This window comes from Chiloscyllium punctatum, chromosome 33 (assembly GCF_047496795.1).
Source record: "Chiloscyllium punctatum isolate Juve2018m chromosome 33, sChiPun1.3, whole genome shotgun sequence".
Classification (NCBI taxonomy): Eukaryota; Metazoa; Chordata; class Chondrichthyes; order Orectolobiformes; family Hemiscylliidae; genus Chiloscyllium; species Chiloscyllium punctatum.
In genome coordinates this window covers 25,598,780-25,670,868 of record NC_092771.1, presented here as the reverse complement: position 1 = coordinate 25,670,868, position 72,089 = coordinate 25,598,780, and the positions used below count along the sequence as shown (strand labels likewise).

At 44.9% G+C, this 72,089-nt stretch overlaps 1 protein-coding gene across 1 annotated transcript; it reads right to left on the bottom strand.

Moving 5' to 3' along the window:
* Positions 1-28,616: 28,616 nt before the first annotated feature.
* Positions 28,617-70,491, bottom strand: kti12 (KTI12 chromatin associated homolog). The gene is made up of 9 exons (XM_072553173.1): positions 70,271-70,491; positions 53,237-53,288; positions 47,752-47,804; positions 40,396-40,451; positions 37,373-37,452; positions 34,501-34,660; positions 31,486-31,548; positions 29,795-29,863; positions 28,617-28,822 (listed from the first exon to the last, which is right to left on the bottom strand). The coding sequence occupies exons 1-9, from the start codon at positions 70,413-70,415 to the stop codon at positions 28,679-28,681; spliced, it is 822 nt and encodes a 273-aa protein (XP_072409274.1). The 5' UTR covers positions 70,416-70,491; the 3' UTR covers positions 28,617-28,678.
* Positions 70,492-72,089: the final 1,598 nt, after the last annotated feature.

Here is a 72,089-nt window from a genome sequence, read left to right as displayed (position 1 = left end):
AGTTCTGAAGAAGTCATACCGAGTTCAAAAACATTAACTCATTTCGGATATATAACTTTTGTGAATTAAATCTATTTCATTTTAAAGCAACGGCATATCAGAATCCAGAGTGAAACTGAACTGTTTGGGACTGTCAACATTACTTGGTGTTTTTTTTAAATCATCAGCAGAAAATTAAAAGTTTGTTTGATACATTTCGTGTTAAAAAGCAATGATGCTGAGCTGGCCTTTAGGGAGCCTTGCTGTGATTATGTTAGATCAGTAATAATAAATACAACTGAAAACATCAGATAGTATCCACTGCTTCTTGGCCAAAGTCCAGAAGCTGGAGTGGCTCAGATAAAGTAATTAACTGGTGAATCCATGAAACAACATTTTCACAAAGTGCTTTAAAATAGATGTCCATACTTTTACGGGCGGCATGGTGGCATAGTGGTCAGCACTACTGCCTCACAGCGCCAGAGACCTGAGTTCAAATGCTGCCTCGGGCAACTGTCTGTGTGGAGTTTGCACGTTCTCCCTGTGTCTGCGTGGGTTTCCTCCCACAGTCTAAAGATGTGCAGGTCAGGTGAATTGGCCACGCTAAATTGCCTGTAGTGTTAGGTGTAGGGGAATGGGTCTGGGTGGGTTGCTCTTCAGAGGGTCGGTGTGTGGACTTGTTGGGCCGAAGGGCCTGTTTTCACACTGTAAGTAAGTAATCTAATATTGCATATCGATGTGTGTTAACTTAAATCGTAATACACTGAATGTTACTATCCTGCTTTATTGCAATTTTGGTTTTGTTGATGTTTGGAACCACATTAATTTTCAATAACAAAGTGGAGACACATTGAATAATAGTATAGCTAGCACCGGCTTAAAGGATACAAGATGGATTGGAGAAGAGAAACATATTTCTCTGACTGGAGGGTATGATAAAGGAGTTAGTACCTGGACTATTGCCTTTCTTTAACATTGAAATGATGTGGAACACAGGGAATGCAGTTCTGAAGTTTGTAGATGATGTTTTTATAAAAACACTTGGCAAAGTAGCAAATAGTGAAGAACACAGTAAGAGGTTTCAGGATGATACAAACAGACAGAGAGGTGGCAGGTGCAGTTTAATGCGGGTAAGCATGAACATAGAACATTCCAGCACAGTACAGAGCCCTTGGCCCTCAATGTTGTGCCAACCCGTGGAACCAATCTGAAATCCATCTAACCAAACTGTTCCATTATCATCCATATGTTTATCCAATGACCATTTAAATGCCCTTAAAGTTGGTGAGTCCACCACTGTTCCAGGCAGCGCGTTCCATGCCCCTACTATTCTCTGAGTAAAGAAACTACCTCAGACATCTGTCCTATATCTATCACCCCTCAATTTAAAGCTATGCCCCCTCATGCTGGCCATCACAATCAGAGGAAAAAGGTTCTCAACTGTCCACCCTATCTAACCCTCTGATTATATGAAGTGACAAATCAGAACTAACAACATGAAGAAACTAACTTTTTTGTTGGTTCATGGGATGTGAACATTTTCTGTCCATTCATAGTTACCCTGGAAAAGATGCTGGAGGGGCAGCCTTTTTGAATCACGTTAAAAATCACACACCAGCTTATAGCCCAACAGGTTTATTTGGAAGCATTAGCTTTCAGAGTGCTGCTCCTTCATCGGGTAACTAGTGGGGCAGAAGCATAGGACAGAATTTATAGCAAAAGATCACAATGTCATGCAATTAAATTGATATATCGAACAAATCTAAATTGCTGTTAAGTCTTTCATCTTTTAGGATGGGTTATAGGTTTAGGTTCATTAATATGTAAATCTCAGAACTTCTTTGAAGTCACATTCTCAGGTAACATCAGGTTTTATAAAAGGAAGGTGACAGCTCAGACAACGTATTAAAGGTGTGAGGTTAGAGTCTGTCTGTATCCCAGTTTTGAGTCAGACTGATTCTATTTCCAAAGTAGGAATTTATAACATGTTATATGGATTGACTGTCTGCATTCCAAAGATGTGTAGGTTAGGGGGATTGGCCATGCTGAATTACTCATAGTGTCCAGGGATGTGCAGACTAAATAGATAAGCCATGATAAATGCAGGGTTACTGGGATAGGGTAGGGAGTAGTTCTGGTGAAGATCTAGATCGCAGGACGGACCTCTTGGTTTCATGATCGGTCAAAAGAATTACTAGGAATATAGTCTGTATAAAGCAAGGTGAGCAGTTTTGTCCAGCAACACAGAGGTTAAAGCTTCTGTGTTCCGTGGTGAAACTGCACAATTGCATTCAAAAATTAAACATTATATATAGGGGTTTTTAAGAAACAGCACAGCCTTAATTACACGAAAAGACCAATCAAATGTAATAAGGTGACATGATCGACAGCAGGTTAATCCAATGGTATATCCTGGGAAATGGTTCTTGTCTTACGTAGATCATCATCTCATGCTGGCAATTCAAGGTTAGCTCGAGTGGTCAGTTAATGTCTTATGATTCATTTTATGAAAACTCCATTGTCTGCTTTATCTTCTAATTCAGCTAATTCAGCACAGCAATAATGTTGGTTCACAGTGTCAAATCATAACTTGAAGCCATTTTGTTGTGTTATTTTAAATTGAAAAGCCATCTTGTGGTTAATAAAAACCTATATATATATATATTTGTTGCTTCTGACAGCAGCCTCACTGGGTGGAATGCTTTCAAACTGTAGTCATGACTTGGAGATGCCGGTGTTGGACTGGGGTGTACAAAGTTAAAAATCATGCAATCCACCTGAAGGGGCAGCACTTCCGAAAGCTAGTGCTTCCAATTAAACCTGTTGGACTATAACCTAGTGTTGTGCAATTTTTAACTTCAAACTGTAGGGATTCTACAAACAAGTTGAGACCCAAAAAAGGTGTTCAAAATGATGAGCGGTTTTGATAAAGGTAGCAGGGAGAAATTAGTTTCCTCTGGTGAATGGGTCAGATAGTAGGAGTCTTGGATTTAACTGATTAGTGAAAGAGGTGGTCTTTTCACGCAAAAGGTTATTAAGATCTGTAACTGAGTATCTGAATAAGAATTCATAATAAATTTTATTCACATCAAGAACAATTATCCACACTATTTAGTAATGACTTGGATAATGGCATAGAAAATCAAATTTGCTGATGACACAAAAGTAGGTGACATTCTAGACAGTGTAGCTAGAACATAGAACGTAGAAAAGCACAGCACAGAACAGGCCCTTCACCCACAACGTTGTACCGAGGATTATTCCTAATCTAATATAAAATAACTTAACCTACGCACCCCTCAACTCACTGCTATCCATGTGCATGTCACTTAAATGTCCTTGATATGTATGTACCTGTCAGGCAGGAAAGAGATGGTCGTGTGAGGGAACCTTGGTTGACGAGGGAGGTTGAATGTCTTGTAAAGAGGAAGAAGGAGGCTTACATAAGGTTGAGGAAACAAGGTTCAGACAGAGTGTTGGAGGGATACAGGATAGCCAGAAGGAAGCTGGAGAAAGGGATTAGGAGAGCTAAGAGAGGGCATGAAAAATCTTTGGCGGGTAGGATCAAGGATAACCCCAAGGCCTTTTATGCATATGTGAGAAACATGAGAATGACGAGAATGCGGGTAGGTCCAATCAAGGACAGTAGTGGGAGACTGTGATTTGAGTCGGAAGAGATAGGAGAGGTCTTGAATGAGTACTTTTCTTCAGTATTTACAAATGAGAGGGACCGTATTGTTAAAGAGGAGAATGTGAAATGGACTGGTAAGCTAGAAGAGATACTTGTTAGGAAGGAAGATGTGTTGGGCATTTTGAAAAACTTGAGGATAGACATGTCCCCCGGGCCTGACAGGATATATCCTAGGATTATGTGGGAAGCAAGAGAGGAAATTGCAGAGCCGTTGGCAATGATCTTTTCGTCTTCACTGTCAATGGGGGTGGTACCAGGGGACTGGAGAGTGACGAATGTTGTGCCCCTGTTCAAGAAAGGGAATAGGGATAACCCCAGGAATTACAGGCCAGTTAGTCTTACTTCGGTGGTAGGCAAAGTAATGGAAAGGGTACTGAGGGATAGGATTTAGGAGTATCTGGAAAGACACTGCTTGATTAGGGACAGCCAGCACGGATTTGTGAGGGGTAGGTCTTGCCTTACAAGTCTTATTGAATTCTTTGAGGAGGTGACCAAGCATGTGGATGAGGGTAGAGCAGTGGATGTAGTGTACATGGATTTTAGTAAGGTATTTGATAAGGTTCCCCATGGAAGGCTTATGTGGAAAGTCAGGAGGCATGGGATAGTGGGAAGTTTGGCCAGTTGGATAGAGAACTGGCTAACCGGTCGAAGCCAGAGAGTGGTGGTAGATGGTAAATATTCAGCCTGGAGCCCAGTTACAAGTGGGGTTCCGCAGGGATCAGTTCTGGGTCCTCTGCTGTTTGCAATTTTTATTAATGACTTGGAAGAGGGAGTCGAAGGGTGGGTCAGTAAATTTGCAGATGATACGTAGATTGGTGGAGTTGTGGATAGTGAGGAGGGCTGTTGTCGGCTGCAAAGAGACTTAGATATGATGCAGAGCTGGGCTGAGGAGTGGCAGATGGAGTTCAACCCTGTCAAGTGTGAGGTTGTACATTTTGGAAGGACAAATAAGAATGCAGAATACAGGGTTAACGGTAGGGTTCTTAGTAAGGTGGAGGAGCAGAGGGATCTTGGGGTCTATGTTCATAGATCTTTGAAAGTTGCCACTCAGGTGGATAGAGCTTGTAAGAAGGCCTATGGTGTATTAGCGTTCATTAGCAGAGGGATTGAATTCAAGAGTCGTGAAGTGATGTTGCAGCTGTACAGGACCATGGTACGGCCACATTTGGAGTACTGTGTGCAGTCTGGTCGCCTCACTTTAGGAAAGATGTGGAAGCTTTGGAGAGGGTGCAGAGAAGATTTACCAGGATGTTGCCTGGAATGGAGAATAGGTCGTACGAGGATAGGTTGAGAGTGCTAGGCCTTTTCTCATTGGAACGGTGAAGGATGAGGGGTGACTTGATAGAGGTTTATAAGATGATCAGAGGAGTAGATAGAGTAGACAGTCAGAGACTTTTTCCCTGGGTACAACAAAGTGTTACAAGGGGACATAATTTTAAGGTGAAGGGTGGAAGGTATAGGGGGGATGTCAGGGGTAGGTTCTTTACCCAGAGAGTGGTGGGGGCATGGAATGCGCTGCCTGTGGGAGGGGCATAGTCAGAATCATTGGCGACCTTTAAGCGGCAATTGGATAGGTACATGGATGGGTGCTTAAGCTAGGATAAATGTTCGGCACAACATTGTGGGCTGAAGGGCCTGTTCTGTGCTGTATTGTTCTATGTTCTATGTTCTATGTTCTATGACTCTGCTTCCACCACTACAGCTAGCAACGCATTGCATGCATTCACAACTCTCTGCGTAAAGAACCTACCTCTGACGTCTCCTCTATACCTTCCTCCTAATGTCTTAAAACTATAACTCTCCGTGCCAATCGATGCTGCCCTGGGGAAAAGTCTCTGGCTATTGACTCTATCCATGCTTCTCATTACCTTGTATACCTCGATCAGGTCACTTCTCTTCCTCCTTCTCTCTGAGAGAAAGGTCCGAGCTTAGTCAACCTCTCTTTGTAAGACAAGCCCTCCAGTCCAGGCAGCATCCTGGTAAACCTTTGCACCCTCTCCAAAGCCTCCGTATCTTTCCTATAATTAGGTGACCAGAACTGGACACAATATTCCAAGTGTGATCTCACCAGGGTCTTGTAGAGCTGCAGCAAAACCTTGTGGCTCTTAAACTCAATCCCCCTGTTAATGAAAGCCAAAACACCATATTCTTTCTTAACAACCCTATCCACTTGGGTGGCAACTTTGAGGGATCGATGCACTTGCACACCCAGATCCTTCTGTTCCTCCACATTGCCAAGAATCCTGTCCTTAATCCCATATTCAGCATACAAGTTCGACCTTCCAAAATGCATCACTTCACGTTTATCCAGGTTGAACTCCATCTGCCATTTCTCAGCCCAGCTCTGCATTCTGTCTATGTCGCGCTGCAGTAGCTCTCTAGACTATCAACGGCACCTCCGATCTTTGTGTCATCGGCAAATTTACTAACCCACCCCTCAACCTCCTCATCCAAGTCATTTATAAAAAACTACAAAGAGCAGAGGCCCAAGAACAGAGCCCTGTGGGACCCCACTCAATGCTGACCTCCAGGCAGAATACTTTCCATCTACAACCACTCTCTGCCTTCTGTCGGCCAACCAATTCTGAACCCAGATAGCCAAATCTCCCTGTATCCCATACTTCCTGACGTTATGAATGAGCCTACCATGGGGAACCTTATCAAATGCCTTGCTGAAGTCCATATACACCAACTTTCTCGACCTGTCTTGTCACCTCCTCAAAGAACTCAGTAAGATTTGTGAGGCATGACCTGCCCCTCACAAGGCCATGCTGACTGCCTTTAATCACGCTATGCTTTGCCAAATAGTCATTGATCCTATCCCTCGGAATTCTTTCCAAAACTTTGCTGACCACAGACGTAAGACTGACTGGTCTGTAATTGCCAGAGATTTCCCTATTACCCCTCTTGAAAAGAGGATCAACATTCGCCTCCTTCCAATCCTCCGGTGCGACTCCCGTGGAGAGTGAGGAGGCAAAGATCTTCGCCAGCGGCTTAGCAACCTCCTTTCTCACTTCCTGGAGCAGCCTAGGATAAATCTGGTCTGGCTCTGGGGACTTATTAATCTTAATGTTTTCCAAAGTTTCCAGCACATCAGCTTCACCAATCTTGATCTGGTCAAGCCTGTTTCCCAGCTCCTTAAAGTTCTCATTCACAACAAGGTCCCTTTCCTTAGTGAAAACTGAAGCAAAATACTCATTTAGGGTTTCCCTATCTGCTCAGACTCCATGCACAAGTTCCCTACGCTATCCTTGATCAGTCCTACCTTCTCCCTGATCATTCTCTTATCCCTCACGTATGAGTAAAATGCCTTTGGGTTCTCCCTAATCCTTCCTACCTAGCCTTTCTTGTGCCCCCACCTGGCTTTCCTCAGTCCATTTCTGAGCTCCTTTCTAGCAAGCCTGTAATCCTCTAAAGCTGTGCTAGATCATTGCTTCTTCCACCTTATGTAAGCTGTCTTCTTCCTTATGAGGAGAAGCTCCTCTGTTCTTGTCATCCAAGGCTCCTTAACCTTACCCCTTCTTGCCTGTCTCAGAGAAACAAATTTGTGCATCACTCGTAACAACTGCTCCTTAAATAGTCTCCACATGTCTGCTGTGGAACAATTGCTCCCAGTCAGTATTTCCCAACTCCTGTCTGATAGCATCATAATTTCCTTTTCCCCAATTAAATATCTTGCCTTGGTAACTGCTCCTTTCTCTCTCCAAGGCGATTGGTTAATGTGAGGCAGTTGTGGTCACTAGCATTCAATTACAAAGGAACATTGATGGACTCAGGTGAATGGGCAAAACTGTGGCAGATGGATTTCAGTGCAAGCAAGTGTGAGATTATCTATTTGGACTGAAAAAGGACAAGTTTCTAGATGGTATGAAGTTAATTCCAGTAAACGTCCAAAGAGTCTTGGAGTTCAGGTGCATAGATCTTTAAAATGCTACAATCAGGCGCACAAAATAATGAAGACAGTTAGTGGAATGCTGGCCTTTATATCTAAAGGACTGAAGTACAAGGATGCAAAGGTTATGCTGCAGTTATACAAACCCTGGTTAGACTCCACTTGGAGCACTGAGAGCAGATCAGGGCACTACATCTTAGAAAGGATGTACTGGCCTCTATGGGAACACAGGAATGATACCTGGACTCAGCAGTCATTAAGAGGAAAGATTATACGAATTAGGCCTGTAGTCTCCAGAATTTAGAAGATTAAGGGGTGATCAGATCGAAGTCTTCAAGATATTAACAGGAAAACGCAAGGTAGATAACTAGTTCCACTAGTAGGAGATTTGAGAACTAGGTGGGGGACAGTCTGAGAACCGGGGGCAAGGCTATTTCAGAAGGGATGTTAGGGAGCACCTCTACAAAGGGTGGTACGTGTTTGGAACTTTGTTCCTCAAATGACAATTGATGCTGGATCAGTTGTTCATTTTAAATCTGAGGTCGATAAACTTATTTGTGAAGCAAAGGTATTCTGAGATACGGGCCAAGGGAAATTAGGTCACAAATCAGCCATGATCTCATTGATCAGGTTTGAGGGGATGAATGACCTATTCCTGTTCCGATGTCACTGTCAATAAGTGTTTAGACATGTACCTGGGGAGGAGTTTGCAAGGAACAGCTGAGCAGTTGGACTGACTGGGTTTTTTTAGATTAGATTAAAATCACTACAGGCCCTTCGGCCCAACAAGTGCATACCAACCCTCCGAAGAGTAACCCACCCAGTTCCATTTCCCTCTGACGAATGCACCTAACAGTATGGGCAATTTAATCAATGGCCAATTCACCTGACCTGTACATCTTTGGACTGTGGGAGGAAACCGGAGCACCCGGAGGAAACCCCCGCAGACACGGGGAGAATGTGCAAACTCCACACAGTCAGTCACCCGAGGCTGGAATTGAACCTGGTACCCTGGTGCTGTGAGGCAGCAGTGCTAACCACTGAGCCGAAGTCAGGGCAGCCACAATGGGAGAACTGACCCTTTCTGAGCTGCGAGGTGTTAAAGGTTTAGTCTGTCAAACTGGCAGCTGTTCAAAAGTATGCTTTGCATCAGAGCATTTTTGAAACTGGGCAATAATCCAAGGGATTGCAACAATTTGCTGTGTTAGGATGTTACGTAAATGCAGGTTGTTGTTAGTTATCAGACATGCCCCGACAAATTCCAGGGTAGAATCTCCTTTTAGATGTCTCCAAAACACTCGAGAGAAACATCTGTCATTTTATTTTTGATGAGCAACTGGTCCTCTGGTCGTCTCTCCCACCCCCTTCCCTTCTCCCCACTCCCCAACCCTGAGTTGTAACATCATACAGAAGTTGAGTATCACTGAAAGAAAGATGCTGTTCAAGCTTTTCAACTTAACTCACCAGGACAGATGCAAGAATGCCAAATTTCAAAGGGAACAACAATTTTTACTGCACAAGAAAAAGGACACTGGTTGTTTGGCAAGTCTTAAAATGCATAAAAATTGAATAAATCCCCAGGACCTGGTCAGGTTTTTAGATTAGATTAGATTCCCTACAGTATGGAAACAGGCCCTTCAGCCCAACAAGTCCACACTGACCCTCCGAAGGATAACCCACCCAGGCCTATTCTGCTACCCTATTTTTACCCCTGACTAATGCACCTAACACTAAAGCCAGTTCACCTGGCTTGCACATCCCCACGCAGACACAGGGAGAATGTGCAAACTCCACACAGACAGTCGCCCGAGGCAGGAATCGACCCTGGGTCCCTGGCACTGTCCCTCAGTGCTAGCCACTGAGCCACCATGCTGCCCGTAGAACTCTGTGGGAAGCTAGGGAAGTGATTGCTGGGCCTCTTGCTCAGATATTTATCCCATCAATAGTCACAGGTGAGGTGCCGGAAGACTGGAAGTTGGCTAATGTGGTGCCACGATTTAAGAAAGGTGGTCAGGAAAAGTGAGGGAACAGTGGGCCTGACATTGATGGTGGGCAAGTTGTTGGAGGGAATGCTGAAGGTCTGGATTTACATACATTTGGAATAGGGATCCTCAGCATGGTTTTGTGCATGGGAAATCATGTCTCATGAACTTGACTGAGTTTTTTGAAGAAGCGCAGGTTAGGTGAATTGGCCATGATAAATTGCCCATAACGCACAGGGAAGTGAAGGTTAGGTGCATTAGTCAGGAGTAAATGTATAGTAATAGGGTAAGGGGATGGGTCTGGCAGGGTTACTCTGTGAAGGGTCAGTGTGAAATTGTTGGGCCAAATGGCCTGTTTCCACACTGTAAGGATTCTATGATTCTATGAAAAACAAAGAGGATTAATGAGGGTAACGTGGTAAATGTAATCTATATGGACTTCAATAAGGTGTCCAACAAGGTTCCTCATGGGAGACTGATTATCAAGGTTAGATCACATGGAATACAGGGAGAACTATCCATTTGGATACAGAACTGGCTCAAAGGTAGAAGACAGAGGGTGGTGGTGGAGGGTTGTTTTTCAGACTGGAGGCCTGTGACCAGTGGAGTGCCACAAGGATCGGTGCTGGGTCCACTACTTTTCGTCATTTATATAAAGGATTTGGATGTGAACATAGGAGGTACAGTTAGTAAGTTTGCAGATGACACCAAAATTGGAGGTGTAGTGGACAGTGAAGAGGGTTACCTCAGAGTACAACAGGATCTTGATCAGATGGGCCAATGGGCTGAGGAGTGGCAGATGGAGTTTAATTTGGATAAATGTGAGGTGCTACATTTTGGGAAAGCAAATCTTAGCAGGACTTATACACTTAATGGTAAGGTCCTAGGGAGTGTTGCTGAACAAAGAGACCTTGAAGTGCAGGTTCATAGCTCCTTGAAAGTGGAGTCACAGGTAGATAGGATAGTGAAGAAGGCATTTGGTATGCTTTCCTTTATTGGTCAGAGTATTGAGTACAGGAGTTGGGAGGTCATGTTGTGGCTGTACAGGGACATTGGAATATTGTGTGCAATTCTGGTCTTCTTCCTATCGGAAGGATGTTGTGGAACTTGAAAGGGTTCAGAAAAGATCTACAAGGATGTTGCCAGGGTTGGAGGATCTGAGCTACAGGGAGAAGCTGAACAGGCTGGGGCTGTTTTCCCTGGAGTGCCAGAGGCTGAGGGATGACTGTATAGAGGTTTACAAAATTATGAGGGGCATGGATAGGGTTAACAGGCAAAGTCTTTTCCCTGGAGTCGGAGCATAGGTTTAGGGTGAGAGGGGAAAGATTTAAAAGGAACTTAAGGGGCAACATTTTCATGCAGTGGGTGGTATGTAATGACCTGCCAGAGGAAGTGGTAGAGGCTGGTGCAGATACAATATTTAAAAGGCATCTGGATGTATATATGAATAGGAAGATTTTAGAGGGAAATGGGCCAAGTGCTGTTAAGTGGGACTAGATTAGGTTAGGATCTGTGGTTGGCACAGACGAGTTGGAGCAAGGGGTCCATTTCCGTGCTGTACATCTCTACGACTCTATAATGGATTTGTTTTAATCCAAATGGCATTTGGATTAAATGCATTTTATCTGTCATAGACTCTCTACAGTGCAGAAGTAGGCCATTCGGCCCATTGGGTCCACACCGACCCTCTGAAAAACTTCCCACCCCAGGCCAATCCACCTAAACTGCACATCTTTAGACTGTGGGAGGAAACCAGAGCACCCAGAGGAAACCCACACAGACACGGGGAGAATGTGCAAACTCCAATGTTCTTCTAACAAAATTAAATAGATGTTTTGAAAGCGGTGGAAAAAAAGGACCTGTCTCCAATTTTGTGCACAGATCTGAAGTGGTTTCTTTAAAAGGAGTCATGCAAGATTCACTGTGGCCATTGGAGGTTTTCAGTAACGACACTTGCTAGAAATCTGCCGAGTAATGATATTTACTGATTGTGCTCTGGCACCTTATGGAGTTGGAGAGGAACTTAGGGGCAACTTTTTCACACAAAGGGTGGTGCATGTATTGGATGAGCTGCCAGAGGAAGTGGTGGAGGCTGGTACAGCATTTAAATGCATATGGATGGGGAAAATGAATAGGAAGGGTTTAGATGGATATGGGCCAAGTGCTGGGAAATGGCACTAGTTTAGGTTAGTATATGTGGTCAGCATGGACGAGTCGGACCAAAGGGTCTGTTTCTGAGCGGTACATCTCTATCACTCTATGACACTATGTGCCTATGAGTAACAAGCTGTGATGGAGGAAAGCTTGCTCTAAACAAGCTGCCCAGCTGATCCCTCTCATTTCAGTTCAAGATGGAACTTATTTGTTCTTTTGAAAGACTGATTTGAAAGAATATCTCAAGATTGTATTTCCTGAACAAGCTAGGTCTTTGAAGGTAAGTCTAGATTAGAGTGGCGCTGGAAAAGCACAGCAGGTCATGTAGCATCTGAGGAGCAGGAAAATCGACGTTTCGGGCAAAAGCCCTTCATCAGGGATGGAGGCAAGGAGCCTCCAGGGTGGAGAGTTAAATGGGAAGGTGGGGGGGGGGGGGGGGGGGGGCTGATGCTGGGGAGAAGGTAGCTAAGAGTACAATAGGTAGATGGAGGTGGGGATGAAGGTGATAGGTCAGAGAGGAGGGTTGAGCAGATAGGTGGGAAGGAGGTTTGGCAGGTTGGACAGGTCATGAGGATGGTGCTGAGCTGGAAGGTTGGAAACTGGGGTAAGGTGGGGAAGGGGAAACGAGAAAACTGGTGAAGTCCACATTGATGCCCTGGGGTTGAAGTGTTCCAAGGTGGAAGATGAGGCGTTCTTCCTCCAAGCGTTGGGTGGTAAGGAACGGCAGTGGAGGAGGCCCAGGACCTGCATGTCCTCGGCAGAGTGGGAGGGGGAGTTGAAATGTTGGGCCACAGGGCAGTGTGGTTGATTGGTGCGGGTGTCCTGGAGATGCTCCCTGCGAGGAGGCGTCCAGTTTCCCCAATGTAGAGGAGACCGCATCGGGAGCAACGGATACAATAAATGATATTGGTGGATGTGCAGGTGAAACTTTGATGGATGTGGGAGGCTCCTTTGGGGCCTTGGATGGAGGTGAGGGAGGAGGTGTGGGCGCAGGTTTGCAATTCCTGCGGTGGCAGGGGAAGGTGCCTGGATGGGAGGGTGGGTTGATGGGGAGCGTGGACCTGACCAGGTAGTCACAGAGGGAATGGTCTTTGTGGAAAGCGGAAAGCAGAAAGGGGTGGGGAGGGAAAAATATCCCTGGTGGTGGGGTCCATTTGGAGGTGGCGGAAATATCGGCGGATGATGCGGTTTATGCGAAGGTTTGGAGGGTGGAAGGTGAGCACCAGGGGCATTCTGTCCTTGTTATGGTTGGAGGGGTGGGGTCTGAGGGCGGAGGTGCAAGATGTGGACGAGGTGCGTTGGAGGGCATCTTTAACCACGTGGGAAGGGAAATTGCGGTCTCTAAAGAAAGAGGCCATCTGGTGTGTTCTGTGGTGGAACTGGTCCTCCTGGGAGCAGATCCGGCAGAGGCGGAGAAATTGGGAATACGGGATGGCATTTTTGCAGGAGGTAGGGAGGGAAGAGCTGTAATCCAGGTAGCTGTGGGAGTCGGTGGGTTTGTAAAAAATGTCAGTGTCAAGTCAGTCGTCATTAATGGAGATGGAGAGGTCCAGGAAGGGAAGGGAGGTGTCAGAGATGGTCCAGCTGAATTTAAGGTCAGGGTGGAATGTGTTGGTGAAGTTGATGAACTGCTCAACCTCCTCGCGGGAGCACGAGGTGGCGCCGATGCAATCATCAATGTAGCGGAGGAAGAGGTAAGTGTAAAGATAAGTGTATATCATCATCAATGTGGTCACATGCTACAACATCATAGTAACAGGCTCCCAACCACCCAACACTTTCGACAAATCAGAAGAACTGTGGATGCTGGAAATCAGAACAAAATCAGAAGTTGCTGGAAAAGCTCAGCAGGTCTGGCAGCATCTGTGGAGAGAAAGCAGAGTTAATGTTTCGGGTCCGGAGAATCTTCCTCAGAACTGATAGTGGCTAGAAAGATATTGGTTTTTATGCAGAAGATGGGGAGGAGATAAGTAGTGAATGATAAGTGGAGATAGAACCCAAAAAGAGAAAAGAACAATTGGACAGACAATGGAGTTGGTACTGAAGAGCCTGGGAGAATGGATAGCTACTAATGGGGACCGTTAGTGGCTAACAATGGGCTGTGTGCAATAGCAGATCAGGTGCTAACAAGGCCAGGTTTGTGGGGGTGGGGTAAGGAGATGGGAGAAGATGCTTCAAGCCCTAAAACTGTTGAACTCGATAACTGAATCCAGAAGACTGTAGAGTTCCCAAGTGGAAGATTGAGTGAAGTGCAGATAAATCACTGCTTCACCTGAAAGGCCTGTTTTTGGGCCATGGTCAGTGAGAAGATGATGCAGCTTCTTCAATCACAGGGGAAGGTGCTGTAGGGGTGTGTGTTGAGAGTGATGGAGGAGTGGACCACGGTGTCATGGAAGGAATTGTCTTTGCAGAAAGCTGACAGGGGAGGGGAGGGAAGGGGAGGGGAGGGGAGGGGAGGGGAGGGGAGGGGAATATGTAACTGGTGGTGGAATCTTGATGGAGGTGGTGGAAATGGTGATTAATGTGTCCTTGGATGTGGATGTTGGTAGGATGGTAGGTAAGGACAAAGGGAACCCTATCACTGCTGCAAGAGGGAAGAGAGGGGGAGGGCTAATGTGCAGAAGATGGGTCAGACCTGGTCGAGGGTCCTGTCGACAACAGTACTGAGGAATCCTTGTTTGAGGAAGGAGGTGGACACTTTGGACTCTTCCCTTGTCGAACTTGACATCATCAGAACAAATGCGACGGAGACAGAGGAACTGAGAGAATAGAATGGCGTCTTTACAGGAAGCAGGGTGCGAGGATGTATAGTCCAGGCAACTGTGGGAGCCGGTGGGTTTACAGTGGGCATTGGTGGCCAGCCTATCCCCAGGAATGGAAACAGACGGGAATGGAAAGGAGGAGTCAGAGATAGACCAGGTGATGGTGAGAGCGGGGTGGAAACTGGAAGCAAAATTGAAAATCTTTTCCAATTACGGAAGCAGCACTGATGATATATCATCGACATACTGGAGGGAGAGTTGTAGGTGAGGGCCGGAGTAGGACTGAAACAAGGAACGTTCCACGTATTCCACAAAGAGACTGGCATTGCTGGATCCCATGTGGGTGCCCATGGCCACCCCTCTGACCTGAGGAAAGTGAGAGGTGTTAAAAGAGAAAAGTTATTCAGGGTGAGAATGAGCTCAGTCAGGAGGAGGGTGGTGGCGATGGATGGGGATAGTTCAGACCTCTGCTCCAGGAAGAAGCAGAGAGTCCGGAGACCATCCTGGTTGGAGATGAGTGTGTAAAGGGATTGCACATCCATGGGAAAGAGGAGGTGGCTGGAGCCTGCAAACTGGAAATTCCGAAACTGACGTAATGTGTAGAACAAACAGAAACAATAGGCCTGCCCTGTCAATCCTGTTTGTGGGTTTTGAGAAGGAGATAGAAGCAAGCTGTGTATGGGGTTGGGACACTATGAACTTTGTCCTTTAAAGCTTTATCCTTTTGATTAAACACAAACCACTTTGGCCAAAGAATTTTCTTTTCAGAAAGCCAATCTCTCCAGACAAATCAGTTACTTTCCTCTGTTCCTGAAGAGTAAGTGTGTACTTTGGGACAATGATAGATTTAAGCACTTGTACTTCATACATTTTAACTAAATATTAACTCTTCATCGAATCAGGTTTATTTTAATAATAAACATGGTCGACAGATCTTGTTTAAAATCCGAACTTGATAAGGTAGTAATGGTGATCTTGGTAACTGTCGGTCTTGGATTCGGGACGAAAAACGTATTCCTCTTTAAACCAGAATTTTCTTTAAAAACTAAACTGAAAAGCAGAGAGAAGTGTTTTATAAGCTGTTTATTTTCTTTCCCACATTGGATGAGGTTTTAAACAATGGCTGCTCACACCCTGTGGTGTCAGCTGAAGTCTATCTTGGGACAATTACCTCTGAAAGTGCAGAGCAATTGTCTAAAGTGTGAGGAAATAATAACTCCCAAACAAACACTGCTGCTTCTGAAAGGCTCAGATCGCACGCAATTCCTGTCAGTCCCAGGAGGCAATGACACTGATGGAGATTAAATGAACCATCAGATTGTGTTGAGCAGTCCCAGTAACAGAGCCGGGCTGTCTGACATGTCTGTCACCTATAAAGATGATAAAGTGCAAGACTGAAATAGACCATCCCAGGAGACGTGGCTGGACAGCGGGAGGCAGAAGCTCCCGAGAATCTCAGAATCACAAAAGCAGAGTTACTGGAGTTGACACGCCAATAGAGACAGCCAAACAAACTGACACTTAGACCATGAACAGCACAGAGGGAGAAGGAAACTAAAAAATCCAGTATCCCTTCAGAGGCACTTCACGCAAACAACTTCAACAGCAAAGAACTGTACAGTAAAGGAACAGGCCCTTCGGCGCACTCAATGCCTTTCTAAATGAAACCTTATTCCTCTACGGGCATTGTATCCCTCTATTCCCAGCCTGTTTAGATATCTGTTAAGATGCCTCTTAAATGTATCTGCCTCTACCACCACCTCTGGCAGCCCATCACTCATGAAGTCAGAGAGTCATACAGCAGGGAAACAGACCCTTCAGTCCAACTTGTCTGTGCTGACCAGACATCCCAATCTGGCCCGGTCCCATTTGCCAGCATTCGGCCTCCACCTCGCAGCTCGTTCCATACGCACGCCACCCACTGTGTGAAAATGTTACCCCCCAGGTCCTTTTTAAATAAAAGCATAAGACAGGAGCAGAAATGAGGCCATTCACCCCCTCCAGTCTGCTCCGTCATTCAATCATCGCTGATAAGTCTCTCAACCCCATAACCCTTGGTTGCCTCAACAATCAAGAACCTATCTATCTCAGTATCAAATATACTCAATGACCTGGCCCCCACAACCTTCTGTGACAATGACTGAAGAGGTTTCTCCTTATCTCTGTTCTAAAAAGCCTTCCCTTTCTAAAAAGCTAAAAAGCTGTGCCCCCGGGTCCTAGTCTTCCCTACCAATGGAAACATCTCCCCCACATTAGATGGCTCAGTGGTTAGCACTGTTGCCTCATAGTACCAGGGACCCAGGTTCAATTCCAGCCTCGGGCGACTGTCTGTATAGAGTTTGCACATTCTCCCCATGTTTGGGTGTGTTTCCTCCCCCAGTCCAAAGATGTACAGGTTAGGTGAATTGGCCATGCTAAATTACCCATAGTGTACAAGGATGTGTTGGTTAGGTGCATTAGTCAGGGGAAATGTAGAATAATAGGGTAGGGGAATGGGAATGGATCTGGGTGGGTTACTCTTCAGAGGGTTGGTGTGGACTTGTTGGGCCGAAGGGCCTGTTTCCACACTGTAGAGATTCGATTCTATGATAGGTTCCTTCTAAACCCCATCTAGCATAGACCCATAGTCCTCAAACGTTCCTCATATGTTAAGCTTTTCATTCCTGGGACCATTCTAGTGAGCCTCCTCTGAATCCGCTCCGGGGCCAGGACATCCTTCTAGAGATATGGGGCTCAAAACTGCATACAATCCTGCAAATGTGGACTAACCAGAGCCTTATAGTCTGAGAAGTATATCCCTGTTTTTATATTCAAGTCCTCTCAAAATAATGTCATCGTTAGATTTGCCTTCCTAACTACTGACTCAACCTGCAAGTTTACTTTGAGAAAATCCTGGACTAGAACTCCCAAGTCTCTTTGCACTTCAGAATTCTGAATTTTCTCGCCATTTAGAAAATAGTCCATGCCTCTATTCTTCCTACCTCTCACTTTCCCATGTTGCCCTCCATCTGCCACTTCTTTGCCCACTCTCCTAACCTGCCCAAATCCTTCTGCAGCCTCCCCGCCTCCTCAATGCTACCTGCCCCTCCACCTATCTTTGTATCATCTGCAAACTTAGTCAGAATGCCCTCAGTTCCTTCATCTAGATCGTTACTGTATGAAGTGAAAAGTTGTGGTCCCAGCACTGAGCCTTGCCGAACACCACTTGTCACCGGCTGCCATCCTGAGAAGGACCCTTTTATCCCCACTCTCTGCTTTCTGCCAGACAGACAAGCTTCTATCCATGCTAGCACCTTGCACCTAACACCATAGGCCCGAACCTTACTCAGTAACCTCCTGTGCGGTATCTTGTCAAAGGCTTTCGTGAAGTCCAGGTAGATAACATCCATTGGTTCTCCCTGGTCTAACCTGCTCGTTATTCCTCAAAGAAATCTAGCTGACTTTTCAGGCATGACCTCCCCTTGATGAAACCATGCTGACTTTACCCAATTTTACCATACACTTCCAACTATTCAGAAATCATGTCCTTCACAGGATCTTACCCACGACTGAGGTTAGGCTAATCGGTCTGTAGTTTTTTGCCTTATTCCCTTTTGAAACAGAGGTGTCACGTTAGCAACTTTCCAGTCCTCTGGAGCCCTCCCTGATTCTAGCAATTTCTGAAAGATCACCTCTAACGCCTCCACTATCTCTTCAGCTATCTCCCTTAGAATTCTGAGTGATTACTGAACCAGGTGATTTATCCACCTTCAGGTCATTCAGTTTTTCCAGCACCTTCTCCTTGCTGATGGCTACCATACTCAGCTCTGCCCCCTCACTCACTTGAATTTTTGGGGATATAACTTGTATCTTCCACTGCGAAGACTGATGTGAAGTAATTACTCAGTTCCTCAGCCATTTCCTTGTTCCCCACTACTATCTATCCAGTGTTATTTTCCAGCAGCCACTTTTGCCTCTCGTTTGCCCTTTATGTATCTGAAGAAACTTTTACAATCTTCCTTTATATTACTGGCTAGCTTACCCTCATATTTAATCTTCTCCCTCCTTATTTTTTTTTGTTGCCCTCTGTTGGTCTTTGTAAATTTCCCAATCCTCTGGCTTCCCACTGCCCTTCGCCACATTATATGCTTTCTCTTTTGCTTTTATGTTATCCCTGACTTCTCTAGTCAGCCATGGTTGCCTCATCCTCCCTGTACCATGCATCTTTTTTTCCTCAGGATGAATCTCTGCTATGTTTCCTGAATTACTCCCAGAAACTCCTGCCTTTGCCGTTCCACGGTCTTTCCTGCTCGGCTCTTCCCCCAGTCAATTCTACCCAGCTCCTCCCTCATGCCTCTGTAGTTCAAAGTTTGGGAGAAGATTTGTAGCTTGGGTGCTCGTTGTTGTGGTTCTGTTCGCCGAGCTGGGAATTTGTCTTGCAAATGTTTCGTCCTCTGTCTAGGTGACATCCTCAGTGCTTGGAAGCCTCCTGTGAAGTGCTTCTGTGCTGTTTTCTCTGGCATTTATAGTGGCCTGTCTCTGCCGCTTCCGGTTGTCAGTTTGAGCTGTCCGCTGTAGTGGCCGGTATATTGGGTCCAGGTCGATGTGTTTGTTGATTGAGTCTGTGGATGAGTGCCATGCCTCTAGGAATTCCCTGGCTGTTCTCTGTTTGGCTTGCCCTATAATGGTAGTGTTGTCCCAGTCGAATTCATGTTGCTTGTCTGGTGTAATAATTAAAAACACAGAAATAGAGAACACACACCAGATCATCAACGCCACACTCACAGGAATCCGATTCACTAGAGAGGAAGAAAAGGACAACCAACTCCCATTCCTAGACGTGATGGTACAGAGAACACCGAACGGAGAATTCACCACAAAGGTTTACAGGAAAGCCACACACACAGACCAAGTCCTAAACTATGAAAGCAACCACCCCAACACACACAAACAAAGTTGCATCAAGACACTATTCAAAAGGGCCACAACACACTGCAGCACACCAGAACTGCAAAAAGAGGAAGAGAGACACCTATACAAGGTATTCGCCAAAAACTGATACCCTCGCAATTTCATCAACAGATGCCTAAGGGAAAGACAACGGAATGAGGACATGCCGCAACCCAAAGGACTAGCCACACTACCATACATCAGGAGCATTTCCAAACTGACAGTCAGACTACTGCGACCACTAGGACTCATAACAGCACACAAACTAACAGCCACTCTCAGACAACTCACCAGAACGAAGGACCCGATACCCAACATGAGCAAAACCAATGTAGTGTACAAAATCCCATGCAAGGACTGCACAAAACACTACATAGGACAAACAGGAAGACAGCTAACGATCCGTATCCATGAACACCAACTAGCCACGAAACCACACGATCAGTTATCCTTAGTAGCCACACACACAGATGACAAGCAACATGAATTCGACAGGGACAACACTACCATTGTGGTGCAAGCCAAACAGAGAACAGCCAGGGAATTCCTAGAGGCATGGCACTCATCCACAGACTCTATCAACAACAAACACATCGACCTGGACCCAATATACCGGCCACTACAGTGGACAGCTCGAACTGACAACCGGAAGCGGCAGAGACAGGCCACTATAAATGCCAGAGGAAACAGCACAGAAGCGCTTCACAGGAGGCTCCCAAGCACTGAGGATGTCACCTAGACAGGGGACGAAACGTTTGCAAGACAAATTCTCAGCTCGGTGAACAGAACCACAACAGCCTCTGTAGTTGCTTTTATTCAGCTGCAATATTGTTACTCTGATTCTATCTTCTCCCTCTCAAATGGCAGAACAAATTCAATCATGTTATGATCACTGCCTCCTAAGGGTTCCTTCACCGTAAACTCCTGTGTGAAGGCACAACACTAAATCCAGTATTGCTTTTTGTTCCCTAGCGGGCTCCACCAAAAGCTGCTCCAAAAAGCCATCTCATAGACATCCCACAAATTCCTTTTCTTATGAACTACCACTAACCTGATTTTCCCACTCCACTTGCATATTGAAAGTGGAGTGATCACTGTAACTTTCCCTTCTCATCTTAAACCTATGTCCTCTACTTTTGAACTCCCCCATCCTTGAATACATTGGATGGATCTTGCAGTGCAGCATTATGGGTGGAGCTCAAGAGTAGGAAAGGTGAAATAACCATGTTGGGAGTTTTCTATAGACCTCACAACAGCCTATGGGAGACAGGGGAGCAGATATATAGTCAGATTCTGTAAAGATGTGAAAAAAGCAGGGTAGTTGTAGTGGGTGACTTCAACTTTCCTCTTCTTGACTGGGAGTTGCTTAGAGCCAGGGGCTGATATGAATGGCAATTTGTTAGGTATGTCCAGGAGCACTTTTTAAGACAGTACGTTGATAACCCAACCAGAGAGGAGGCCATACTAGACTTGTTATTAGGGAATGAGCCAGGACAGGTGATCGATGTTTCAGTAGGAAAGCATTTTGGACTTAGTGAACATAACTCCATACGATTTTGAGCAGTCATGCAGTAGCCCTTGGGTGAGGGCGCTTAATTGGGCAAGGGCCAATTACACCCAAATTAGACAGGAACTGGGGAATGTGGATTGGGCACAGTTATTTGAGAGCAAATCTACATCTGGCATGTGGAAGGCTTTTAAAGACCAGTTGATTGAAGTGCAGTACTTGCATGTCCCAGCAAAACAAGAGTAGGAATGGCAGGATTCAGGAATGGTGGATGACAAGGGAAGTTGTAAGCTTAGTCAAAAGGGAAAAGGAAGCATACAATAGGTTTGGGCAGCTACAAACGGATGAAGCCTTTGAGTAGAGAAATTAGGAAGGAACTTAAAAAAGGAATTAGGAAGACTAACAGGGGCCATGAAATGTCTTTAGCAAATTAGGTCAAGGCTTTTAATGCATCGTTTAGAAGAATAAGGGTAGCAATGGAAAGAGTAGGCCCACTCAAGGACAAAGGAGGAAAGTTATGCATGGAGCCACAGGAAGTGGAGAGATCCTTAATGAGTACTTTGTATCGCTATTCACCGAGGAAAAGGACATGACTGAGGTGGAGGTCAGGGATGAATGTGTGAATACTCTAGACAACATCAATATATTTAAGGAGGAAGTTTTGGCTATTCGAAACTGCGTTAAAGTAGACAAGTCCCCAGGGGCACATGGGATCTATCCGAGGTTACTGTGAAAGGGCAGGAATAGCTGGGGCTTTAGTAGATACCTTCACATCCTCTTTGACCACAGGTGAGATTGCAGAGGGCTGGAGATTAGCCGATGCTGTTCTCTTGTTAAAGGAAGGAAGTCAGAAAAATTCAGAACATTATAGGCCAGCGAGCCTGATGTCTGTGGTAGGGAAGCTCTTGGAGAAGGTACTGAAGGACAAGATATATGCATACTTGGAAGAAAATGGTCATGTCTCACCAACCTGATTGAATTTTTGTTTTGAAAAGGTGACAAAGATAACTGATGAGGGAAGGGCTGTGGTTGTGGGTTATCTGATCTTTAGTAAGGCATTTGATAAAATCCCACATGACAGATTGGCACAAAAACAAAAATCACATGGGATTCAGGGTAGGCTGGCTGGATGGATCCAAAACTGGCTTGGTCATAGAAGACAGAGGTTAATGGTGGAAGGATGTTTTTCAGAATGGAGACCGGTAACTATTGGTCTTCCATAGGGATCAGTCTTCGGTTCTCTGTTGTTTGTAGTATAGATAAATGATCTGGGGGGAAAAGAAATGGGTGGTCTGATTAATACATTTGCAGGTGACACAAAAGTTGGTGGAGTTGCTGATAGTGTTGACGATTGTGATACAACAGGATGCAGACAGATTGGTGACTTGGGCACAGAAATGGCCGATGGAGTTTGATTGAGACAAATGCAAAGCAATGCATTTTTGAGGATCAAATTTAGGAGTGAATCACACTGTAAACAGCAGAACCATTAGGAACATGAACATATAGACGGATCTGGGCGTGCAAGTCCACAGTTCCCTAAAAGAGGCAACACAGGTGGGCAACGTGATTAAGGCGGTATAGCACATGCTTGTCTTCATCAGCCAGGACGTGGAGTACAAGGATTGGCAAACCATTTTGCAGCAAAAAAAAAAACACCCTTGCAAGGTCACATTTGGAATACTGTGCGCAGTTTTGGTCACCACACTACCAGAAAGACATGGAAGCTTTGGAGAGAGTGCAGAGAAGGTTCACCAGAATGTTGCCTGGTGTCAAGGGCATTGGCTATGGGGAAAGGTTAAAAAGACTAGGATTGTTTTCATGGAAAGACAAAAAAAAACTGCAGATGCTGGAATCCAAAGTTGACAGGCAAGGAGGCTGTAAGAACACAGCAAGCCAGGCAGCATCAGGAGGTGGAGAAGTCGATGTTTCAGGTGTAACCCTTCTACTGGACAGGGATGGGGAGGGGGGGTTGATTGTAAAGGGAACTGCAGATAAAGGGGGTGGAGGGGGAAGGGTAGTGAATGGGGCCAGGTGAAGACAGGTAGAAGGTATGACCTGGTTGGTCATACCTATTCTTTCCAAACTCAACCCAACCATCCCCAATAATGGCATAACTTAAATAACGGACTTAGCCAGTAGAGGTTAGCACTGAAGTTCTTTAGAGGTTATGATCTGGTAGAGTCAATGATAGGAATGAATCCAGCTGGTGACAGGGAGGATTGGAAGGAGTGGAAGGAGTGGGGAGGGGCTGGGAAGGGAGGTTATTTGAAATTAGAGAATTTGGCCTTCTCCATTGCCACAATGAACCACATCGCAAATTGGAGGAACACCACCTCATATTTCGCCTGGGCAGCCTACAGGCTGGAGGACTCAACATAGAGTTCTCCAATTTCAAATATCCTCCCGTCTCATCCCCGACTCCCTTCCCAGCCCCTCCCTTCCACCAACTGGATTCATTCCTCCAGTTGACCAACCAGGTCATACCCTCTACCTATCTTCACCTATCCCCACTTCACCCCCCAGTCCCCTTTATCTGCAGCTTTCCCCCCCCCCTCCCACACCCACCCCCAGTCCTGAAGGGTTACACCCAAAATGTTAATGTCTCCACTTCCTGATGGTGCCTGCCTTGCTGTGTTCTTCCAGCCTCCTGCCTGTCTGCACTGGAAGGACAGCAGCTGAGAGGAGACCTGATAGAGATCTACAAAATAATGATATAGATAGGGTGGATAGTCAGAGGCTTTTTCCCAGGGGGATTACAAACAGGGGCAAAGGATGAAAGTGACAGGGGTAACGTTGAGGGGAGATGTGCAAATTAAGTTTTTCTACACAGAGTGGTACAAGCCTGGAATGCACTGCCAAAGACATGGTGGAAGTAGATACATTGGTGACATTAAAGAGGCATCTGGGTGGTTACATGAATAGAGGGAATAGAGATTGAAGAAGGACAGGTGGTTTGTTTTTTTAGTTTAGTTAGGGCATAATGATTGGTACAGACCTGAAGGGCCGATTGGCTTTTTCCTGTTCTGTAAATCTTTGTTCTTTTGTTTGAAAAGGACTTTGGCTATTCACCCCATGTCTCTTTGTTCAGCAACACTCCCCAGGGCCCTACCATTAACTGCCCTGGTTTGCCTTACCAAGGATCGTTCCACATGTCCTATAAAAAGGCAGCATACAGTCTAACTGGGACTGCATGTCTCTCTACAGGGTATGCGGAACAATCCTTGTTCCAGTCTTACATTGGCCCCTCCCACAACTTAGGTCATTACATCAACTACTGCTTTGGTGCCCTTTCATGCTCCTGCCAGGTCCTTGAGAATAATTTTGCCTCCATTTTCCATCCCTCTATAACTTCAACGTTTTTCAAAATACCCAACGCTTTTTTTAATATTGCCATGCCCTAGAATACCAACAATGTACGTAGATTACTCTGATCTTAGAGTCGGAGAAAAGGTTGGCACAACATCGAGGGCCGAAGGGCCTGTACTGGTCCATGTTCTATACCCCTCTCTCGACTCTTATTCCACCATATCCATCCCTTTGTGAACATTGATGGAAAGTATTTAGGGACCTCAACTACATCCTCTGGCTCCATGTATAAATTCCCTATGTGCTAGAGTGGACCTACCCTTTCCCTAGCTACCCTCTTGCTCCCAATAGGTTTAAAACATTTGGGATTTTCCTTAATCCTATTTGCTAAGGTTATTTCATGGCCCCTTTATACATTGTTTAAGTTCTTTTCTTTTCTTTTATTCTTCCAGGGCTCCATCTTCAGTTCCCCAAACCTTACACTTGCTTCATTTTACTTTCTGGCTAAGTTTACAATTTCTCATCATCTAAGGTTCCTGAATCTTGCCATCCTTACCCTTCATTTTCATAGGAACATGGCAGTCCTGCACTCTAACCAACCAGTCCTTTAACAGGGTCCCACATGACAGATATGAATGTCCCCTTAAACAGCCGTTCCCAATCTACATTACCCAGTTCCTGCCTAATATAGTCGTGGCTTGTCTTCCACCAGTTTAGTATTTTCACCCCAAAACAACTTTTATTCCTAAAGTAATGCTAAACTTATGGAATTGTGGTCACTGTTTTTGAAATGCTCCTCCACTGAAACTTTGATCACCTGACTGGGCTTATTTCCTCATCCCAGATCTAGAATGGCCCCTTCCCAAACTGGACTATTTACATTTTGCTTCCAATAAAAAATACCTCTCCTGGACACATCTAACAAACTCATCCCGTCCAAGCACTTGGCAATAAGGGAGTCCCAGTCAGTATACGAGATGTGGCCTGACGTGGGCTCAGTGCTGACTATCAGTCTCGAGGGGACACCTTGCTGATCCCACCATGGCTCAGCACTTAAACTGTAATGTTTGAACTTCCAGATTTATTTCTTTATTTTCTACTTATAACTAAAAGTCTGCAATGTGTAACTTTTAAACTTATTTTATATGTTTTATGCTATAATTACTGCAATGTTTAATTTTTAACTTACCTTTCTACGTTGTCAGAATCATTGGCGACCTTTAAGCGGCATTTGGATAGGTACATGGATGGGTGCTTAATTTAGGTTAGAAGTTCGGCACATCGTGGGCCGAAGGGCCTGTTCTGTGCTGTATTGTTCTATGTTCTATGTTGTTCCTAAGATTCTGTACCTAGATATTTGTACCAGAAATGGCACCTGGTGTAACGACATTATACATTTTCCACTGCACTTCCGTACTGGAGACAATAAAATCAAAATCCAGTTCAAATCACCCACTGCAACAACTCTGCTGTTTTCACATTTTTCCATGATCTGCCCACACCTGTTTCCTCTATCTCTCACTGGCTGTTGGGGGACCTGTAGTAAAATCCCTAACTGATTGTACTTTTCCTATGAGCTCTACCCATATGATCTTGCTGGATGAACCCTTCGAGGTGTCCTCCTTTGTACAGTTGTGATATTCTCCCTAACGAGTAACAACTCCCTCACACCTTTTACATTCCTATCTCGCCTGAAATATCAAACTGCCGGTCTTTTGTCTCTCACAACCAAGTGTCTGCAATAGCTACAATATCATAGTTTTGTGTACTAATCCAACCTCTAAGTTCATCTGCTTTTGATCCTTGAGGAGAGGTTGAGCCTATAATCACTGGAGCTTAGACGAATGAAAAAGTGAACTTGTCAAAACACACAAGATTGTAAGGGGACTTCGGAGGATAGATGCAGGAAGGTCTTTTCCCTGTAGTGGGAGAGTCTGGGGCCAGAGGATATAATCTCAGAATAATAACTCATTTAAGACAAATGGAGGAATCGTGTTCTCTCAGAGGCTAGTGACCCTGTGGAATTCTTTACTGTAGAGGGCGGTCAGGCTGGGTCTTAGTATATTCAAGGCCAAGGTAGACAGGTTTTTGAATCAGTGTGGGAATGAGCTATTTGAAAAGTGGAGTGGAGGATTATCAGATCAGCCAAGTTCTCTAAATAGCAGAACAGATGGACTGAATGGCCTGCTCCCATGTCTTACGGTGTTTATCAAAACATTAACAGTCTCTCTCTACAAAGATACTGCCAGAGCTGCTTAGTTTCTCCAGCATTGTTTTTATTTCTTCACCCTCCAGTAACTTGCCTTGCAAAAGTCTTCTTACTAAAGTAGGTAAAAACAATGACTGCAGATGCTGGAAACCAGATTCTGGATTAATGGCTGGAAGAGCACAGCAGTTCAGGCAGCATCCAAGGAGCTTCGAAATCGACGTTTCGGGCAAGAGCCCTTCATCAGGAATAAAGGCAGTGAGCCTGAAGCGTGGAGAGATAAGCTAGAGGAAGGTGGGGGTGGGGAGAGAGTAGCATAGAGTACAATGGGTGAGTGGGGGAGGGGATGAAGGTGATAGGTCAGGGAGGAGAGGGTGGAGTGGATAGGTGGAAAAGGAGATAGGCAGGTCGGACAAGTCCGGACAAGTCATGGGGACAGAGCTGAGCTGAAAGTTTAGAACTAGGGTGAAGTAGGGGAAGGGGAAATGAGGAAACTGTTGAAGTCAACATTGATGCCCTGGGGTTGAAGTGTTCCGAGGTGGAAGATGAGGCGTTCTTCCTCCAGGCATCTGGTGGTGAGGGAGCAGCGGTGAAGGAGGCCCAGGACCTCCATGTCCTCGGCAGAGTGGGAGGGGGAGTTGAAATGTTGGGCCACAGGGCGGTGTGGTTGATTGGTGCGGGTGTCTCGGAGATGTTCCCTAAAGCGCTCTGCTAGGAGGCGCCCAGTCTCCCCAATGTAGAGGAGACTGCATCGGGAGCAATGGATACAATAAATGATATTAGTGGACGTGCAAGTAAAACTTTGATGGATGTGAAAGGCTCCTTTAGGGCCTTGGATAGAGGTGAGGGAGGAGGTGTGGGCACAGGTTTTACTGTTCCTGCGGTGGCAGGGGAAAGTGCCAGGATTGGAGGGTGGATTGTAGGGGGGCGTGGACCAGACCAGGTAGTCACGGAGGGAATGGTCTTTGCAGAAGGCAGAAAGGGATGGGGAGGGAAATATATCCCTGGTGGTGGGGTCTGTTTGGAGGTGGCGGAAATGTCGGTGGGTGATTTGGTTTATGCGAAGGTTGGTAGGGTGGAAGGTGAACACCAGGGGCGTTCTGTCCCTTGTTACAGTTGGAGGGGTGGGGTCTGAGGGTGGAGGTGCGGGATGTAGACGAGATGCATTGGAGGGCATCTTTAATCACGTGGGAAGGGAAATTGGGGTCTCTAAAGAAGGAGGCCATCTGGTGTGTTCTGTGGTGGAACTGGTCCTCCTGGGAGCAGATCCAGCGGAGGCGGAGGAATTGGAAATACGGGATGGCATTTTTGCAAGAGGTAGGGTGGGAAGAGGTGTAATCCAGGTAGCTGTGGGAGACGGTGGGTTTGTAAAAAATGTCAATATCAAGTCAGTCATCATTAATGGAGATGGAGAGGTCCAGGAAGGGGATGAAGGTGACAGAGATGGTCCAGGTAAATTTAAGGTCAGGGTGGAATGTGTTGGTGAAGTTGATGAATTGCTCAACCTCCTCGCAGGAGCACGAAGTGGCGCCAATGCAGTCATCAATTTAGCAGAGGAAGAGGTGGGGAGTGGTACCGGTGTAATTACGGAAGATCAACTGCTCTACGTAGCCAACAAAGAGACAGGCATAGCTGGGGCCCATACGTGTGCCCATGGCTACCCCTTTGGTCTGGAGGAAATGGGAGGATTCAAAGGAGAAATTGTTAAGGGTGAGGACCAGTTCGGCCAAACGAATGAGAGTGTCGGTGGAAGGGTACTGTTGGGGACGTCTGGAGAGGAAAAGACGGAGGGCTTGGAGGCCCTGGTCATGGCGGATGGAGTTGTAGAGGGATTGGATATCCATGGTGAAGATGAGGCGTTGGGGGCCGGGGAAACGGAAGTCTTGGAGGAGGTGGAGGGTTTGGGTGGTGTCTCGAACGTATGTGGGGAGTTCTTGGACAAGGGAGGATAGGACAGTGTCGAGGTAGGTAGAGATTAGTTCAGTGGGACAGGAGCATGCTGAGACAATGGGACGGCCAGGGTGGTCAGGCTTGTGGATCTTGGGAAGGAGGTAGAACCGGGCAGTGCGGGGTTCCCGGACTATGAGGTTGGAAGCTGTGGGTGGGAGATCTCCTGAGGTGACGAGGTTCTGTGTGGTCTGGGAGATTATGCCCTGGTTTTAAGTATCAATATTTTCAACTGGACAGGCAAACAAGAAAATGATCTTGGTCTAAAAACACTTTAATATAATTCAAGAAATCCATGTCACAATCTGCCACTTTGCTCGCTAGTGTAGGCTGTGGTTAATGTACTGCACAAACATGTTCGCTATCTGTCCGATATTCTCTGTTGGGTGCATCTTGGTGTAACTGATGAACTGCCGCCTCAGTTTACGAAGTTCAGCCATTTGCAGGCTTCGTGTTAGCTCAATGTGCCATCAAGATTAAGGAAAGAAATCATTTCATTGAATAACCTGCTCCACCAAACAACATTTGAAGCTTTTGGCAATTGTTATAGTGTCACAATTTGGGAAAATGCAAATATCTGTTGACTCAGAAGTAAATAATATTTGCACTTCTGTCATGCCTTTGGACAACTGTTACAGACTTTGTGGACAGTGGAAACATGTGAAGTGCAGCTTTCCCATTCCTCTCCGAATAGTGACAGAAGAACTTTTACATCCACCCCAGGAAATCAGACAAACCCCCTGTTTAAAGGTATCGGTACTGCACTAGAGGAGGCAGCTATGCAGACCTAGTCTTACCAACCCCAGTCCTCAACTTAATCTTAAGCCCAAAAAGGGCTCCCATGACAGAGTGGTAGTATCCATATCTCTGGGCAAGGCAGCCCACATTCAAGCCCCACCAGCTTCAAGGCTTTGCCATAACACATCTGAACAAGCTGATGAAAATATCTAAATCTGGTGAATTTTCTGCTGCAACACTTCCATTGTAGTATGACATCTCACCTAAAGTGCTGCTCCCAGAGCTGAAAGCTAATATCCCACTCACAGCTGAGAAAGAATGTCACACAACAGAACCCTTGAGATAATGGCGAGACTCCATTAGCTCTCTGAATGTTTTTTGTGTCTCTGTCTGGAGGCTTTTAGTGACTTCTGTATCTGGCACCTAAATGTCTCAGCTCCTGACAGCCCCCAGCTCCTCAGCCTTCAGAGGATGTGATCTGTTCTGCCAAAAGCCAACACAGATGACCTCACAGTTCACACAATGAACTCTATCAAACAGTTTTCTTCCCACTCAATCAAGTGTTAGCGAGATGCTGTACTCAAGCCCCTCGAGTGTAGCTTCAGCACACACCTTCTGACTCAGAGGCGAGTGCACTACCATTACAAAAGGATCTAAAATGATATTTTTAAAATTTAAAAGCATTTTATAAAGGATATCTTCACATTGGCTCCAGGCACCGTTATCAGGTCTCCAGGTACACTCGTCTTCTGTGTGTTTAATATGGTCTAAAAGTTTAAAGGAACAACATTTCAAAATGCATATTTTGACAATTAACATCACAAAGTGAAGCAACAATGGTGTGCAAAGGGAAGACAGTGTAAACAGGGCATAGTGGATTAGGTTCTGACCCATTAACGTGGCCTGTATTTAAACCCAGCTCCCACTCTGTCCATTAGCTGGAAAGATCCTGTACAAAGGTAGTTTGGGTCATCTCTCAACCACTTTTATGGGATGTGTTTTCTCTGCACAAAACTGGCCCAAAAATTTGTCTCTAAATTCCCACCTTGCTCAGGCAGGCCTTTGGACAACAGCGACAGGAAAGAAGGTCCAGGGAAGTGGGTTAATGGGAATAACATCTTGGTACATGAGGAGGCAGTATTGTGAAGGTGTGGGATTCAGGTTGACAGCATGAATATTCGTCCTACTCCTAGCTCGTATACCAAGAGGAGACAGACAGGAGGAGGAGGAGGACACCATGAAAGGAAAAGTTTGATTATCCTTTTCCCACCCAATTTGAGCACAAGAAAAGCAAAGTACTGAGAGGGCTGATAGCAATGATGGGTGACAATAATGCACTGTCACCTCAATCAGCCAAAACTCCCTCAGTTACAAGGTGGAAACAGTTTCGATCCAGCTCCCCAGTGAGGCACTGAATCAGTATCCACCCAGAATGGCTAGTGAGAGAAATGGAAGCAAGTGATTCATAAACTTAATAAATGATGGATAGGTTCTAAACGATGACTGATATGCAACATTATCTGCCTGAGGTTTACTGAAAATAACTCTTTAAATATGTATTTAAAAAACCCTTTCTTGTGACCACTGGACATCAAAGCACTTAATGTATGAAATGCAATGATTGGTGTAATGTAGGAAATACAGTAGCTAATTCATGCACAGCAAGCTCCCAAAACCAGCACTGTGATAACCTGTTTTTGTGACATTGGTTCAAGGTTAAATAGGGGCCAGGATAGAGTCTGCAAAATAACAATGGAATGTTTAACATCCACTGTGAGGACCAGTTTAAGGTCTCTGTAAAAGGCAGCAACTCAATCAGTGCAGCACAGAGAGACAGCGTTCAGTTTTGTGCTCAAAGTCTGAGGTGCAACTCTACCTTGAAGGCGGCCGACTCAGGTAAAAGAATATGACCTTCTGAAGACAGCTCAATGTGTTTCAGAGTAAACAACACTTTTTTAAAAATGTTTGTTTTTAAATTATTTGATTCAAATGGGAGTTGCTGGCAAGAGGATCATTAGCTGCCCGTTGTTAATTGCCTTTGAATGGAGTAGTTTGCTGGGCCATTTCAGAGTGCAGTTCAGAGTCAGCCATATTGCTGTAGGTCCAGAGTCACATATCGGGCAGACTAGGTAAGGATGGCAGATTCCCTCCCAAAGGAAATTAGTGAACCAGATGAGATTGTGTGTCAATTAATAAAAGTTTATTACTAAGCTATCTGTAGAACTAGCTTTCAATTCCAGATTTTAAAAAAGTCATCGAATTTAAACTCCACCAGCTGCCATTGTCCTCAGCATTACTGGAGCAGCGACATTACTATTACCCTACTGTCTCTCCCTGAGGGATTAATTTTCCACCCAACACGAACAATTCCTCCCAAAACAAAACTCACCGTGACCATCTCCTGTGTAACTCGATCCAACTCATACATGAAGTTTGTCGAGGAAAGTGGTTGCTGAAAATGAACATTAAAAGGATAAACATTAATTGCGGCTTAATTATTGGAACTAAAGAACAGAAAGACAACAATCGCACATGCCCTACCTAGTGCCTCTAGCCCACGCCTGATGATCTGTAAAAGGCCAACACTTCACACAATTCATGGGATTTAACTTTTAAGGGAGGCTGTTCAGTCCATTGAGCCCAGCTCTTTAAAAGGAGCTTTTCAGTTAATTCTACACACTGTTCAGTCCCTTATCCAGCATGCACTCAAGTTCCTTTTGAAATTTTCTGTTAAAACCTGCTTTCAGCATTATTCTAGATGATAAACCCATGGGTGAAAAAACCCTCATTTTCCCCCTGACCAGTTATCTTAAATCTGGATCCTCTGGTTACCAGCCTTCCTGCTAATCAGATCAGCTTTTCTTCATTAATTCGATCAAAACTCCTCAAATCATACAGCACGGAAACAGACCCCTCGGTCCAACCTGTGCATGCCAGCCAGTTTCTAAAATGAACGTGTCCCATAGCCCTCTAAACCTTTCCGATTCATGTCCCTGTCCAAATGTGTTTTAAATGTTGTAACTGTACCTGCATCTACCACTTCCTCTGGCAGTTTATTCCACACACTAACCAACCTCGGAGAAAAAGCTGCTGCTCAGGTCCCTTTTAAAATCTTCCTTCTCTCCCCTTAACGATATGCTCCCCCTGTTTTGAAATCCCCCATCCTAGGGAAAAGATCATTGCTATTCACCTTATCTTTGCCCTTTAGGATTTTACAAACCTCTATAAAAGGTCACCCCACAACCTCCTATGCTCCAGTGAAAAGAGTCCCAGCCTCTCCTTCTAACTCAAACCCTCCAGTCCCAGCAACATTCTGGCCAATCTTGCAGGGCAATGAGCACTGTACACAATACTCAAAAAGTGGCCTCACATGACATCTGAATGCCTGTACTCAGTGGTCTCAGTAATGAGTATACTAAACGCTGCCTAAATGACCTGGTCTACCTGTGATGCAACTTTCATCTGTGCTTCAACAAATTCCAATTTAAAAACAAACTTTAAACCAATTCACAAGCAATATGCTAGATTGAGGCATTTAGGAGGGCACTGGATGATTATTTGAATGAAAATAGTTTGCAAGGATGTGTGGAGAAAACGGAGGATTGACACTAGGTAATGATGTTGATTTGATGAGCTGCTGCAGGCATGATGGGTCCAATGGTTGTCTTCTGGTGATTCAACCTTTAATGAACATAGAGTCAGAGATATACAGCATGGAAACAGACCCCTTGGTCCAACTCGTCCAGGGCAACCAGACACCCCAAATTAATCTAATCCCATTTGCCAGCACTTGGCCCATGTCCTCTAAACCCTTTCTATTCATATACCCATCCAGCTGCATTTTAAATGTTGTAATTGTACCAGTCTCCACCACTTCCTCTGGCAGCTCATTCCATATACACACCACCGTCTGTGAGAAAAAGTTACCCCTTAGGTCCTTTTTAAATCTTTCCCCTCTTACTTTAAACCTATAACCTCTAGCTTTGGACTCATCCCTCGCACCCCCCCCCCAAAAAAGGCAGCACCTCACATTTATCTAAATTAAATTCAATCTACCACTCCTTGGCCTATCTGATCTAGATCCCGTTGTACTCAGAGGTAACTTCCTTCGCTGTCCACTTCACCACCAATTTTGATGTCATGTGCAAACTTACTAACTATACCCATGTTCACATCCAAATCATTTATACAATTGACGAAAAGCAGTGAACCCAGCATCGATCCTTGTGCAGCATCACTATTCACAGGCTTCCAATCTGAAAAGCAACCCTCCACCATCACCCTCTGTCTCCTAACTTCAAGCCAGTTCTGTATCCAAACGGCTAGTTCTGCCTGTATTCTATGTGATCTAACCTTGTAAACCAGTCTACCATGTATAACCTTGTCAAATGCCAAAGTCAGAATATCTGCAGGTTTGTCCCTGCCCTGGTGCTCAGTTATCTGCTGACAACAATTGCCAGGATATTTCCTTCTGTAAAGGGTATTGGGAACAGAAGAAATTGGATCAGGAGGTAGCCAGTTAGATCCTCAAACCCTCTCTGCCATTCAACTAAGCCATGGGTGGCCTTCTACCTCAACACCACCATGTACTTAGATATCTTTAATATCTAGAAATGTAGAAATGTATTAATCTTCGAAAAGCATGGCCTTTTTTCCGATAATCGATGATAGTTCTTTGAAATGGAGACAGAGACCTGGTAACCACGTCCTAGCAACAATTGAAGGAGAAATCTGGGGTAAGAAGAGGGAGAAAAATTTTAAAATCCAGGTATAAAAACAACGTTGAGTCATGGAACGAGGGAGGCTTGAAGAAAGCCAGGAGTAGAGGCTGTTCTACTATAACAGGATAGCTTCTTCCCTCTGCTACCCTGCACTATTGAAAATCGTGCTATGGAAAAGCCACTATATAAAATTGCACTGCACAAGATCACGAAAGAAAATCACTATACCCATTCAGTAGAAAATTTGCGTTATCCAAACACCGTTCACAGTTTGTCAAATCGCATTACAGCCAATTGTGTGAACGAAACGCATTATACCAGAGTGACCTGTATGATGACGACAACAATCCCACAGGCCACAGTGACAAAAACAAATGAGGATTCTGAAAGAGACAACACAAAACCACAAGCCTTCAACTGCTCTTTGAATTCTACGCTCAGTACTAATAGAATCCAACTTCCACCAGATGATGTGGTGGATTTTGACCTTGTGCCCTCAGCATTAGCTATAACCCCTGGAATAATAGTCCAGTGACACTACCACTCTACCATCACCTCCCCCTTGCTGACTTGACTCACAGCAGTGCCCTGGATTTGTCTCTCTAATTCCTGGATCAACCAGGCCATACTAGATTACTAGCAATTCTAAACACATACAGGCACCGCTCGCTGTCCTCACTCACGTTCAGTGTTGACTGGTTGGGTGGTGGGGCTTTCCTATGGAAGACTGCATCATATATCGCTTCAAAGGGGAGGGCATCGTCTTTCTGGATGGTGAACAATGGACTATCCCACCGGTTCCGGGAATCTGGGGCCTCAAATCGCATCACCAGCTCATCGAAACTTAAGGAATTGCAAAGCAGAGAAAGAGAAGAGAATTGTAATAACCAACTCAAAAAGGTTTAGAGAGCAAACAGTGCGTGGACTGGGAGGGCTTTACAGAACAATGTAACACTGAATTCATACGGCACCTTCCATAAACTAGTAACATGTCACCAAACATACTTAGACAATGGCCCATATTAGAACGAGAAAAACTTTGACTATAGGGCAGTTTGTGATATCCAGTGTTCACATGAAGAGCCCATTAAGTTCTTTTGTATAGCTACCGTTATAATAGCACAAAAGAACGGCAGATGCTGGAAATCCGAAACAAAAACTAAAATTGCTGGAGAAACTCAGCAGGTCTGCAACATGCGTAGAGGAAAAGCGGAGTTAATGTTACAAGTCCAGTGACAAAAAAAAAAGGTCACTGGACTCTAATGTTAATTCTAGTTACTGGTTGAAATGCTGTAATGTATAAAATGCGGCAGCCAATTTATGTAATCAGACTTCCCACAATTATAATGACCAGATAAGTATTTCTTCCCCCACATGTGGATCCAGGCATAAATACTGACCGCGACACAGAAGATACTCCTCGTATTTTCTTCAAAGTAACGTCAAGAAATGTTTGCACCCGTCAGACAGAGCAGGGTCAGAGGACATTAAACATTAACGGTGATTTTCTCTCCACAGATGCTGAGATTATCCAGCACTTTGTTTCAAATTCCCAGCATCTGGAGTTTTTTATTTTTGCGAGACCATGCAGCATGCCTTCCACTGGGACTCAGACAGCCCATGCAACTACAAAGCAAACAAAGAACGACATGGAAGGGGACACTGTATAAACTAAAAGTCAAAATGGCTGGGAAACAAGATTTTGAAACAAAAACTGAAATTGCTGGAGAACCTCTGTCCATCTGACAGCATTTGTAGCGAGAAAACAGAGTTAACGTTTTGCATTCAGTGACCCTTCTTGTGAAGGGGACACCTGTACAGCATAAACACTAGCTTGGCTGAATGGTCTGTTTCTGTGCTGTTAGTCCTACGATCCCATGACTGGTCAGCATAAAATGGAGGACATTAAATATCTGAATTCATCTTTAATTTCTAAAGAACTACGTGGACTACAACTAATGGGTTATGAAAATCCACAATTTATACCAGGTTTCGAACCCCTTATTCATTAACTTATGGATTGGACTTTTGATTCTAATGGAGAGGAGTAGAGGGTGTGTTGCTGGAAATGCACAGGTCAGGCAGCATTCGAACAGGAGAATCGATGTTTCAGATTCCTGATTAAGGGCTCCGGCCTGAGATGTCGATTCTCCTGTTGCTCGGATGCTGCCTGATCTGCTGTCCTTTTCCAGCAACACACTCTCACAACTCTGATCTCCAGCAGCTGCAGACCTCACTTTCCTCTAATGGAGAGAAGTTACAGATTCAGGCCACACCATTCAGGTAGGCTTTGGGTAGCAGAAAAAGACTGTGTACACATCAGATAACCAGAAGCAATAACTATTCACCAAGGATCACAATGTCAGCATTTCTAGCAAGTTACCAAGAAAGCAAATGCAAGTTGTGAATGGTGCTGAACATTGGACAATCATCAGCAAATATCCCCACTCTGACCTTATGGTGGAGGGAAATTCATTGATTAAGCAGCTGAAGGTGGTTGGGCCTAAGATACTACCCTGAGGAACTCCTGCAGAGATTCTTGGAGCTGAGATGACTGACCTCCAACTACCATGAACGCCTTCCTATGTGTCAGATACGATTCTGACCATTGGAGAGTTTGTCCCCAATACCCTGGAAAACTGGAATCAATGGGTTTCTTGATGCCACACTCAGTCAAATGTAGCCTTGATGTTAATGCTGTCACACACACCTCACTTCTGTCCATGTCTGAACAAAAGCTGTAATTTAGGTCAGGAGCTGAGTGGCCTTTGCAGAACCCAAGAGCATCACTGAGCAAGTGCTACTTGATAGCACTGGTGATCACTTTATTGATGATTGAGGGTAGACTGATGGGACAGTAATTGCCTGCTTTGGACTTGTCCTGCTTTTTATGTACAGGATATACCTGGGCAATTTTCCACTGAAGCCAGTGCTGAACTAGAACATACTGGCTCGGGGAGCAGCAAGTTCTGGAGCACAAGTCATCAGTACTATTGCCAGAATGTTGTCAAGACCTGTAGCCTTTGCAGTATCCAGTGTTTTCAACTGTTTCTTGACATCACATGAAGTGAATCGAATTGGCTGAAGTCTGCTATCTGTAATGCTGGAGACCACTCTCTTGCCAGAAAGCAGTGGGAAATGGGTCATTTCAGATTTTTAAGGCAGAGTTAGATTGATTCTTAATTGACAAGGAAATTGGAATTGCAGCACAATCAGATAAGCTATGATATTAAAGAATGACAGAGAAGGCCGAGGGGAACAAATAGGCTACTCACACTCACAATTCATGTGTTCGCATGTTACTTAGAACAGTTATGATTCTAACAAACATGCTCACCGAAGAACCATCTAAACGATAACCTCAGATTTACTTGTGACCTCAAGATGGTTAAGATAATGACACCGATCTAGCACTGCATGAGGCAAGAGTGACACCAAGTCAAATAGTGGCTTCCCAGCTGAGACCAATGCACTGGTCCAGCTGTTGGATGTCACCAGATTGGACAAACATTGCTTTTACACTGAACAGGACAACGACAGCGGTAGCAAGCTCACATTTCCTGGGAGTATTGCTCCTCTGGCTCTCTGTTCTGGTTCCACAACGAACAGACATCGACAGCAGTGTCACAGTGAATCTAGAAACAAAAATAAAAAATCCAATCTTATCCTCAACAGGAAATAGGCTTCACTAACAAAAGTACAGTACTCCAGATGCTGAAATTCTAAAATTAAAAAGAACATGCCAGAAACACCCTGGTCAGAAGTTCTGTGGGAAGTTAAGACAGTTAACATTTCAGATTGATGACATTTTATTGGAATCGGGAAAAAGTTATGGATGGAACAGATTTTAAAGAGAGAGACAGGAGAACAGGGGAAGGGATGAAAGGAGCAAAAGATCAGTAATAGGTGAAAATGTGGGGATAGTAAATGACAAAAGGATGATTTGCAAAGTGAATGTGGTGATAATGGGAAAACTAAAAGTTTGGGTTTACACAGGTATAAATGGAATGGCAGAATCAGGATTAACACCTGCTACCTGGAAAAGTGGGGCAAGAATTTGGAATCCAAATAAACTGAATTCAGTTATTAATCCAGAAGGAGGTCGAGAGCAGAATCAAAAAAACAAGATGGGGTTCCTTCAGCTTACCCTATTCTAATGAACATCTGCAAGGAAGTTATAAGATAGGAGGGCTGCTTTCTAGATATTGCTCATGAAGCTGTCTTCATGAAATTAGGAGGCCAAACTTTGGCGAATTTCCCCATTCAGTTCGATCACTCGTGTCAATGCTCCTTTCCACTCTGATCTTTCTGTCACTTAGACAGACAAGAGCAGCAGGCACATGAAACATTACCACCTGCAACACAAGTATCTTTTTTTAAAAAATGCACTATTATCCAAAGGGAGTGTTTGGGGCCCTGGACAGTGAGAACAGAGGAGATAAAAGGGTAGATGCAATATTTCTTGGGCATTGTGGGTTCGTTAAAACAAATGGAAGTCAGTCATTCATGGGATGAGAGTGTTGCAGTACGGCCCAACCCCAATTGTCCTATAGAAGGGAATCGCAGGCCACCTTCTTGAATCAAGATTACAGCAGTGCTGGAAAAGCACAACAGGTCCGGCAGCATCAGAGGAGCAGGAAAAAAAAACATTTCGGGCAGGAACCCTTCATCAGGAATGCTGATGAAGGGCTCCTGCCCAAAACGTCGATTCTCCTGCTCCTCGGATGCTGCCTGAGCTGCTGTAATCTTGACTCTAATCTCCAGCATCTGCAATCCTCACTTTCACCACTTTTTTGAATCGTTGCAGTCTGCAATGTAAGTATTTAAATAGTGCTGATAGGAAGGAAATTCCAGGCTTTTCATCCAGTAACAGTGAAGGAATTTGATATGTTTCAAAGAGCATAACTGGCTGCAAAGCTAGTGGTGAAAAGCACAATTGCAAACTTTTTTTAATATTTAAAAAAGCATCATATTTTGCACATCAAGTGTTTGCTCCCATTTCTCTTCTCCGTAATCACTGGGGTATTGTTCTTCCAGTGCCTGTTTCTATAACTTCACCCAGTGGCCAGGAGATAGTCTAGAAGGACAGGGTCAGGAGAACATTGTCCCTCAGCAGCATTTTGGCTCAGCTCAAGCCCTTCATCTGAATTGCAAGGATATGGTTTCAATGGAGACTCAGCCAATCTGAGAAACACCCTAGGGCAGTAGAAGGAAGACTTCAAGAAAGTTGGAATGGGGCAATGTCCCCCGCAATTTTTCTTTGTTGTGCATTGACTATTTATTACTTAAGAGTCCCATTACAATTGCTGTATGGAGAGACATAAAAAGGAAAACTGATTGCACGCAATGTGTGCATTGAGCTGAAGATTCTGTGCCACTGGCTGTGCGACTGCTCAGGGACAACAGTGGCTGTGGTCAGAGAGGTAATGTTTCAAATGAATGACTGACATTGAACATCACCGTCACACCACCTCACCCACCCTCCTTTAGGTTAGAAAAAGCTAAGACAGACACAATTAACTCTCTCTGAAATATGGAGGAGCTCGCCTGATGTTCATCAAAAGCCAGCGTCTGCTGTTTGTGGGACCTTGCTATGTACAACTTGGCTGCCATGTGTGTCTGTAGAACAGTGATGGCTAAATTCTGTTGCTTGGTGATAGAGAATTTGAGTATTGCTTATAAAAGGAAAAACAAAAAGTTGCCAGAATTTTCCCAACTCATACTCTCACATTCACAAGAACACCAAATGTCAAAAGGTGCAACAGATGAGGAAAACAAAACTGCCAATTGATCAGTGAGCTACCAGGGAGAACACATAACGGAGCTACTGTCCTTCACACTTTCGTTCAATTCAAAATGGAGCACAATGCATGTACAATTTCTTTTCCCTGCAGAGATTGTTGTGTGTCTTAATTTAAGTTCTCTCAAGTGTAATCAAGTTTGAATTAAACAAAAGCCTGGAGAAAATTAAATATAGGCAAGGTGCTATGGAGTTAATAAAGAGAAAGAAACTCACTGCTCATGAAACACTGATGCTCACATCTTGTGGATGGCAATGGCTCGAAATAAATTTAAAAATTCTTTCTACATGGGGATTTTACTCGAAAGGAGGAGGATGAGGAGACAAAAAGGATCTTTTTAAATTATAAAAAGCAACAATTCCTAAAGGGATTTTATTCAAAGTATTAGTCATTCCATTTACAAAATATTGTGAAGATACATCAGAAAACATAAGTGAATACAATTAGTTCCAATTGACATTTTCCAGTACAATTTGCTCAGTTCAAAAAAAAAGTGTGGGTGGGAAGACGGACAATAATTCGAGGGTCTTGTATTCTGAAGGACAGTTACACCCAAAAGGTTAACTTCTCCACCTCCTGATGCTGCCTGACTTGCTGTGTTCTTCCAGCCTCCTGCCTGTCGGCTTTGGATTCCAGCATCTGCAGTTTTTTTTTTGTCTAGATCCTTGGATTCTACCAGGCTGGAATTAGCAGCTGTACAATAAATTCATTTTCATATTGTATATATCCATCAATACCTTTCACACGAGTTCCCAAAAAAAATTAATGACCCCTTACCAGACAGTGTGGAGTCTGAGCATGCTTTACCAGGCAGAAAAGTTCATATCTGTAGCCTATATTTAAGAAGAACAACAGTCACAGAGATGCATATCATTGGAACAAAATTAGGCACTGTGAGTCAATATTTTCACTTCTTCAGAAGAAATGTTACATGCAAAGTCACTTTGGTCTGGACTTTTGTTTGACAGATCCCATTATCATCTCAGCTGCTAATTTACCACTGGCTCTCTCTGTCTGTCTGACTCAACAGTTCAGACAAATTTAATTGGCGGCTTCAACACACACATTCTTTGGATGTTGCCCTTAGCTCTACAACCCCCTCACTACCCCCACTGTACCCAGTTGAAGAGTCTTCTCCTTGTATCAATGGCCACTGGGCCCAGCAGAGATGGCAAGTTATAAACGTATAATAAGAACATAGAAAACAAGAGTGAAAATATAAATTACACTAAATTAAGGCTGTCTTTTTTCCCCCGAGTACGTCCTCCTGTTAAGAGTTGGAGATTGAACACGTGTACTAGACAAATTCTGTCCAGCAAATCACCAGTCGGATTGGAGAATGTGGAGAGTGAGCAAACTTTTTTTTTCAAATTCCTGCTGAATACACATGATTTCCGTGAGCTCCTTTTACATTCTTAAAAACTACTTTTAGGTGATGGAGTCATTTAGTAACATTACCTTCTGTATTTTGTATTAGTTTTTTTTTAAGAAAAGGATTCCCTTTAGATGAGGTAGCTCAAACACAATGTACAAAGACTTTAATGTATTAAACCTTTTAACTTGGGAATCTGTAAAGATGACATTTTGTTAACTTACTGTAAATCAATCTACATTTAATCTCCAAATGAAAAGTCTAACTACTTGGCACAAGTTACCTTAATGGCAACAAATCTCACATCTGTCCTTTCCAAAAATTAGTTGCAAGCATTTAGCACTACTTGACTTTGCTTATTCTGGATTAGTGGTTCTGGAAGAGCACAGCAGTTCAGGCAGCATCCAAAGAGTAGTTTAGCCAAATCAGAGATTTTTTGTCCCCCCTCCCTTGATACTTCTGCATTAAATATGTACTTAAAAAAGTCCAGTTGGACCATGGGCTTCCAAGTGGTCCAACTGTATAAGTGGAATACAGAGAAATTATTACTACCGCTGCTTTAAGTGAAACCGTCGAAATGTTTTCCAAGCTAATGCTTTTTTATTTGATCATGTCAGTTTTAATAAGGGCACTCTTAAATCCTTTAACACAGAAGCATCTTACCTGCCTTAAAAGAGAGACACCACTCTTTACAGCTGGCTAAATCTAACTGTACATCCCCAATGCCATACTCTTTACTATGGACATTGAAAGCCTTTGGACAAACATTAAATCAGACTGTGTACTGGCTGTCAGAAGTATCTTTAAAACTTCCCCAGTTAGACAGACCAAATGAAGATATTACCCAGCTATTCCATTTAGGTTTAAGAAAAAGTAATTTTGAATTCATTAATCTTCAAATCAAAAGCACAACTACATGTAGCATATTTGCTCATATAAACATACACATGGTGGTGGACCAGAAAGTTTGCTTTGGATGGCGTAGGAGATGTCTAGGCTTTCACAAAAGCAGAATTGGAAGAATTCATCAATATCCTCTGCAACCATCACCCCTCAATGAAGCTTAAAGCCACAACATACAGGAAACCACATATTGCTCAAGACACACAAAACATCATTTCCCTGAACCCCAGGTCTTTTTTTGGAGAATCTCATAAGGGACCTTTACTAACCAAGCCATAATCTGAATATATATTGCCCTCAAATGCTGTACAAATTCAATGCTTTGAAAAAAAATTCTTGGAGCTTTAAATAACTAATTTATCTATTTTATCTACCATCAAATGTGAACCTCAAATGCAAACCTAGTCCCAATTTATTGCAGTTATCAGTGCCCAACAGCAGGTGACATTTCTTATCTTCCTTCAAACCTGCCTCCTCTCCAAGTCACTAGCGATGGCCAAACAGGAGCAGTCAGAATAACTGCTCCAGTTCCTCCTCGCACAAGTCCTAACCCTTTTCCAATCACAGAGTGGGTCTCGAGGAGCAACAGCAGCAAAAAGAGGGCAAACGAGTGAGTGGTGAAGCTGGAGCAGTTGGCATAGGAGAGGCAGAAACTAAGTGGAGGAGCGTACTCCTCAGATTCTCTGTTTCACTCATACAAGGGAGCATTTTCACTCACTTGCCAACCGTCAAATTTTCTGTGGGCTTTTTAGGGCAAATTCACCTGCCGTCCACACTTTGAAACCTGATCAGATTAGATTCCCTACAGTGTGGAAACAGGCCCTTTGGCCCAACAAGTCCACACCGACCCTCCGAAGAGCAACCCCCCAGACCCATTCCCCTACACCTAACACTATGGGCAATTTAGAATGGCCAACTCCCCTGACCTGCACATCTTTGGACTGTGGGAGGAAACCGGAGCACCCGGAGGAAACCCACGTAGACACAGGGAGAATGTGCAAACTCCACACAGACAGTTGCCCGAGGCAGAAATTGAACCCGGGTCTCTGGTGCTGTGAGGCAGCAGTGCTAAACACTGTGCCACCATGCCGCCCATTAGGTCAGCCAAATTCCTTAGCTTCTCACGCCCAGCTCCAGAGAACCCTACATGGTTCAGAGAAGTCAGAAGCAGCTTTACAGATGTGTGAAGGCAGATTGTATTTTTATTAAAAAGACTCAGTTGCATTATCCCTGTTCACAACTGGCAAAGGAGACAAGGTCATGTTGGTCTGGTCAACGTCTACCTACCCTTCACATCTTAATTGTATTTGCCCCTAAAAAGAGAAGATCCACAGAGTGTGACAGAGGACTATCTGAAACCTGCAAGGATTATGGTAGCTGGTTTGGAAGACTTATACTGTACTTGTATCATAGATAATCAGGATCCAGGAACAATCAAAATAAAATCACATCATCCTCATGAATCAGCAAGGTGTGAGCTACAAACTAAGAAACACTTGAGATTAGTAAATTGATGCTTCTATGTTTTTGCAGGTAAATTATCCTTCAGTATAAGATAGATACTAGAAATAAAATAGAACTCCCCTCCCCTGACTTTCCTTTCATTGAAGTTCTTATATTTGTAGTTACCAGAAACCTGACAGCTTGTCTCACAGCCACTTTGAGCAGAGTGGGTTACAATGGCACTGTTTATTTACAGCTTTATTATTGGAGATAGTCAATAACCAAGCAACTAACTTAATGGAATTTAACATATACTATTGATAAAATACACCAGCAGCAGACAGTGAATACATGGCACAGACCCTCCAGACAAATACCGAATCAATCTTTCTCAATGGGTGTGGGTTCAGAAGCAAAGGCAGAGACCTAGAGTGCTGACGCTCCAATGCGACACCGACTGAATACTGTGCAGTTCCCTTGTTAAGATCAACCTTTAAACCAAACGTCTACCTGTTCCCTCAGCTGGGTGTAAAAACAATCCATGACTATTTTGAAAGAAATATGTTCAATTTCTCCTCAATATCACAGCTATGTTTTCTCTCAACTACTGAAGCAAATATTACAATGCTGCTTTCAGAAACTTGCTGTGCTCCCCACCCTTATTCTTCAAATAGTGGCAGGAGATGTTTTGTGTTATTAAAAGGTAACAGATGGGGACTCAGTTGAACATCTCATCCAATAGATGAGATCTTCAGCAGGGCAGAACTCCCTCAGTACTGCAATAGTCCTCAGATGTTTAGGCAAAGATACACAATATTCCATCAGAGGCATAAGCATGCTACAAACAAATCAAATTTAATATCTGAAATAGAACTGTTCTGTACCTTGAATTATAAAGGATAATTACTATAAATGGACATATTCTGAAAGCCAAGACACCTTTATGTTTATTCCAGACAAATTGTTTCATTGTAACTTGGCAGCTGCTTACAAATCCCCAATGTTAGAAATAAAAGCAAAAATGGTCAGCTCTCTTACTTTTAAATACAATGCTTCAAGTTCAAAGATCCTCAGGCAGCTCCTTCCAAAACCTATGACCACTTCCACCTAGAAGGACGAGGACAGCAGGTACATGGGAACACCACTCCCTCCATGTTACCCTCCAAGCCACTCATTATACTGACTTGGAAATATATCGCCATTCCTTCACTATTGCTGGGTCAAAATCTAGAACTCTCCCCCTATGGGCATTGAGAGTCAACTTACAGAACGAGGGACTACAACAGTTCAAGGAGGCAGCTCACCTCCACCTTCTTAAGGGTGACTCAATGCTGACCAGCCAGCGACACTCGCATCCCACAAGTGCATTAAAACAACAGACAAGTTTAGGGAGCATTTTAGACAGACATACATGTAATCTACCTTATTACAGCACCATACATCATAAAATAATCCTGAAGTGCTTTCTGGTCAAGTATCTCTGTCATCAATGCTTACAGGTAGTCACAGAGTCCTATTCAAGCCCTTGATGAAATAGAACATAGAACATAGAACAATACAGCACAGAACAGGCCCTTCGGCCCACGATGTTGTGCCGAACTTCTATCCTAGATTAAGCACCCATCCATGTACCTATCCAAATGCCGCTTAAAGGTCGCCAATGAATCTGACTCTACCACTCCCACGGGCAGCGCATTCCATGCCCCCACCACTCTCTGGGTGAAGAACCCACCCCTGACATCTCCCCTATACCTTCCACCCTTCACCTTAAATTTATGTCCCCTTGTAACACTCTGTTGTACCCGTGGAAAAAGTTTCTGACTGTCTACTCTATCTATTCCTCTGATCATCTTATAAACCTCTATCAAGTCACCCCTCATCCTTCGCCGTTCCAACGAGAAAAGGCCGAGAACTCTCAACCTATCCTCGTATGACCTACTCTCCATTCCAGGCAACATCCTGGTAAATCTTCTCTGCACCCTCTCCAAAGCTTCCACATCTTTCCTAAAGTGAGGCGACCAGAACTGCACACAGTACTCCAAATGTGGCCTAACCAAAGTCCTGTACAGCTGCAACATCACCTCACGACTCTTGAATTCAATCCCTCTGCTAATGAACGATAATACTCCATAGGCCTTCTTACAAACTCTATCCACCTGAGTGGCAACCTTCAAAGATCTATGTACATAGACCCCAAGATCCCTCTGTTCCTCCACCTGACCAAGAACCCTACCATTAACCCTGTATTCCGCATTCTTATTTGTTCTTCCAAAATGGACAACTTCACACTTGGCAGGGTTGAACTCCATCTGCCACTCCTCAGCCCAGCTCTGCATCATATCTAAGTCCCTCTGCAGCCGACAACAGCCCTCCTCACTGTCCACAACTCCACCTATCTTTGTATCATCTGCAAATTTACTGACCCACCCTTCGACTCCCTCATCTAAGTCATTAATAAAAATTACAAACAGCAGAGGGCCCAGAACTGATCCCTGCGGAACTCCACTTGTAACTGGACTCCATGCTGAATATTTACCATCTACCACCACTCTCTGACTTCGACCGGTTAGCCAGTTTTCTATCCAATTGGCCAAATTTCCCTCTATCCCATGCCTCCTGACTTTCCGCATAAGCCTACCATGGGGAACCTTATCAAATGCCTTACTAAAATCCATGTACACTACATCCACTGCTCTACCCTCATCCACATGCTTGGTCACCTCCTCGAAGAATTCAATAAGACTTGTAAGGCAAGACCTACCCTTCACAAATCCGTGCTGGCTGTCCCTAATCAAGCAGTGCCGTTCCAGATACTCGTAAATCCTATCCCTCAGTACCCTTTCCATTACTTTGCCTACCACAGAAGTAAGACTAACTGGCCTGTAATTCCCGGGGTTATCCCTATTCCCTTTTTTGAACAGGGGCACAACATTCGCTACTCTCCAGTCCCCTGGTACCACCCCCGTTGCCAGTGAAGACGAGAAGATCATTGCCAACGGTACTGCAATTTCCTCTCTTGCTTCCCACATAATCCTAGGATATATCCCGTCAGGCCCGGGGGACTTGTCTATCCTCAAGTTGTTCAAAATGTCCAACACATCTTCCTTCCTAACAGATATCTCTTCTAGCTTATCAGTCCGTTTCACACTCTCCTCTTCAACAATACAGTCCCTCTCGTTCGTAAATACTGAAGAGAAGTACTTGTTCAAGACCTCTCCTATCTCTTCCGACTCAATACACAGTCTCCCACCACTGTCCTTGATCGGACCTACCCTCGTTCTCGTCATTCTCAGGTTTCTCACATACGCATAGAATGCCTTGGGGTTATCCTTGATCCTATCCGCCAGGGATTTTTCATGCCCTCTCTTAGCTCTCCTAATCCCTTTCTTCAGGTCCCTTCTGGCTATCCTGTATCCCTCCACTGCTCTGTCTGAACCTTGTTTCCTCAACCTTATGTAAGCCTCCTTCTTCCTCTTTACTAGACATTCAACCTCCCTCGTCAACCAAGGCTCCCTCACACGACCATTTCTTTCCTGCCTGATCGGTACATACATATCAAGGACACGTCGTATCTGCTCCTTGAAAAAGTCCCACATTTCCACCACATCCTTCCCTGACAGCCTATGCTCCCAACGTATGCTCCTCAAATCCTGTCTTACAGCATCGTAATTTCCCTTCCCCCAATTGTAAAAACTTCCTTGTTGTGTGCACCTATCCCTCTCCATAACCAAGGTGAAAGTGACAGAATTGTGGTCGCCATCACCAAAATGTTCACCCACTAACAAGCCCACCACTTGTCCCGGTTCGTTACCGAGTACCAAATCCAATATGGCCTCCCCTCTGGTTGGACAATCTACATACTGCGTTAGAAAAGCTTCCTGGACACACTGCACAAACACCGCCCCATCCAATCTACTTGATCTAAAGAGCTTCCAATCAATTTGCTATTTGATGGTGAACCTTCTCTTGCTCACCCCTTCTCACATATAGGAACCCGGTTACATCACTTCAAAGCTGCAGCAAAATACCAGCTCAAGGACTCAATCTCAGAACTGACCTTCCATTCCCACTTCTGTTTTCCTGCTTACCTCAACCTCTCCCAAATCAGCTGACAGCAGAAATACAAGGGTGGAGGCAGCTCCTTGCTGATGGGGCATATCACTGCACACAAACTTGGTTGAGCTGTAGCATGCTCATCCCTGTGCGTGCAAATCTCACACTTGAAACCCAAGCTCAAAAACACGGAGGCTGATCTTGCAGTACTGAGGGAGTTTGGCCCTGTTGGAGGTACCATACTTTGGACGAGCTGAAGGTAAAATACCTCATCAGCAATGACCTATTCTACACTGTTCAGGAACTTAAAAAAAAATTAGGAATAAATCCAAACAAAGAATAAGATTAATTATTAGTCATACCTTTGATGTAATTTAGAGAATCCATAATTACTACATCATCTTTATTGATTTTCCTGAGGGGAAAAAAAAGAATTGTACAGAGTGACTGGGATGTGTGACATGAACATACACCATATTGTTTAAAAAGTTCACTATTATTGGGCACATTATGCCAAATTCCATTTAAAGCAGTTGCAATCGAAAAATTACAATCAACTTTGCGAAAAACACCAGGATATTGAGGAGAATTAGGTTATTTAGCCCCTTATGCCACAGCTGATCTGATTGTAAATTCAACAACACATTCCCATTAATTATGGATGACCTTTCACCCCCTTGTTTAACAAGAATCCATTCACCTCGGCCTTAAAACGAGTCAAAGGTTCTGCTTCCAAATAGTTATAGGAACAGCAAGTTCTAAAGACTCATGGCCCTTAGAAAAAAGGGCCTTAACTCTTTTAAAAATAATGGGTTGCCCATTTAAGAATGATTCTGCCACAAGAGGAAACACATGCTCTATATCTACCCTGTCAAGACCCTGAAGATCTTACACATTTCAATTGAGTTGCCTCTTACTCTAAGCTCCAGTGGATACAAGCCTAGTCTGTCCAATGCCTCTTCTTCAGGCAAGCCCTTTGCGACCGGTATTAGTGTGGTAAACCTTCTCCGAATTGCCTCCAATGTATTGGAATCCTTCCTTAAAAATAACATTTAGTACTGGAGACCAATACTAAACAGTGCTCCAGGTGTGGCCTTAATGCATAGACTCGCTACTTTTGCGTTCATTGTTCAAACTCCTTTTCCATTTCCATCCCAATCCAAAAAGGCTTGTTATTTTCTTCTCCATGACAATGGCCTCTTTCCAACTGCTCACCAATGGTATTTCAAGAATGTCTTTTCACACTTTGCTGTGAGCCAGGAGAAAAATGGCTGTTCTGCCTAGTACTTGCACTAAATGAGAATTAGTAACACGGGCAGGGGTCAAACCAAATTTCTATTGATATCCATCCCATCTCCTCAATGACGAATGATTTGTTGATTCATGCATTAGTAGGGTATTGGGTGTGCCACTCAACAGCAATCTAGTATGGCAACTTGCATTCATAATCTAACAGCACTGCCATCCCACCCAAACGCAATTATCTCTCAGCCTCCTTGGGCCACCCCCTCATTCCTGATGAAGAGCTTATGCTCGAAACATCGACTCTCCTGCTCCTCGGATGCTGCCTGACCGGCTGTGCTTTTCCAGCACCATACTCTTCGACTCCCACCCAATCATGAAAGGCTGAGCTTTCTAAGTTTGGTAGAGCTGGGGAAAAAAAAACATGTCTGAGGGGGAGGTAAAGTAAAGTCGCCACTCAAATACATGCTGTTGGCAAATGATTGAATGCAGTCAGCAGACACAGACAGAAATAATGTTTTTTGGTTTTTCGAGGAGTCAGTTCTGAAGGCAAACACTGAGAAGTTTGTCTCCATTAGTCAGACTGAATCAATCATCAAAAAGAGTAATTTAACCGTTTATGGGACTGATGGATTTCAAACCCAACAATATATCCCAAGCCCAGAAGGTGCATTAGATTATATTTTTATTATCATACAGCCTGGAAACAGACCCTTTGGTCCCAACCAATCCATGCGAAACATAATCCCAAACTAAACTAGTCCCACCTGCCTGCTCCTGCCCTATATCACTCCAAATGCTTCCTATTCATCCTTATCAAGGTGTCTTTTAAACGTTGTGATTGTACCCACATCCATCACTTCCTCAGGAAGTTCATTCCACAGGTGAACCACCGCTGAGTAAAAAATCTGCCCATCATGCCTTTCTAAAATCTCTCTCCTCTCACCTTAAAAACATGCCTGCTAGTCTCGAAATCCTCAATTCTACAGAAAAGTCACCCATCATTAACCCCATCTATACCCCTCATGATTTTATAAACTTGTAGAAGGTCATCTCTCAACCTCCCACAGCTCCAGTGAAAGACGCCCCAACCTCTCTTTATAACTTGTTCTTGAATTCGGTTTTGAATCTGGTCGAGATTGAGGTGAAAGAAAGAATTCGCCCAAGATCCTTAAACACCACGTCCCAAAACCATGATCATGTCCATCCAGAAGGACAAGGGCAGCAGATTCATGGGTACATCACGACCTGCAAGCCCCCCTCCAATCCAGTCACCATCCTGACTTGGAAATAGATCACGGTTCCTTCACGGTCACTGGACTAAAATCCTGGATGGCAGCACTGTGGATCAATGAATGATACTGACAGCATGAATTCAAAGAAAACCCTCTGGTCTGTTTAGCCACCCTGCTTCCTGACCTCCTTTTTCAAATTTATCATCTGTATTGTACATTAAGTGCTAAATGTTCTGTTTTCATATTTCCTCTCAGATTTATTAGTTATTGAAAGTCCAGTCTCTTTCATTTTAGAAAAGTTTGGAATTGGTCATCTTTCATTTTTGATTAGATTAAGTAAATTTAACTGAATTGTAATAGCTACGTACTAAAAAAAACAATATTTTTTGTGACTGTTGTAACTCAAATTATAAAAATAATTAGTTCTCAGTTTCCTTCCCTCTTCACACAAGCTTCAGTATTGACTACACAGTACAGCAAAACAGCATTCCTGAAAACTACACTTCAAGTACCAGTTGAAACTACAAGAGCAATTTACTTCATCAATTAGTGACAATAAATCTCAAGTGAATGATAAAGCACTGCCCTGATGGAAGAGTGGTACAGAGGATCTCCCTGATGACTATTTTACTTGTCTAATTGATGTTTGAATTGCAGAAATTTCTGCTTTGTTGCAAAATTGTCCCTTCCACTTGTCTGATTGCTTTGCAGTGGGGGGAAAAAAAAAGTATAAATTATGAATGATCTTTACTGAACCAGAAGCTTTTATTGGATATTTTTAATCTTCTACTGTTCTTCTTGATTTTTAGACACTAGACTTGGGTTTAGGGGACTCTTTTTCATTTTAACTAGCTCATTTAAAATCAGTACAGTTAAAGTACCTTCTTTTTTTGAGATTAGATTAAATTACAGTATGGAAACAGGCCCTTCGGCCCAACAAGTCCACACCGACCCGCCGAAGCGCAACCCACCCATACCCCTAACTACGGGCAATTTAGCATGGCCAATTCACCTGGCCTGCACATCTTTGTGACTGTGGGAGGAAACCGGAGCACCCGGAGGAAACCCACGCAGACACGGGGAGAACGTGCAAACTCCACACAGTCAGTCGCCTGAGGCGGGAATTGAACCCGGGTCTCTGGCGCTGTGAGGCAGCAGTGCTAACTACTGTGCCACCGTGTCGCCCACTTCAGTATTGATGCTGATTATATCTTTAAATTTGCATCAGGGACAGTAGCACAAAATTCAAACTTCACAAGACAAATGACCAGTAGTGCATCTCTACCACCGCACCAGGGCATGAAATCGGTTATTAAAGCCTGCACCCAGAACTGGAAAACCAACACCCCCTCTGCCCAGCAGAGCACTCAGTGGCTCAATCCCATCACCACCACCTTGAAGTGTGATCACTGACTTGCTTGTCACTGCAAAAAGAAAACAAAAAAAAAATCACTGGATACAAAATCTTCCTGACAATATTGCAGAGTGCTTACTCACTGAATAACCAGAATTTTAGATTAGATTAGACTCCCTACAGCATGGAAACAGGCCCTTTGGCCCAACCGACCCTCCAAAGAGTAACCCACAAAAACCCATTTCCCTCTGACTAATGCACCTAGCGCTATGGGCAATTTAGCATGGCTAATTCACCTGACCTGCACATCTTTGGACTGAGAGGGGAAACCGGACTATCCAGACAAAACCCTTTAGTTTATAATATAATAGCTTTAGCCATACTAGGTTATGGATGGGGTGTCAATGGCAGTGAGATCACAGGCACTGCAACTGTATGGGCAGGGAGCCCATTCCTTGCAGGTATAAGATAGAAAACTCAGCCAATGAATTAATCTGATCCATTTTTGTCATACTGAACTGTCCAGGAGACTGAGAAAAGCCTTGCTCTTTTACTTGAAAACAGCCCTGGGGTCGGAGGTTCGTGACCCAAGATCTTAAGAGAAAGACAATCCTTAGAACTCCGAATGTTGTGAGGATTGTCAGTAAAGCACCAGCACAGATCATAAATTCAAGATTCTGGAATGAGATTTGTACAACCTTCTCAATCAGAGGGACACAGCTACCAGGAGCATTCTCAGAGTCTGAGTCGATAAAATGTGGAGCTGGAAAAAGCACAGCAGGTCAAGCAGCATCTGAGGAGCAGGACAGTCGACATTTCAGGCAGGACCCTTCATCTCAGAGTCTATTCTCTGTCACAATTCATTATACTCTTCAATTATAGAGTGATACAGCACAGAAACAGACCATCCAGTCTAACTCATCCATGCTGACCAGACATCCTAAACCAATCTGGTCCCATTTGTCAGCATTTGTCCCACATCCCACTAAATCCTTCCTATTCATATGCCCATACAGACACCTTTTAAAACGTATTAATTGTACCAGCCTCCACCCACTTCCTCTGACAGCTCATTCTATTCACTCACTACCCTCTGAATGAAAAGGTTGCCCATTAGGTCCCTTTTAAATCTTTCCTCCCCTCATCTTAAAACTATGTCGTCTAGCTTTGGACTCCCCAACCCTAGGAAAAAAAGACCTTGGCTGCTCACCCTATCCATGCCCCTTATGATTTTATAAACTTCTACAAAAGGTCATCCCTCAGCCTCAAACTCCAGTGGGAAAATTCCCAGCCCATTCAGCCTTTCCCTACAGCTCAAACTCTCCAAACCCGGCAACATCATGGTAAACCTGAAATGGTTCAGAAAAAATTTACACAACATCCTTCCTATAGCAGGGAGACCAGAACTGAATGCAGTATTCTAAAAAGTGGCCTCATCAATATCCTATATAGCTGCAACATGACGTCTAACTCCTATACTCCATGCACTGACTAATAAAGGTAAGCATGCTAAACACCCCTTTCACCACCCTCTCTACTTGCGACCCCACTTCCAAGGAACTATGTACCTACATCCCTAGATCCCTTTGTTCAGCAACATTCTCCAGGGTCCTACCATTAACTGTACAAGTCCTGCCATGGTTTGCCTTACTAAAATGCAATACCTCACATTTACCTAAATTAAACTTGATCTGCCACTCCTCGGCCCATTGGCCTACCTGATCAAGGTCCCATTGGCCTAGGGCTCTAGATCGCTAGCCCAATAATATTACCTATACACCACCATTTGCCCCACTACGATTCTGCCGAATGGAGGATCGACAAAGGATTGGCACAGGTAGTAACTGTCTTCTGTTGCAAAGCAGCAAACAAGGGACACAGCTGTCAGGCGAAGTACCAAAACACAAATTGATATTGTGTCTTTAAAAATACAGTATCAACTTAAGATTGCACTATATTTGTCTCCCAACAGCAATGACAAAGAAATAAGCTGCAGTTGTGTGCTGCGTGTGGTACCTTTCCACTTCAGCTTTCAGTGCTCCTCGCAGATCCTTCTCCTTCCGAGAATCTATAATACATAAAACAATCAATAATTCGTGTTTAGCCTCACTCTTGTGAGACTAAATTCCAGACAAATATGAAGTTACATTAATTACGCTGTTTCAGCAATACATTAAGCTCTCCTGTACAAAGGTTTCATTAAGTAAAAACCAGGAAAGTCTATTAAGCAAAGGTGTTTTCAAATCACCCCTCCCACCAAATACTGTATTACATACAAAACCACCTAACATAAGATCCAGCCAACAATGTCTCAACTCAGAAAAGTGCCACTATGTGCGAAATGGGACTTAAGATGAGCAAATTTTTCATTACTTATACTCTTAACTTTGACAGGGTCTGTTCACTTTTTTTCCCCCCAAACTTATTAATTTGTTTTGACTGAAAAGCTATCAAAATGTTTCAAATAACCATGCACTAAGAGATTGATGCATTGACACCATTTATCCATGAGCTGGTTCAGTGCTCGCATCTTCTGAGCATCTGATGTCCCCTCCTACCAATCCACACAAAAACAAGCCATTTGTTAATAAACAAGAAAACCTAGGAACTTGCGATTTTATTGCTCACTCCGTAGTAGTTACACAGCATTTTGTAATACAAGAATACTGCATTATCGAAGAACATCGTCACCTGTCCACAGGAAATGTAGGAAAGGATGTTTATAGTAATGAATGCACAATGAGAGAAAACTCAAGTCACAAAAATCTTAATTCTCAAGTGCTTAAATTGTTTTGCCCCAGCTCAGAAGGAAATTTCAGAATTTTCAGTGCCTACTTCATCTCTTTTCCTTCCCTGCTTTAATAAAAATAATCTCAGTATCTCACCACTCGCTTCACAAGAACTGTCTCCTCACAAGTGTACGTTGCACAGTCTAATAGCCTGCTTATGTTGTAGTGGTAAAAACTGCATATAATAGACAAATTGTGGCCAACCTATTACCTCAGACATATTGAGCACTATCTCAGCAGTCCTTCAATCTATGCCTTGACTTATAAAACACTTCTTTATTCGGTGGTTTTTAACTCCTTCAAGTGCATGCTTATTTTGGTTCGTTCAAGAGGTGCATTAATTGGCTTGGTAACAACCAGTTAAAACCATTCAACAAATTTTTAACTGCATCAACAGCACCCATTAAACTCCAAAATCTGTAATCCTCAGCCTGTACCGCCCCTTTGCTCCAACCAACTATATTCAGCAAGCGTTACCATTTAACTAAAATCAGAAAAGGGAAATATTAAAATATAAAATTAATGCATGGCAGTTTTTGGTAAATTAGTCAATTTAAGACAAATAATGAAAAACGATGGCTAATGTGATGCACAATCATAATAGAGATGGCCAGAATTTTTTTTGTTTTGCAGAGATGAAGGATGTGTTAACAATTAAGAAATCACAAAATTAAAGGGGGAAAAAAAACTATAAAATGGGTCATTAAGTCTACTTAGCTGTTGGGTTCAGAAAGCTGGGTGATAAGTAAGAGATCAGCAGAAATATTAAGTCTTTGAGATATGGAGAGTTAGACTGATTCTAAAAATTCCATAAACAGACTAAACGACACAAATGTAGAGCTGCTTGAAACTGCAGGAGCTAAAAAAAAGAAGACACAAAGTCACATCCAGAAAAGGAAGCGTCAGTATTTCGACAGTTTGATCAGAGTTGAAAAACTACAGAGATCTCTTCTCGAGGGCGAAGTGGGGGATTGTGGAAGGTGGTGGTTTGACTTGGGCGTTGCTGGATGTGTGAAGATTGAGCCAGATGGATGAGTGTGTTCCCACGTGTGACGATGCTGCTCCTTTAACAAGGTTATGTTGTCCTTGGTTTCCCCCACCCCAGACAGGTCATAAAAGATACAGACACCGAAAAGTCTCAGTTGAAGGGTTTTAGGGATAATTTGATTACAGCTAACAGATAAAAGCCTTTTGCCTGAGGAAAACACTTCTACAATGAAAGGGAAGTGGTGAGTTCTCCCAGCTCAGCTTTTCTCTGGTTTAGTTTGTATTTAGCACAGTAGAGTTGAAAAAGCTGCTGGACCCCAAAGAAGCAAGTCCATGCTGGTACTCTCTGACATCTGCACTGTAAGACCCTGGGTTTGATTTTACCTTGTGTGCCGGGGGGGGTTTATGGGGATTGTTGCAAGTATTGGGAACAGCATCAAGTTGGTACAATCTGCTGGGTTTTCAGACAGGTTAAGTTATTCTGTTCTCTTTTGTTTGTGTTTCACTCGGTACTCTGCGAATAAATTCTGTTTTGTTTAAAACTAAGTGGGTTGACCAGTTTCATCACTCCTGGAGTTATACTAGCTTAAATCACCTAGCAAAGAGTGTGTGTCTGGGCCACTTTCTTGAAATGCTTTGACGGGGTTTGGCTTGGTCCATAATACACGACAGCACACTGTCTGACAGCAGCAGCAGCAGCAAATGCAAGGGATAGGATTACACCCACAGGTCTGGTCCAATTATTCCATCCCTTAAACCATTTCTTGTGAAGACTACATTTGGACTTATCTCCCATTCTGCAATATCACCAGAGGGTTAAAGTTACTATAGCAAATACAATTTAAATGATTTACCAAGTGATTTAAATCGGCTTTGGCAGCACAGGTGGCTACTGAGTAAGATAAGGGCCCATGGTGTCACAGGCAAGGTGCTAGCATAGATAGATGCTCGTCTGTCTGGCAGAAAGCAGAGAGTGGGGATAAAAGAGTCCTTCTCAGGATGACAGCCGGTGACAAGTGGTGTTCCACAGGGCTCAGTGTTGGGACCACAACTTTCCACTTTATACATTAACAATTTAGATGAAGGTGCCGAGCGCAGACGATACAAAGATAGGTCGAGGGACAGGTAACATTGAGGAGATGAGGAGGCTGCAGAAGGATTTGGGCAGATTAGGAGAGTGGGCAAAGAAGTGGCAGATGGAGTGCAATGTGGGAAAGTGTAAGATCATGCACTTTGGTAGTAAGAATAGAGACATGGGCTATTTTCTAAATGGGGAGAAAATTCAGAAATCTGAAGAAGTGCAAGGAGACTTGGGTGTTCTAGTCCAGGTTCTGAAGATAAACTTGCAGGCCAAGTCAGTAGTTAGGAAGGCAAATGCAATGATGCCATTTATTTTGAAAAGACTTGAATATAAAAGCAGGGATGTAGTGCTGAAACTCTATAAGGTTCTGGTCAGGCCATATTTGGAGTATTGTACGCAATTGAGCCCAATATCTCAGGAAGGGCGTACTGGCCTTGGAGAGTGTTCAGAGGAGGTTCACGAGAATGGTCCCAGAAATGAAAAGCTTAGCATATGAGGAATGTTTGAGGTCTCTGGGTTCGTACTCAATACAACTTAGAAGGATGGGGGGGGGGGGCATCTAATTGAAACTTACAGAATACTGAACAGCCTGGACAGAGTAGATGTTAGGAAAATGTTTCCATTGGTAGGAGAAACTCGGAGCAGAGGGCACAGCCTTAGAGTAAAGGGAAGAAACTTTAGGACTTCGATAAGGAGAAACATCTTCAGCCAGAGTGGTGAATCTTTGGAATTCATTGCCACAGAAAGCTATGGAGATCAGGTCATCGAGTACATTTAGATTAGATTCCCTACAGTGTGGAAACAGGCCCTTCAACACAATGACCCTCCAAAAAGTAACCCAACTTGACCCATTTCCCCACCCTATATTTACCCCTGACTAATGCACCTAACACTATGGGCAATTTAGCCTGGCCAATTCACTTAACCTGCACATCTTTGGACTGTGGGAGGAAAGCAGAACACCCGGAGGAAACCCCTGCAGACACGGGGAGAATGTGCAAACTGCACACAGACAGTCGCCCGAGGCAGGAGTCAAACCTGGGTCCCTGGCGCTGAGAGACAACAGTGCTAACCACTGATAGATAGGTTCTTGAGTATCAAGGGTTACAGGGATAAAGTGGGAGAATGGGGCTCATCTCTCTTATGGACACTTTCAGTTACATCTTTTATCCTTTTATTCTTAAACCACTCAAAATGGTGCCGGATTGTGGCAACAGTTGAGCCTTTTCATTGTACTTTACTGTATTATTCACTGTAAAATGCAAGTGACAGTAAATCAATCCATGAATCATAAATCTCTGCCAATTGTGCTGCATATTTTTATTTAATCATTATGGCAATTTGTCAATTTTGAGAAATTGGAGGAATTATGGGACTGGATGACACACGAGTATTCAACAAACAGAGTCATTGGGGTTACATTAACTTCCCCAGATGGGATGGCCACTGCATCAGACAGAAAGTAAGTGAGTTGCACTCCCCATCCTAACATTGCTCAATTTTTACCATCCATTAAATTTGATGAGTAAAGTGCAAAACCAACATTGCGCCAAATCTTACAATTTTGATTAAAATTGGGCACCGCATAAAAATCAATGTAATCAACTTTCATTCAATAAACTAAACTCCAAGTTATGTTAATAAAACTAATGTGAAAAGGGTATTTTTTTCCCTTTTGTCTCCACCTCAAAACACTTAGTTATAGCAAAGCAGGAACTGTTAAAATTCAATAACCAATTGCAGTTAAAACAAGTCATATCCTTCCTACCAAGACGTAGCTCAGATATACTGCACCATTCTTACTGTAGTCTTTACAATTACATCATATTCATGGAGATATGCAGATACAGCACACTTAGTAGCCTGATACACCACGTTTTTAAAAAAGCCAGAAATTTCCCAAGCCAAGTTAATGACTGAATCTAGCATCAAACATGTCAATGGATAAGAGACAAGCTAAAGGTTCTGAAGCCATTGGTTGTGTTAGAGAAGGGTAATGAGATTGGGAAAAAGTACTACACAAGAATCCTCGTGGGCCAGTTTTGGGGCCCATTATATCCGAGTAATGACTCGGGATTCAGAGATTGAGTGTAAAGATCAAAATTACGTGATCAGCTTGCCCATAGGGGAAAAATTATAAAAAGGTGATGCAAGTAGCACCAGCATGATGGTAAAATAGGCTTAAGAGAAGGCAAAGTACAATCAACAGTGAATCTGAATAGCGCCTAGCAGAAACAAAGCAAGTTTCATTTTACAGAGATACGGTGGTCACAAGAACAAATGCATTGACAGCAGGAGGAAGCAGTTTGGTCCCTTCAGCCTGCTCCTCTGTTCAATAGGAACACAATCTGATTATAGCCTCAACTCCCCAGTTTTCCAACTATCCCCATCATACTAGAGTTGATCAAAAATCAGCCTTGGCCATATGCAATGATTCAGTCTGAGAAAGTCAATTCCATTGACAGTGGGAGGGTGGGAGGGTAGGGTAGAAGAAATGTAAGACTCTAGACTTAAATCGAAGACACCTTGTTTTTTAAAATTGTCAGCCCCCTCCCCCATGTGGTTTTACACTCTACTCAGAGGAGAAGCATCCTCTCAGCATCCATCCTGTCAAGTGCCTCGGGATCTTAGATGTTTCAACAGGACAACCTCTCATTCTGCTAAATTTCAAACAGTACAAGCCCAACCTTTCCTCGTACAACAATTCCTTGATCCAATATATCAGCTGCAATAGATTTCAGAGTGTGTAACAAGCATGACAGGTGTCCAGTCATCACTGTAACATAGGAAAGCAATAGCTATTTGGACATAGCAAGCTTCCATAAAAATCAATATGTTGTAGCATGCATCCTACAGCATGTCAGGCACAGATCCAAGTGCTGTTTAAATGATTTGGAGGCTTCCACCTCCACCAGACTTGACAGCAAGTTCCAGACACCCATCACCAATGCTCCCTCTAATGTTTCTTCCTGAGGTACAGACGTCCAAAGACCAAGCGTTATAGCAGCTTCCACAAGCTGATCGGCATCTACAGAACCTTCCAGCAGTTAGGCAGCCAAACAGTTTAGATGGAATGCTGCAAACCACCCCCACCTTTGCCTCTGGATGAAAAGGTTTTTCAAGTCTCTTCCAGTCCCTTAAATCTGTGCTTCTGGTAAGTGACCACTGCTGGGGCAAATAGATCTTCACGCCTACTTCAAGCCCCTCAATTATTTTGTATTTCTCAATTAAAGTCACCTTTTCACCTCCTCCGTTTTAAGAGCAGCCCTATCCTATTCAATCTTCCTTCATATCTACAATTTTCAAGCTCTGACAACATTCTTGTAAATCTCCTTAGTATTCTGTCTAGAGCACTGATGCCCTTTGTATAAAGTAGTGAACAGAGCTGTACAAATAGCTCTAGCTTTGGCCTAAGCAGTTCCAGTATTACATCCCGAATTTCTATTCAATACCCTATCCAATGAAGGATAGCATCCTATATGCCTACTTCACCACCTTATCAAACTGTTCTGCCACCTTCAGAGACCTCTAGACACATGTACTCCAAGGTCCCTCACTTCTACTCATTTCAATATCTTCCTGTTTATATCCTTGCTCGGTTTGCCCACCCAAAATGCATAACTTCACATTTAGAGTCATAGAGATGTACAGCACGGAAACAAACCCTTCAGTCCAAATCATCCATGCCGACCAGATATCCTAAATTAATCTAACTCCATTTGCCAGGGTTTAGGCTCATATCTCTTTAACCCCTTCCTATTCATATATCCACTCAGATGCCTTTTAAAGTGTTGTAATTGTACCAGCCTCCACCACTCCTCTTGTAGTTAATTCCGTACACGCACTACCCTCTGCATGAAAATGTTATCCCTTAGGTCCCTTGAAAATCTATGCCCTCTTCCTTTGGACTTCCCTACCCTGAGAAAAAGACCTCAGCTATTCATCCTATCCATGCTCCTAATGATTTTATAAACCTCTATAAGATCACTCTTCAGCCTCTGATGCTCCAGGGAAGATAGCACCAGCCTATTTAGACTCTCCCTTTAGCTCAAACCCTCCAACCATGGCAACATACTTGTAAATCCTTTCTGAACCCTTTCAAGTTTAACAACATCTTTCCTATAGCAGGGAGACCAGAATTGAATGCAGTATTCCAAAAGTGGCCTAACCAAACTCCAGTACAGCTGCAACATGACCTCCCAACGCTTATTCTCGATGCACTGACAAATAAAGACAAGCGTACAAAATGCCTTGTACACTACCCTGCAACTCCACTTTCAAGGAACTATGAATCTGCACTTCAAGGTCTCTGTTTGGTAGCATTCCCCAGGACCTTACCATTAAGTGCATAAGTCCTGCTCTGATTTGCTCTACCAAAATGTAGCACCTCACATTTATCTAGGTTAACTCCATCGCCACTCCTTGGCCCACCAGCCATCATATCAAGGTCCCACTGTATTCTGAGGCAACCTCCTTCACTGTCCACTACACCACCAATTTGGGTGTCATTTGCAAATTTACTAACCATTCTTCCTATATTCACATCCAAATTATTTACAAAATGACAAAAAACAGTGGACCCAGCACTGATCCCTGTGGCACACCCCTGATCACAGTCTTCCAGTCCAAACAGCAAACCCATACCACCACCCTCAATGCAGAATATATAGTTTACAGCTGCAAAGAAAATGCAAGAAAGATCAACTCTAATATATTCGAGGTTCATTTATAAGTTCTAGCAAGTTTTGTATCCAAATAGCTATCGTACATACTCGAGTAACAGTCAATTTTTTAACTACATTTTAAGGTTAAATTTATGGGGTCGACTCTTACATGGATACTACTTTTGAGGGTCTGAAATTCATGCCCATAAAAATTTATACCGTATCATTAGCAGAAGCCCAAGTGATCTCTAAACGAATATTTAAAAAAAAGTCTGGCAATTATGAAAACCCAGAGCGTAATTTAACAGCCCGCGGACTGGAAGACCAGGAGTGGAGTACAACAACGGCAGACTGGAAAGCTGCAGCGGGACGTGACAGCCAGCACAGTGACTCAAACATTGATCTGTTATCTGTGAAGAACTAGGGTTGACTTTTACACGAGATATATGGATCAAATCCAATTGCCACTTATCTGCCAACTCAAATCAAACAAGTGATATCATCCCATAGTCAAAAACCATTTTTCTCACTAGCAAAACAGGGAATTTCATATTGTCTGCAAAATTTGCCAATCATGCCTCCCACATACAAGATATGCTGCAAACAGCAAGCAAGCCAACACAGAGCCAGATGGAAACTGCTTTTCACTGCAAAAACACCCATTGGTTTCCTGCCACTGAGCCAAATTTGGATCCAACTCCCCTGTATCCCATTGACTTTAATTTTTCTGACCAGTCTGTAATGAGACCCCTTGTCAAATGGCTCGCTAAAATTCATGTCGCTGAATTCAATCCACCATATTATGTCCTTAAGACATTCAATTTTGTTATTAGGACACTCACTGATCAAAACCATGCAGGTTAGCCATGATTAATCCCTGCCGTGACAGTTCATTCTGACTCTCAGAATCGACCTTGGCAATTCACGCACTGCCAAAACCAGACAGACCAGCTTATAATTATTTGGCCAATCCCTCATGGCATTTTTGAATAACAGCCCAATATTCACAGACCTCCAATCTTTTCGCACCGTGTCTGTATCTAGAGAGATGGGAAAATTTTCTCCACTAGGAGGACACCTTTCAAGGCTTTGATGAGGTTGCACTACAGACCTCCCAACACACAAAAAAACACCAAAGAACTGCTATGATGGAAATCAGAAACAGAAATTGCTGGAAAATCTCAGCAGATCCGGCCATGTATGGAAAGAAAGCAAAATTAACATTTCAGGTCAGTAACCCTTCTTCAGGCCTTCCAACAGCCAGAGGGAGATAGAGGAACAGATATGAAGACAGATTATGGAAAACCGTGAACACAACAGTGTTGTTGAAGAGGGCAATTTTAACTTCCCAAACATTGACTACGGCTCCCTTAACACCAGGGGGATGGATGGGGGGAGTTTTTCTTTTAAGGTACATCCAAGAAAGTTTCTTGAAGCAGTAAATAGCTTAACTAGGAAAGGGGCCAGACTAGACCTGCTATCGGGGGGATGACCAGGTTTCTGTGGGGGAGCATTTTGGGAATAGTGACCAGAATTCTGTAAGCTTAAAGTTCTACCTCGATGCTACGGTCAAGAAAGCACACCAATGCCCCAACCAACTCAGAAGACTAAGGAAATTTGGCATGTCCACAATGATTCTTAGCAACTTTTACAGATGCATCATCAAAAGCATCTTATCTGGATGCATCACTTGGTATGGCAATTGCTCTGCCCAACACCACAAGAAATTACAGAGAGTTGTGAACACAGCCCAGTCCATTATGAAAACCAGCCTTCCTTCCATTGATTCAGTCTATACATTCTGGTGCCTCAGGAAAGCAGCCAATATAATCAAAGACCCCTTCCACCCCAGTTATACCCTCTTCCATCAGGCAGAAGACACAAAAGTTTCAAAACACGCACCAAAACATTCAAGAATAGCTTCTTCCCTGCTGTAATCAGATTTATAAATGAACCTTTAATATATTAGAGTTGATCTTTCTTGTACCTTCATTGCAGCTGTAACACTATATTCTGCATCCTGTTCTCTTACCCTGATGTACTGTATAAGATATAATTTATCTGGATAGCGTGCAAAACAATACTTTTCACTGTATCTCAGGACATGACCATAATAAATCAAATTAAATAAACATATGGATAAGGATAGAGTGGTCCTTGGGTAAAAGTTAAATTAGAGAAGCTAATTACTACAACGTTTAACAGGAACTGGGCATGTAAATTGGGATAGCTGTTTCAGGATAAATCCACATCTGTTACGTAGGAATCTTGCAAAGTCCAGTTGATTAGAGTTCAGGACCAGTATGTTCCTGTGAAAGTGAAGGATAAGGACAGCAAGATTCAGGAACCTTGGATGACAAGAGCAATTGGGAGCTCAGTCAAAAAAAAAAAGAGAGAAATACATCCAGAGAAGTTATTTGGGTGGAACTGAGAAATAAGAAAGGGATGATCACCTTATTGGGATTGTATTATAGACCCCCTAATAGTCACAGGGAAATTGAGAAACAAACTTGGAAGGAGATCTCAGCTATCTGTAAGAATAATAGGGTGGTTATGGTAGGGGATTTTAACTTTCCAAACATAGACTGGGACTGCCATAGTGTTAAAGGTTTAGATGAAGAGGAATTTGTTAAGTGCGTACAAGACACTTTTCTGATTCAGTATGTGGATGTACCTACTAGAGAAGGTGCAAAACTTGACGTACTCTTGGGAAATAAGGCAGGGCAGGTGACAGAGGTGTCAGTGGGGGAGCACTTTGGGGCCAGCGACCATAAATTCTATTAGATTTTAAATAGTGATGGAAAAGGATAGACCAGATCTAAAAGTTGAAGTTCTAAATTGGAGAAAGGCCAATTTTGACAGTATTAGGTAAGAACTTTTGAAAGCTGATTGGGAGCAGATGTTCACAGGTAAAGGGACGGCTGAAAAATGGGAAGTCTTCAGAAATGAGATAACAAGAGTCTAGAAAAAGTATATTCCTGTCAGGGTGACGGGATAGGAAAGGCTGGATGACTAAAGAAATTGAGGGTTTGGTTAAGAAAAAGAAGGAAGCATATGTCAAGTATAGACAGGATTGATCGAGTGAATCCTTAAAAGAGTATAAAGGAAGTAGGAGTATATTTAAGAGGGAAGTCAGGAGGGCAAAAAGGGACATGAGATAGCTTTGGAAAATAGAATTAAGGAGAACCCAAACGGTTTTTACAATACATGAAGGACAAAAGGGTAACTAGGGAGAGAATAGGGCCCCTCACAGATCAGCAAGGCAGCCTTTGTGTGGAGCCACAGAAAATGGGGGAGATACTAAATGAATATTTTGCATCAGTATTTACTGTGGAAAAGGATATGGAAGATATAGACTGTAGGGAAATAGATGGTGACATCTTGCAAAATGTCCAGATTACAGAGGAGGAAGTGTTGGATGACTTGAAACAGGTAAAGGTGGATAAATACCCAAAACCTGATCAGGTGTACCCAAGAACTCTGTGGGAAGCTAGAGAAGTGATTGCTGGACCTCTTGCTGAGATATTTGTATCATCGATTGTCACAGGTGAGGTGCTGGAGGACTGGAGGTTGGCAAACGTGGTGCCACTGTTTAAGAAGGGTGGTAAGGACAAGCCAGGGAACTATAGACCGGTGAGCCTGACCTCAGTGGTGGGCAAGTTGTTGGAGGGAATCATGAGGGACAGGATGTACATGTATTTGGAAAGGCAAGGACTGATTAGGGATAGTCAACATGGCTTTGTGTGTGGGAAATCATGTCTCATTACTTTTTTGAGAAAGTAATGAAGAGGATTGATGAGGGCAGAGCAGAAGATGTGATCTATATGGACTTCAGTAAGGCGTTTGACAAGGTTCCCCAGGGGAGACTGATTAGCAAGGTTAGATCTCACAGAATATAGGGAGAACTAGCCATTTGGATACAGAACTAGCTCAAAGGTAGAAGACAGAAGTTGGTGTTTTTCAGATTGGAAGCCTGTGACCAGTGGAGAGCCACAAGGATCAGTACTGAGTCCTCTACTTTTTGTCACATACATAAATGATTTGGATGCGAGCATAAGAGGTACAGTAAGTAAGTTTGCAGATGACACCAAACTTGGAAGTGTAGTGGACAGCAAAGTGGGTTACCTCAGATTACAACAGGATCTGGACCAGATGGGCCAATGGACTGAGAAGTGGCAGATGGAGTTTAATTCAGATAAATGCGAGGAGCTGCATTTTGGGAAAGCAAATCTTAGCAGGACGTATACACTTAATGGTTAGGTCCTAGGGAGTGTTGCTGAACAAAGAGACCTTGGAGTGCAGGTTCATAGCTCCTTGAAAGTGGAGTTGCAGGTAGATAGGATAGTGAAGGCGGCATTTGGTATGCTTTCCTTTATTGGTCAGAGTATTGAGTCCAGGAGTTGGGAGGTCATGTTGCGGTTGTACAGGACATTGGTTAGGCCACTGTTGGAATATCGCGTGCAATTCTGGTCTCCTTCCTATCGGAAAAGATGTTGTGAAACGTGAAAGGGTTCAGAAAAGATTTACAAGGATGTTACCAGGGTTGGAGGATCTGAGCTACAGGGAGAGGCTGAACAGGCTTGGGCTGTTTTCCCCCTTCAAAGAAGGCACTCTGTCCAGTTCTTCCCTTCTCATTGTCCTTATTGTATCTAATATTTTACATACCCCCTTTATCTTGAATGCCTGCATCATTGTTCTCTTTTGTGAAGTCAAAAACAAAATACTCATTAAGAACCTTGCCCACAAATTCTGCATCCACACAAAAGTTAACCTGTACATCACTGATAGACTTATCCTTTTCTTTTAGTAATCCTCTTATTCAATGTACTGAAAAAACAGTCAATTTTTCTTCGTTTGACAATTTTTTTTGTGTACCCTCTGCTTGTTTTTATAATTTCTTTTTTCACCTCACCCCTGTACTTTCTGTAGTCCTCAAAAGCTTCCTAAAGTATTATCTTTTTTGAGATTCTCATAAGCTGAATTGTTCTGTTTTATCTCACTCCATACATTTCTGGGTAACTAGGGGGAGACTCCAGATTTAGCAGCAGCAGCAGCAAACTATAGCAACTGCATGTTGTAGTCTAGATGGACACTTCAACTCCGTGGTAGGATCTTTCTATCAGGCAGGGCGCTGCAATTAACTCTCTTGCTCACTCGCTCAAAGCAGAACATAGGGCCAACTCAGGCTGGATCATAAAATCCAGGCTGATGCACCTTTCAGCTCAGACGTTTAAATCAAGGCTCTGTCTGCTCCATCAAGTAGGGGTGAAAGATTCTGTCTTATTGGTTCAAGAGCAGTTGTGCCTGCAAATGCTTAACCTTCAACCGCACTAAAGCGGATAACATGGTCATAATGATATTTCTGATTTCTTTGGAGCCTTGCTTTGGCTGGCAGCTACATTCCCCGTAACACTGACGTACTTAAAATATTTTATTGGTAATAAAGTACTTGGAACATTCCAAGGCTGTGAAATGCACTCTAAATAAGGCAGGATGGATGAATGAGCAGAGAGGGGCCAGACAGCTTCAACAAAAGCAAGACCTCAGAGATCAGAGATAAAAATCAAAGTGCTAGAGAACCTCAGGTCTGAAAGCATTCAGGTGTTGAGAGAAACAGAATTAATGCCGAGCTGAGTCAAGACTCTTCTTTGGAGCAGAGGCTCTGAATGCTGACACTTCTTTCTCTCTCGCAGATGCTACCAGATCAGAGGGGGTCTCCAGCATTTTCTAGTTGTATTTGAGCCCCAAGAGCTCTCCTGATTTCTGTCTATCTTGCGCAGCGTATGCACCACTAACAGACATATTAGACTGTAGAATAGGCATCTTTCTCTTTAAAATGCATTGTTGGAATGAAATTTTTTTTCTCCGCAAGTCAGCAGTTTTTTGCTCATTCCAAGAGTCCATGTGGTGCATTGACATGTGTAATAAGGTCTCTGAACAGGTTGGTTAGAATTTTTTGTTGCCCATGCTAGTCGCTCCTGATAGTATGGTGGTAGGCCTTTCTGAATTACTGCATGTCATGGTCTTGAAGCTCCCATGGAGTTGCTCAAGGGAAATCCAAGATGGTGTCCTTACAATCACAAAGGACTCATAATATGTTTCCAAGTTGGAACAGTGCAGAACTTGAGAGTTCAGAAAAGATTCACAAGGATGTTGCCAAGGTGGAGAATTTGAGTTAAAGGGAGGTGCTGAATAGGCTGGAGCTGTTTTCCCTGGAGTGTTGGAGGCTGAGGGGTGACCTTATAGAGATTTATAAAATCATGGGGGGCTTGGATGGGATAAATAGACAAGGTCTTTTCCCTGCGGTAGGGGAGTCCAGCACTAGAGGGCATAGATTTATGGTGAGAGGGGAAAAGATATAAAAGGGACACAAGGGGCAACTTTTTTCATGCAGAGAGTGGTGCGTGCATGGAATGAGCTGCCAGTAAATTACAGCAATTACAACATTTAAAAGGCATCTGGATGGGTACATGAATAGGAAGGGTATAGAGGGAAGTGGACCAAATGCTGGCAAATGGGACTCGATTAGGTTAGGATATTTGGTCAACATGGAGGAAAGGGTTTGTCCGTGCTGTACATCTCTATGACTTACTACTCTGGAGTCAGAAGGGGAAGGAGAAAAGTAAAAAAAAAAGCTACATCCTAGAAGTTGGGCCAGGACCACCTTAAATAAACTCACGACAGCAAATTAACCATCTAACTCATTACCTTCAAAGTTATTACTAAAAGTTCAATTTCTAACTTCTGAATGTGAAGTTAACATACAACCAGTTAGGAAGACCAGGAACAACTGCAAATAATTTTACTATTACGGATTTCTACATTAAGTGCATCTCACTAAGATACTGGAATCCCTGAGAAAGATAGAAAGCTTTGTGCCCTTCATTTCTGAAGGATTCCTACAAAAGCTACTAACCTTCAAACAAATTACTCCAGCTGTACCTGCACAACTGCCTGAAGCCAGAGAGGAATGTAAATGATCTGAAATTTTTCATTACCTGACAGTGAAGTTTGAACGCACACCATTCTCTCAAACACATCTCTTTCAAGTTACTGGGAATACATTTAAAGCTGCAGCTCCAACAAACTTCTTAACTCCCTGCTGGCATGCCTCAAGCAACTTTTCACTTCACACGTTTTAGCCTTGTTACCACTCAAGCTCAAAAACATTAACCGAAAAGCTGACAACTTCATCACCTCCACTACACTTCCAGCTGCATTAAGGTGTGTAGTAGCTCAGTGGGTAGCACGCAAGCCTCTAAAAATTAGGTTCTGGATTAGTGGTGCTGAAGAGCACAGCAGTTCAGGCAGCATCCAAGTAGCTTCGAAATCGACGTTTCGGGCAAAAGCCCTTCATCTAAACATTAGGTGGCAGGAGGTTGAAGACCCACTAGTTCAATAAAGATCATGATCACACTCTGTCGTGGGATGCCATCATTTTGGCATCAAGGCTCCTATCACTCCCCTCCCCCCCAATCCCCTCCCTCCCCCTGCCCCCCTCACCACCCCCCCCACCCCCCCCTCACCACCCCGCCCCCCCTCACCTCACCACCCTCACCCCCCCAACCCCCCTCACCACCCCCCCCTCATCACCCCACCCCCCCTCACCACCCCCCCCTCATCACCCCACCCCACCCCCCCTCATCACCCCCCCCCCTCACCACCCCACCCCCCCCCCCTCACCACCCCACCCCCCTCAGCCCCCCTCCCCCCCTCACCACCCCGCCCCCCTCACCAACCCTCCCTGCCCCACCCCCTCCCCCACCCCCTCCCCCTCCCTCTCCCACCCCTCCCCCCCCCCTCACCCTCCCACCCCTCCCCCTCCCTCTCCCACCCCTCCCCACCTCCTCCCCTCCCCGCCCCACCCCACCCCTCCCCCTCCCCTCCCCCTCCCCACCCCTCCCCCTCCCCCTCCCCACCCCTCCCCCCTCCCCCCCCCCCCACCCCTCCCCCCTCCCCCCTCTCCCCCTCCCCCCTCCCCCCTCCACCCCCTCCCCACCCCTCCCCCTCCCCCTCCCCACCCCCCTCCTCCCCACCCCTCCCCCTCTCCTCCCACCCCTCCCTCCCCACCCCTCCCCCCTCCCCCCCTCCTCCCCACCCCTCCCCCTCCCTCCCCTCCCCCTCCCTCCCCCTCCCCCCCTCCTCCCCACCCCCTCCCCCTCCCTCCCCACCCTCCCCCTCCCTCCCCCACCCCTCCCTCCCCCTCCCCCTCCCCACCCCTCCCCTCCTCCTCCCCACCCCTCCCCCTCCCCTCCCCACCCCTCCCCCCCCCCCCTCCCCACCCCTCCCCCCCTCCTACCCACCCCTCCCCCTCCCCCCCTCCTCCTCCCTCCCCCTCCCCCCCTCCTCCTCCCTCCCCCTCCCTCCCCCCCTCCTCCCCACCTCTCCCCCCTCCCCCCCCCCCCTCCTCCCCACCTCTCCCCCCTCCTCCCCACCTCTCCCCCTCCCCCCACCTCCTCCCTCCCTCCCCCCTCCACCCCACCCCTCCCCCTCCCCCCTCCTCCTCCCTCCCCACCCCTCCCCCTCCCTCCCCACCCCTCCCCCTCCCCACCCCTCCCCACCCCTCCCCACCCCCCACCCCTCCCTCCCCACCCCTCCCCCTCCCCACCCCCACCCCTCCCTCCCCACCCCTCCCCCTCCCCACCCCTCCCCCTCCCCACCCCTCCCCACCCCCACCCCTCCCTCCCCCTCCCCACCCCTCCCCCTCCCCACCCCTCCATCCCCCTCCCCACCCCTCCCCCTCCCCACCCCTCCATCCCCCTCCCCACCCCTCCCCCTCCCCACCCCTCCATCCCCCTCCCCACCCCTCCATCCCCCTCCCCTCCCCTCCCCACTCCTCCCCCCCTCCCCTCCCACTCCTCCCCACCCGTCCTCCTCCCCACTCCTCCCCACCCGTCCTCCTCCCCACTCCTCCCCACCCCTCCTCCCCACTCCTCCCCACCCCTCCTCCTCCCCACCCCCCCTCCCCTCCCCCCCCCCCTCCCCTCCCCTCCCCCCCCTCCCCCCCCCCTCCCCCTCCCCCCCCCTCCCCTCCCCTCCCCCCCTCCCCTCCCCCCCCTCCCCCCCCCCCCCTCCCCTCCCCCCCCTCCCCCCCCCTCCCCCCCCTCCCCCTCCCCCCCCCCTCCCCCTCCCCCCCCCCCTCCCCCTCCCCTCCCCCCCCTCCCCCCCCTCCCCCCCCCCCCTCCCCCCTCTCCCCCCTCCCCCCCCTCCCCTCCCCCCTCCCTCCCCTCCCCCCCCCCTCCCCCCCCCTCCCCTCCCCCCTCCCTCCCCTCCCTCCCCTCCCTCCCCTCCCCCTCCCCCCTCCCCTCCCCCTCCCCCCCCCCTCCCCCTCCCCCCCCCCCTCCCCTCCCCCCCCCCCTCCCCTCCCCCCCCCCCTCCCCTCTCCCCTCCCCCCTCCCTCCCCTCCCCTCCCCTCCCTCCCCTCCCTCCCCTCCCCTCCCCTCCTCTCCCCTCCCCCCCCCCTCCCTCCCTCCCCTCCCCTCCCCCTCCCCCTCCTCCTCCTCCTCCCCCTCCTCCTCCTCCTCCCCACCTCCATACACCGTGTTTCTCTCCGCCCTCAGGTTCTCTTCCACCGCCGTCACCTTCCGCCGCCTCTCGCGAAAAAACTCGCTCAGCTCCGCCGCCCGGCGGCTTTTGCCGCTGCACGGAAACCCGCACACAATCACCAGCGGCATCGGGGCCGGCGGGCGGGGCGGGGCGGGGCGCTGGGGAAAGGAGGCCTGAGGCCTGGGCCCCGGGGTCAGAGACAGGCCGAGGTCGAGATTGAGGGCCGCCCCTTAAAGGGTCCGCGGACTCATTTCCTGTCGGTTCATTAAAGGGGAGACGCTGGCGACACCGCCACCCGCCGGGCAGGAGGCGCCATTGCAGGGCCCAGGTCACATGGTCTCCCTCAGCCTCCTCCTCCTCCTCCTCTGCTGCCAACTTCCAACTCATGGTAGATCAGGCTGGGGACATTTCATTAGAATTCCTACAGTGTGGAAACAGGCCATTCGGCCCATGAAGGTCACACCAACACTCCAAAAGGACCCCCCCCCCCCCCCAGACCCACACCTGTATTTCCCATAACTAATCCACCCAACCTGCACATCCCTGGACACTATGGGGTAATTTAGCATGGCCAATCCACCAAACCTTTTCAGTGTGGGAGGAGACCAGAGGAAACCCATGCAGAGACCGGGAGAATGTGCAAACTGCGCACAAACAGTCGCCCGTGGGTGGAATCAAACCTGGATCCCTGGCACAGTGAGGAAGCAGTTCTAACCACTGAGCCATCATGCTGCCCCGAACATCATTTAACTATTTAACGTCATTGCAAAAACAAAATTGACAAAACAGACTTGTCACCCTCTCATCTGATATTCTGCTTTACTAGGAGATAGCGAGCTCTGCAGATGCTGGAGATCAGAGTTGAGATTGTGTTGCTGGAAAGGCACAGCAGATCAAGCAGCATCCGAAGAGCAGGAAAATCGACGTTTCAGGCCAGAGCCCTTCAGGAATGACCCTGGGAGCCTCAGGGGTGGAGAGATAAGTCGGAGGTGGGGGGAGGGGTGGTGCTGGGGAGAAGGAGAAGGTAGCTGAGAGTGCAATAGGTGGACGGAGTTGGGGTTGAGGGTGCAGTTCCACAGTTTCCTTCACCAGTTTCTTAATTTCCCCTTCCCCCATCTTACCCCAGTTCCAACCTTCCAGCTCAGCACCACCTTCATGTCCTGATCCACTTATCAATCTTCATTCCTACCTATCTGCTCCACCCTCTTCTCCAATCCATCACCATTAACCCCACCTTCATCCATCTGATCCATACACACAACCACCTGATGAAGGACCGGCGCTCCGAAAGCTAGTGCTTCCAATTAAACCTGTTGTGTGATTTTTAACTTTGTATTCCCCAGTCCAACACCGGCATCTCCAAATCCATCCACCTATTACACTCTCAGCTACCTTCTTCCAAGCCTCACCCCTCTCCCATTTATCTCTCCACCCCCAAGGCTCCCAGCCTCATTCCTGATGAAGGGTTCCAGTCCAAAATGTAAATTTTCCTTCTCCTCGGATGCTGCCTGACCTGCTGTGCTTTTCCAGCAAGACACTCTCAATTCTGCTTTATTAAACTAGTCCACTTGGTAGTAGAGAGCATTGAGAATTGTTGATAAAGAAAGACCAGTTTATTAATTCATTATAAATTCCACCAGCAGCCATGGTGTCATTTGAAACAAAAAACAGAAATTGCTGGAGAAACTCAGCAGGTCTGGTGCAGCTGTGGTGAGAAAGCAGAGTTGATGAATCAAAACTGAAGAAGAGTCACCAGACCCAAATGCTAAGTTTCTTTTGGTCTCCAAAGATGCTGCCAGAGT

Bases quoted from the DNA above. Each gene is read 5' to 3' on its own strand.
- kti12 (XM_072553173.1), bottom strand. From the start codon at position 70,415: ATGCCGCTGGTGATTGTGTGCGGGTTTCCGTGCAGCGGCAAAAGCCGC. The intron at 34,661-37,372 runs GTGAGCTTGCTA...CAATTCCTTAAG, and splicing joins GAGCAATACTCCCAGGAAAT to TTTCGATGAGCTGGTGATGC. The intron at 29,864-31,485 runs GTGAGTTTTGTT...TTAAACTTTTAG, and splicing joins TTACACAGGAGATGGTCACG to ACCATATTAAACACACAGAA.